The 72,089-nt window shown below is 31.3% G+C and overlaps 5 protein-coding genes, 1 long non-coding RNA gene, 1 other non-coding gene and 1 pseudogene across 7 annotated transcripts in view; 3 read left to right on the forward strand and 5 right to left on the reverse strand.

Annotated features, from left to right (window-relative positions):
• LOC130981528 (uncharacterized) overlaps positions 1-1,529 on the forward strand; it is a 1,725-nt gene extending 196 nt beyond the window's left edge. Inside the window, exons 1-2 of the mRNA XM_057905114.1 lie at positions 1-484; positions 710-1,529. The exon at positions 1-484 is cut by the window's left edge and continues 196 nt beyond it. Of these exons, the coding sequence (XP_057761097.1) occupies positions 1-484; positions 710-1,529 (1,304 nt within the window). The remainder of the gene's footprint in view (positions 485-709) is intronic.
• Positions 1,530-7,031: 5,502 nt separating this feature from the next.
• LOC130982706 (rRNA 2'-O-methyltransferase fibrillarin 2-like) lies at positions 7,032-10,004 on the forward strand. The gene is made up of 7 exons (XM_057906777.1): positions 7,032-7,235; positions 7,346-7,641; positions 7,869-7,964; positions 8,073-8,150; positions 8,245-8,421; positions 9,275-9,343; positions 9,614-10,004. Exons 1-7 carry the CDS (start codon positions 7,220-7,222, stop codon positions 9,788-9,790), a joined length of 909 nt encoding a protein of 302 aa, XP_057762760.1. The 5' UTR covers positions 7,032-7,219; the 3' UTR covers positions 9,791-10,004.
• On the forward strand, positions 8,911-8,983 carry LOC130984527 (small nucleolar RNA snoR60). The gene has a single exon (XR_009088460.1). It is a non-coding gene; the product is annotated as a small nucleolar RNA snoR60 (small nucleolar RNA).
• A 301-nt stretch (positions 10,005-10,305) lies between the features above and the next one.
• On the reverse strand, positions 10,306-14,521 carry LOC130982705 (protein DETOXIFICATION 35-like). Its single transcript, XM_057906776.1, has 7 exons — positions 14,131-14,521; positions 12,687-13,312; positions 12,067-12,123; positions 11,497-11,735; positions 11,227-11,345; positions 10,856-10,942; positions 10,306-10,584 (listed from the first exon to the last, which is right to left on the reverse strand). Exons 1-7 carry the CDS (start codon positions 14,416-14,418, stop codon positions 10,519-10,521), a joined length of 1,482 nt encoding a protein of 493 aa, XP_057762759.1. The 5' UTR covers positions 14,419-14,521; the 3' UTR covers positions 10,306-10,518.
• A 9,248-nt stretch (positions 14,522-23,769) lies between these two features.
• On the reverse strand, positions 23,770-27,586 carry LOC130981529 (protein DETOXIFICATION 34-like). Its single transcript, XM_057905115.1, has 7 exons — positions 27,320-27,586; positions 26,090-26,715; positions 25,259-25,315; positions 24,904-25,142; positions 24,257-24,375; positions 24,090-24,176; positions 23,770-23,972 (listed from the first exon to the last, which is right to left on the reverse strand). Exons 1-7 carry the CDS (start codon positions 27,584-27,586, stop codon positions 23,907-23,909), a joined length of 1,461 nt encoding a protein of 486 aa, XP_057761098.1. The 3' UTR covers positions 23,770-23,906.
• Positions 27,587-36,369: 8,783 nt separating this feature from the next.
• LOC130981530 (G2/mitotic-specific cyclin S13-7-like) lies at positions 36,370-38,481 on the reverse strand (annotated as a pseudogene).
• An 11,236-nt stretch (positions 38,482-49,717) lies between these two features.
• On the reverse strand, positions 49,718-50,160 carry LOC130983213 (uncharacterized). Its single transcript, XR_009087283.1, has 3 exons — positions 50,127-50,160; positions 49,893-50,014; positions 49,718-49,778 (listed from the first exon to the last, which is right to left on the reverse strand). It is a non-coding gene; the product is annotated as an uncharacterized LOC130983213 (long non-coding RNA).
• Positions 50,161-62,580: 12,420 nt separating this feature from the next.
• Positions 62,581-66,953, reverse strand: LOC130982461 (protein DETOXIFICATION 35-like). Its single transcript, XM_057906475.1, has 7 exons — positions 66,550-66,953; positions 65,138-65,763; positions 64,728-64,784; positions 64,334-64,572; positions 64,117-64,235; positions 63,095-63,181; positions 62,581-62,788 (listed from the first exon to the last, which is right to left on the reverse strand). The coding sequence occupies exons 1-7, from the start codon at positions 66,817-66,819 to the stop codon at positions 62,723-62,725; spliced, it is 1,464 nt and encodes a 487-aa protein (XP_057762458.1). The 5' UTR covers positions 66,820-66,953; the 3' UTR covers positions 62,581-62,722.
• Between the last annotated feature and the right edge of the window lie 5,136 nt (positions 66,954-72,089).

Consider the following 72,089-nt stretch of genomic DNA (forward strand, 5'->3'; position numbering starts at 1 on the left):
AAGGCCATCAAGAAATTCGTGGTTTGTACAACATAGCCAAAGATACTCTCTGCAATCAAATTCAACTCAACCTTCCTTACAAAAGATGCTGTGGATCTTCTCATGGATGGTTGTTCTTCGTAGATAACAAATCGGCGCAAATACAACTGGTTCTCATAAACCCGTTTGCAAGCGAATCGGAAAAATCCATGATCAAACTGCCGCCAATTCAGTGCGATTATCATAACGGAGTGATGCACATGGACGAGTATGGTGTCAACAAAGCCGTTCTTTCCAAAGACCCGAATGATTTCCCCAATGATTTTGAAGTGATTGCAATCTATGGCGGCACTCAAACATTGGCACATTACAAATCGGGTAACAATTTCTGGAGCCATCCAAAACCCACCAAAAAAATACAATCCTTTGCGGATGTTATCTTTTACAAGGGTATGGCATACGCCGTGGATTTTCACAGCTGGATCGTCAGAATTTATCGCAAAAGGTATTATTAAAGACTATTAGAATATAGATGTTTAAGGATTTACAACTTAGTAGATATTAACTTTTTCACAAGTATTTATGATATAGTTATTTGTTAGTAACTTAGCATTTTTTATATAGTCAGATAATATTTTTATAAATATTTTGTATCTTGATGTTAAATACAATTTCAATACACAATAAATAATTTTCTCCAATGCTCTCTTTTACTTTTCTTCTCTAACAGGTATAAGCAAAGACCCGGTGGTAATAATTCCTCTCCTTGTTATCTCCGGTTCAAGACCATAAATGAAAGACTTTCAGAATTTTTGTGGTGCAACTATTCTGGCAATGCTTATCTTGTGGAAACTTCCATGGGAGAGTTGCTACATGTTCGAAGAGACTACCTTACCATGGAAGAGAGAATTCGCAAGGATGACGTGATAGAAGAGGAGATGAAAAGAGCTCGAGCAGAATATGAAGCTAGAACCCAAGAAGAACATGACCAACTAAGGGAGGAGATAAACAAGATTATGGATGAACTTGAAAACCAAAATGTAGAAGAGTATGTTGAACCTGCTCTAAGCAAGTTTCTAGAGGAGGAGTTACCTAAATATGATAACCCTCAGTTGAGTGTGAATTTTACAGTGTTTAAACTAAATTTTCCGTCATCAAGGGGACAGAAGAGTATGGAAACATTGAATGGTGAAATCTTGTTCCTAGGAGACAACAATTCTGTTTCGGTGCCAAGTTCAAGGTGTCCTACTCTTATTCCAAATTCAATATATTATACGGATGATTATGTAGGTGATTACTTTCATAATCTTGCATTTGGTTCGTGTGACACTGGAGTGTTCAATCTAGAGAATAAAGATTTTGGTAAACACTTTGTTCCAAGCTTCTCGGCAAAAGGCATGCCACCACCAATTTTCGTTGTTCCACGCTATAGATGTAGTGCTAGGGATGTCAATGGGGCGGGGCGGGGGCGGGGGATGTCTCCCTGCTCCCCGTCCCCGCCCTCAGATTTTGTCCCCGTCTCCGCCCCGATCCCCACCGTGGGGAGATAATTGCCCCCATCCCCATTCCCCGCGTTCCCCGTGTTTCCCGCGGGTCCCCATTCCCCATCTCTTTATGTTGAATATTTATATGAAAATTACAATAAAAATTTTAAAAAATATAAAAAAAAAGACAAACATTATTACAACACACAAACATACATGTCTTATCCAAGATTACAACTTACAAATCAAGAAATATAAAATAAGAAATCATAATCCATAAAACGAAATTTTAAAATACAACTTCCATTCTTAAAAAAAGCCATAAAATAAAGTCTTCAACTTCCAACAAACAACTCCATGTTCTCTGTTAAAATACAACACAAATATGAATATGTTAACATACATCATAAACAAGAATATCATATATTTAATATGAATTTGACATAATAAAAAAATAATTACCTAAACTCCTAAATCCCCATATCCATCACATAGTCCCAAGGAATTGGAATTTTCGACCCTGATTTATCTATATTATATCAACCAAAAATTTACAAGAGTTAAATTTAACGTGAAATTGAAATTTAATACGAAATAAAATTTGAGTTATTAGTACTTTTACCTGAAGAGTGTATCCAGTGCTGAGTGCAAATTAACACCTCAACAAGTTCACAATCCAATTTATTGCGATGTGGATGTATAACTCGACCACCGGTGCTAAAAGCAGACTCTGAGGCAACAGTAGAAATAGGAATGGCTAGAAAATTTCTTGCAATCTTTTGTAAAGTTGGATATTTCACTCCAATATTTTTCCAGTAGCCCAAAATGTCAAATTTTTCCAAATTTGTTTTATCTACCATAACACTCTCTTCCAAATAGAAATCCAACTCAGTTTTCGCGGCGCAGTCTTCAGATGTATCTTCCACAAATTGCAAGTAGATAGAGTTAAATTTTCTCTTTGAAGATCCTTCATTATGTCCAACATCCAAAGTAGAAGCTGAATTATCATCATTTGTTGCTCTTCTTTTAACCCTAGCCTTAAGTTGATATTCACATACTAATTCTTCCATCATTTTCTTCACCTTGCTCAGATGATTCTCACTTTGAGATCCATATATTTTAGGGAAAAAAATTTCAATAACTTCATCTTATACCTAGGGTCTAAGATAGCTCCCACAGCCATGACTTCATTAATTTGATCCCAATACTTTTCAAACTTACTAATCATATTTGTTGCCATTCTATGAACTATCTCATTTGAACTACACAACCACTCATTCAATGTCAATCTCATTTCACACACCTTGGGAAAGTACAAATTTGTCGTTGGATATAAAGTGCCAGAGAATAATTCAGTCACACTATAAAAGACTTCTAATTTATCAACAAGTTCATTTGCCATTTCCCACTCATCATCAGATGGTACAACTTTATACAGAGATTCACGGTGTCTTAAACGCTCAAAAACTTCTCTATATGGCAAAGCAGAGGCAAGCATTAGATAAGTTGAATTCCATCTAGTTCTACAATCAAGTGCAAGTTTTCTCCTATAATTAATATTCAATTGCCTACAAGTCTCTACAAATTTTTCTTCCCTCTTCTGTGTTGCAACCCAAAAAGAAACACTATCTCTGATTTTTTCAATAGAACCATAGATTGCATTCATGCCATCTTTCACAATCAACGGAGTTGAACAGCGGCGGTGCAGGAGTTGAACAGACTCAACGGAGCAGCAACGTTGGCGAAGAAAGAGGGGAACGGCGAGGTGCGGTGATGACGCGGTGAGTGGGCCGGCTGAAACGGACAGTGGTGAGGCCGCGAGGGAGGTGTTCGGAGGTGGCTGGTTGGGTGCAAAGAGGACGGAGAGAACGCAGAAGGGGGGTTCGCGTCTTCGCGAGGAGGGTCAGGGTGACTGGGTAGCTGACTAGCTGGTAGCGGCACTAGTGTGAGGAAAGAGGGGCTAGGGTTTCCAAATTTTTGATATATATATGGAAGGTGAAATGACTAAAAAACCAAAGTAAAAAATAAATTACTAATGATATTTAAGTAATTTAATATATTCGGGGAATGTGGGGAATATGGGGACGGGGACGGGGATCCCCGCTCGGGTCTCCGCACCTGTTTCGGGGGAATTTTGTCCCCCATCCCCGTCCCCGCAGGGAAAATTTCCCGCCATCGGGGCCCCATTCGGGGCGGTCCCCACGGAGATCCCCGCCTCCTGGGGATTTTTGACACCCCTATGTAGTGCTAACAAAATTGTTTAGGTTATAAATTTTATGATAAAATTTGTATAATTTACTTGCTAGTTAGAAACCATGGTTTTTTTAGTTGGTTAATTTGTTTTATCATATTTAAACTTCATGATGCAATTTGTAATATATATATTCACACACGCAACTTAATTAGCATGAATGCATAATCTATGATGTTATTTGTATTGTTTTGACTTAATATAATGGTACATCCTGCTGGTGCTTATTTTTAGCGCTATGGGAAGAAAATCAACCCTGTGATTTTGTTTCTTTTAATTATTTTATTAGTCTGTTTAGTTTTATTAAATTTTTAATTAATTTTTTTAAATTAAGTCTTTACATTAATTAATTTTTTTAATATAAAAAATATTAAAATTAATTGAATATTTTTTTATAAATTAAAGATATTCGTAATTTTTTTTTGGTGATTGAAGATATTTATAATTAAAAATCAAATTAGATCTTTGACCATATATGTTTTTAGATAAATATTCTGTTAATTTTAATATTTTTTACGTGAAAAGAACTTAATTGTAAAATTAAAAACAGTGTAACGATTCAATTGAAAAGAAAAAAATATAAAAATAAAAAATTTGATAAAATTATAGAAAATAAAATAATTAAATTATTTTTTTATAATTTTACTGAGTAATTAATAATTTAGCTACTATAACTATTAAGTTTATTTTTTAACTAGAATTTATCAATAAAAAATTAAAAATATAATTAATACATTAAAAATCAGTTATTAAATTAAAAAAAACTATTTTAACAAATTTAATTTACATCATCTTTAAAAGTAGAAAATTCTATTTAGATTAAACAAAATTCCACAATCAACAAGTTGTTGTTTCTACTAGCCTTCTATTGTTGTAATATTATTTTTCTTTAATAATTTTATGTTTAATTTGGAGAAATTGAATGGCAAGAAGCAATTTCTTTGGTTTCAAAATCCATCTCAACAAAGTAGTTTTTAAAAAAATTGAGGATGCGCATATAAGTTAAGTCGTTAAGAAACTTCTCATAATATATCAATATATAAGAATTAAGATATATGCTTTTTTAGATCGATATGTAAATAATTTATTATTTTTATTTTAAAAATACTATAAAATTTATGAATACATTTAACTGTAAAATTTAAAGGATAATATATATTAAAGAAAAAAATATATCTATAAATCGAAATAATTCTGGTAAGTTTTTGTTCTTAATATTATAAAGTGTGATTTTTTGTTATACAATATTTTTTTACATATTTTTTTGTACTACTTAAAATATATAAGATGAGAAATTACACTTTATATTATCAATTAAGAAATAAACTAATATATATTGATTAATTTCTAAAAATTGAATAAATGTGAGAGTTGGATTGAAAATTTAAAATTTATTATGCTTGGAGCGAAAATCAAATATCTGACCACTAATTAATTAAAGGATAACTATTTAAATAAGTATATCTGCATATGTCTAAATTATTTAAATTCTATTATAACAGAAAAATGATTATAAATCCAAGTATATTTTCAAATTAAAAAACTGACAAATAAGGTCTGAACATAGAAAAAATACCAGGCAATGTGTTTTTTTTTTTTTTTTTTGGTGTAAGTAGATTGTACACTAACAAATAAAGTTGGAAGAAGTCACGGAAAAAAAAATGTTAGAAGTAAACCAAATTGGCTCATGAATAACTACATAAGTTCAGTTGCAAAATTTATTATTACATGGGTCAAGTTTAAACTTACTAAGCTTAGTTTATTTGCTAGTAAATTGGTTCTATTTTTCACACACTATATTGATGAATTGCTAAATTACATCAATTATGTGCAAGTTAGCATTCCAAATATTTTGATATTTGAAAAAAAGTTATTTGCTTCTTCAATTATATTATTTGTATACCAATATTAATTATTAAATTAATCATTCATATAAAAAATATATTAAATATATTAGTTAATAGATGAATATGTAATTTTAACATTTTTTGCTCTTTTTTATCTTAGTTAAATTTTTGGTTGCTCTTTTATTATATATAATTAATTCTTTTATTTTTATATATAAATTATAATTTACAAAAATTATATTCATGCTATTTTACCCGTATTCACTTCAGTTTTCAAGTTTATTAACTACAAATAAACTCACGTTGTTTCAATGAATTTATAAAAGGGTTAGATAATAATAAAATCATCATTTTTTCATTAGGTATTAAGTTAGACTCATGCAAAATAGTTAATTATTACCTACTAGTTCATAAATTATATGTTAGTTGTAAAATGAGGATCACACTTTCGTATCATCCAGAGATAGTATATATACAAAGTTTATGATTTAAGTTTCAATCTCACTTACTAATTAATAACCACACATAAAATATATATCATTTATTAATATCTTGTTATATTTGTATTAATAAAAAATGGCTACTGTGAGATTGAATAGATATAAATATAGTAATGATAAAAATAAAGAAGAGGAGGAAGAAGAAGAAAAAGAAGATGAAAACGAAGAAAATAAAAAAAAAGATTAATAAGAAAAAGAGTAAACAAGACAAGAAAAGAGAGAAGGAAAAAAAAAAAGAAAAAAATGAAAAATTAAACAAAGAGACTGGAAGAAGAAATTTTAATGGCTATTGCAATTTATGCAACAGAAAATTTGGCAATAATCATGGCCTTCAAATTCATCAGTCTAGTGTTCATCACAGCGAAACTAATATATGCACTGCTTGCAAGAGTGGAAGAAGATTTGCCACTGAAGCAGATCTTCAGGAGCATAAAGACAACTATGACCCTAGAAATCATCCTTAGTGATTAACATCTAGTGGTCTGTTTTACTAAATGAAAATGAAGTAAAAAAAAAAAATTATTAAGTTTAAGTAGTTTTTATATTATGCTTTTAGTTAACTTAAATGTCTTCTAAAATTTAAGTGTTTAAGTAATTTTTATATTATGTCTTTAGTCGGCTTAAGTGCCTCCCAGAGTTTCGGCCTTTGTATGGGGATGTAAATAGGGTCGGCCACCAAAAATATTTTTAATTAAGTTATTTTTTTAATATATTAATTAATGTTTTAATTTTTGGCTTCTTTTTTTTATTATATTTGCTCGTAATCTCTAGTTTAAAAGTTATTAATTCAACATTGATTAAAGGATAATTAAACAAGCTTTAGATATCTAGCACTAAACAAATTAAACCATTCTTAAACAGATATTTCATGCTAAAACAAGTTATTCACTTGACTATTAAAAATCCAACTAAATTTTAAATAATAAAATTAGAATGGATTCAATATTTAATATTAATTGGGCTTTGTAATCCATTAGATTTTTTCTGTCCATAAAGTAGTTCCTGATCGCGGAGCCCGTAGCCAAGCAACTCGTTGATCCGAGACTCGCACTGTCAAAAACCCTAAACCCTAAAAGTTTAGCTATAAATCCTTCATTACCACACTTCATTTTTCTTCATTCCAATCCGTGTTTCTTTCTATAATCTAAGCTTTCGAAGATGGCTCCTCCTCGAGGTTATTGTCAAATCATCTTTCCTTTTTCGTAATTCAATCTCTAAAATTTTCAGCTTGATTCTACTGGTTCTTCATAACGTTTGATAAGTTTGAAATTTCATTTTCTGCAGGTCGTGGTGGTGCTGGCGGAGGGTTCAGGGGTGGCAGAGGTGACAGAGGCAGAGGGAGAGGTGGTGGTGGTGGAAGAGGTACGCCATTCAAAGCTCGAGGTGGCGGTGGCAGAGGTGGTGGTGGTCGTGGAGGAGGTAGGGGTGGCCGTGGAGGAATGAAGGGAGGCAGCAAGGTTGTGGTTGAGCCTCACAGACATGAAGGTATTTTCATTGCAAAGGGTAAAGAAGATGCTCTTGTTACTAAGAATTTGGTTCCTGGTGAAGCTGTTTATAATGAGAAAAGGATCACTGTGCAGGTTATTTTCTTCTTCAGCTTGTACCAATTTTTTTTTCTTTTTTGGTGTGTAAATAATTTGTTGATTTTTATAATATGCTGCATTATGTAATGAAATGCTTGAGAGCTGTTGGTTTTAGCATCTGTTATTATCTTGTTCATGCCTTGCAAAAAGAAAGAAAAAATTAGATTAGTGTACTTAACTTAGCATCTGTTATGTTGCATATGAACTATTATTACATTCTGCAGAAGGAGGATGGCACAAAAGATGAGTACAGGGTTTGGAACCCTTTCCGTTCCAAGTTGGCTGCTGCCATTCTCGGTGGGGTTGACAACATATGGATTGTAAGTAGTTTCAAGTGTCTAAATAACATGTGTTGTGTCTTAGCCTTTGCTTTCAATCCTGTATATTAATTTGCATACTCTGATCGGCTTCGCTTGTGTTCTATAAAGAAACCTGGCGCTCGAGTCCTGTATCTAGGAGCTGCTTCTGGAACAACTGTTTCACATGTGTCGGATGTTGTTGGTCCGGTATATACTAATTCAAACTTCTATAATCATTTCAAGTGATTTTATGGTTTTCAAGAGCTGCTAAGAATTTGTTGTTTGTGATTGATGTATGCAGAATGGAGTTGTCTATGCCGTGGAGTTCTCTCATCGTAGCGGGCGTGACTTGGTCAACATGGCGAAGAAACGCACCAATGTTATACCCATTATTGAAGATGCTAGACATCCAGCTAAGTACAGGATGTTGATTGGCATGGTAGATGTGATATTTTCTGATGTTGCACAGCCTGATCAGGTGTGATTTAAACTTCTTGGCAATTCGATTGTTGAAGTTTTCGAGGATGGTTCCACCCTCCTTGTGACTGTTAAGCCAATATATGCTAATTTCCCATAAGTGATGTATAACCTATTCATTTTTTATCTTCTTTTCTTCATCTTTTTATGGCTGTCAAACTTCAGGTAAGTATCTCTTTGCTCCAATTCTGTATGTTAATGCTCCACAGTTTTTGCATGTCCGCTTTTATTTTTAAACATTTTCATTGATGCAATCAAATGATGTTTTTATTATGATCTTTATTTTATTCCTGTTTTCACTTTTAGTGATAACCTGCTGCATAGGGCAAAGTTTTTTTCTTTCAAATTTTTTTATATGTTTATGCAATGTACCTTCCATTTTATAGTTCTCTTAAAAGTTTTCTGTTTTCAGTAATTGATGGATGTTAATAGTTCTCTAATACAAAGTATTTTTTCACTTAAACAATTTCCTGTTCTATATGTTACATCTGTGCACATGAGGAGATATACTCGGATTCCCCTTCAGGACATCTTGGATGATGCAGATTCGAGATTCTGATGCACGACTTAAGTTTTTTTTTTCTATCCCAATGTTTTCTCTCTAGAACAGTAAACTTGTCTTTGCAGTATTTAGTTCCTTGATAAGTTGGTTTTTCTTTGGATATTCCCGTCTTCTCTGAGCATGTAGTATGCATATTCAGCCATGTTATCTTTATTTGTGGACTTGTAAACTAACCGGATAATAGTTCTATGAGAATATTATTTTCTTACGTTACCAACAGTCTGGATTATAAATTAGATTATGCATCAATTTTCCCCCCTAAAACTTTATGCTATATTGGTCACCCTTGCAGGCAAGGATTTCAGCATTGAATGCCTCATATTATCTCAAAGCAGGGGGTCATTTTGTTATTTCAATCAAGGTTTGTTTACGTTAGATTTTTGTTGATAAGAAGTCTCTCATGTGGAGTACATCCATAATTCACATATATTCTTTATTGAAATCTGTCCTTTCATAATATTATTTATGAATGAATTAGATAGATGGTTAAAGTTGCTCAGCAACAGTTGAAAACCTTATCCTAATGGGTGCAGTTTGATTATGTGGATGAAACAAGTCCTTAATGTATTGGATTGTTTGACTTGGAAAAAAGGGGTAGTGATTAATAATCTAATTTTTTTGTATGCGATAGGCCAACTGCATAGATTCCACAGTACCAGCGGAGTCTGTGTTTGCAAGTGAAGTCAATAAGCTGAAGGCAGAGCAGTTTAAGCCATTTGAGCAAGTCACCCTTGAACCATTCGAACGGGACCATGCCTGTGTTGTTGGTGGATACAGAATGCCTAAGAAGAAAAAAGATGCCGAGTAAACTTGTTTCTTTAGATTACATTACATGTTTTAATATTCAATATCTTGAGATGTTAGTGATATATTGTGATAAAGAAATCTTGAGATTTTTATACCTACACCTTGTTCTGGTAGTCTCTACTCGATAGAAGTTTTTCAAAAGAATGTGCAATGTAAATTTGTAATTTCATGATTGGGTTTCTTTTTTTAGTGTTATCAAAGTGATTATTTTGTTATCTTTTTGCTTGGTTGAAGCAATTTCTCTTAATTGCAATTAAGCTTCTTTTAAAGGGAGAAAAGGCAATCCTCTGCGTTACTGATGCGTTATATGAATAGCGTATTCAGCCCTTTTGGTTGCCAAAAGTGATGATTGAGCACATGCTTGCGAGTGCCATTTTTCTCCATATGGTTCTTGCATTCAGTTGCTCTCATATCATCATCATATGTACGAATTTTATCTGGTTGAATCCCATCTTTTCTTTTGATATAGAAATGGGAAGTTCTTTAGTATTAACCAAGCATATTAAGTAACAGCCATTGGATTATAATTTTAGTAACAGTTTATAACTTGTCCTCTCTTAGAAGGGATTATTAACTTTACAAAATATTGACCCTATTGAGATATGATTACAATATCAACAATTTTTTTTTATACTATCGAATTACAATTCCACACCATATGAAATGGGAAGAACAGAGTCCTTTTCTTATGTCTTTTAAGGTTCTTGGGAGATGTTACATTTTAATATTTTATATCATCTCTTTTCGGATGCCCTTGGGGCTCCACTTCTGCATGCGATTAGCTGTTTGCTCCACCTGCAAATTGTATTTATGATTTTATCACAAGGTAACATTAGATAATTAAAAAGAAAATTACAAAGCACAGGTTGAATAGGATGAAACGTTCGGGGAAATTGGGAAAAGAAAAATTGTGTTGTAATAGCTCTTAATGCATAATGATTGATGGACAATGATTCTTCCAAATTCTACACAAAAAGTACTTAATTGGCTCGCTTAATGATGCTTGATTAAGACGTTGACATAACTAGTAACTAGCTTACATATAATAACAATAACAATGTGTTACCTGTTTGGTCCAGTTGGTTCTCCAAATAATAACTGTGATGACCAAAATCTGAATAATACTTCCGGACAGTGTCCCTCCCCATAGCCCCTACATCCACCAAGGTATCAAATAATATAATGTAAATAAAGCCTTGAAGATGCTTTTCCATGTTGTAGTACTTTCATTATTGGTTATTTGATATATTAAAAATTAGTAAATTATGTATTTGTGTATAAACATGAATAAATATATTTATTTTTTATATTTTAATATATATTCTACACGGGTGTTTAATTTTTTATATAAATGTACCATAATTAATTATTTTTTTTAGAGGGAGGCTTTGAATATTAAGGAAGAAAAAATAATTGGCATAGAAACAAGATATTCACCTTGACACCTAAATGTTGAATGAAACCAAGAAAATAGCCAAGCGAGAGTCCAAAAATGTAATAACATGCCAAGTTTATGTATCCAACCATTACTTGCCATCCACATCCCGTAGCCACACCTGTGGACAAATAATTAAAAAACAAACTAAGGTTAATACTTAATGGAAATGGAATAACTCTACACAAACACAAGGTTCTTTCCTTTTTTTTTTTTTATCTTCCTTTGGTGAATAATTATATAAGGTTAAAAGAGGAAGTGTAATTAATTACCTGTTATCACTAGCGAAGCACTACTAATAATCAAGGCTAGAGCAAGAACATTAGCTAAATCACCCACAGCTTTGATCATATCGTCACTGTTGGTAAAGATTGTGGCAATTTGTTGTTTGCTAAAGAAGATTACGATCATGAATAAAATCCCCATGAAGAGGGACTCAAACATTGCCACAAAGAATGAGTATCTTGCTGCTCTTGGATGTGACATGCCAAGTGTATTAGACACACGAACACTAGGAGTACAATAATAAAAAATCACATTAAGAAATAAGCATAGACCAAAACAAAGAAAAATGAAAACAAATTATCATTAAAAGAAATTAGATTCTTATTGCAGATATAAATTTAAATCAAATTTCTATAAATAATTATCATTTAAAAATAATATTGTAAGAATATAATTACAACTTTTTTGTAACGACTTATTTAAACATAATATTGTGATAGAGATCAAACACACACACACACACTCTCTCTTAAAGTCATATTTCCTCACCAATATGTATTATTTTCTGTTAATAATAATAATTGTCATTTTGATTTTTAGTATAATCCGTCATTCACCTGGTGGCGATACTCATTCCAAAGAGAAGCATGGCGTAGATACCCAGAATGTTCATGCTGAAACATAAAGTAACATTAGTGAAATAAACCACCAAGATAACATAGGAATAAAAAAATATATGTATTCCAAGCAATATAAGTAATTTTATATATCAGTAAAAATATATTAACAATAAATACTCAAATTGATCTCAACAAATTTTAAATTTGATACTTTGATCTCGAAAATTTTTTATTACTCTAAAAATAATTCTCGTAAGACAAATTATTTCATCACTTTCAATAAAATTTTTAATACGCATGTTGAAAAAAAAAAGCTTATAACAAATTTTATCATAAAATAAATAAGTTAAAAAATATCATTATAAAATAAATTATTCATTTTGCAAAAATACACCAATATATATCAAGGACTTTTAGAGTAACAAATATTTTTTTGGTAATTAAAATATTCAATAAAAAATTTCTTGAAAATCAGTTTAGATGTTTACTCATAAATTAATTTTCAAACGTATAAATATAACTGATGATTGTGTAAACTTTTTACATTATCAGTATATTAAAATTAAACTCTATAATTACATAACAACAAAGAATGAATTTTAATTTGATTATCTTACCAAATAGAATAGGAACCAAGAGCAATCACAGGATTTTGAAGTTGACCAACAAGTAGCACAACAAAATTACCATGCCATTGGTCTAAACAAGTCATCACAGAAAATGAAAGACTTAACCTAATAAATGCCCATAGATCAGAAAAAGCCATCCAAGACAAACCATTCCACCCTTCTTTGCACCAACAAGAAGCATAGATTGTAAGAGCCAAAGCAAAAACCCAACCTGTTACATTAGTGGCCAAAGCTAAACCTGTTGTGCCCAAATCCATTGCATTTATGAATATATAAAGCAACAAATTTTGTATCACTAGGGACACAAATGATATGAACATGATTGCATTGACTTTGCATTGTGCTTGAAGGAATCTTTGGATTGGAAGACTAATTGCATAGGAAAACATGTTTGGAATTACTTGTAAGGCATAATTGCCAGCAATTTTGGCTATGTCTTTTTCTTGGCCAAGAAACTCTAAGATTGGTGTTGCATATATGTGTGTAGGTAACAAAAATATGGATGTCACAGATAATGCAATCCATGATCTTTGAACAAAAATTCCAGTGGATTGAATTTGTCCTGCTCCATATGCTTGTCCACAAAGTGTTGCCACTGCTGATGACATGCCATACTGCAATTTTATTGAAACCATGAACTCTTAGATAATTAGTAGATAGTTCTCAATGAATTTAAAATCAAGGGTTAATTATAAAAATATTTACTAAAATGATCTTATTTACTAACTAATTTATTGTGTTAATATCTTATTAAAATCTCCATGATAGTTATTTTATATAAAATTTGAGTATAATAAATAACTTAAAAGAAGAAGAAAAACATCAAATGATTATATATATTCAACTAGAAACCAACTTTTGACCAAGGTAAAAAATATTTTGATCACTAAAATAAGTATTAGAATTCAAAACATATATTGAAAATGTATGAAATATCACATTATGACATTAATATACTGAAATATTTAGTCACCGATTAGTAATCGATTTTTTTAGAGCAATATTACATGACCAGTAAGTATTATTATTGTTTGTCAATATTTCACCAACAATAATTTGTACTTATATTTACAGACGTTTTGCACACAAGAAACATGTAATTTACACTTATATTTATCAAAATTTTGTACATATAAATCAATACAATTTATACTTAAATTTTTTAGAGTTTATATACATGAATTAATAAAATTTGTTTGTTAAAAATAATTTAGTATTTGTATTAGTCAAATAAAGGCCAAAAATACTAAAAGTTGTTAACCCAATAGTTTTTCATTTTTGTATAGCATTTTTGAAACACATAGCACTGTATGTATTGCTATATGTTGAGAAATGGAAAGAAGAAAAACCAAGTTATTGGATGAAGAATTATGAGTAGTATAAGAATGAAGAAGTAAGAAGAGAGTTATTGAGAAGGAAGGTATGTACAAACCAGCAAACAAAGATAGATAGAACTGATGACACCAGTGTAAACAGAAATAGAAGAGAGAATTATGTCTCCAATATGGCCAGCATATATGTTAACTGAGGAATTTATGAGAAACTGAAAGAGTGAGGAAAGTGCCACTGGCAATGCTATCTTCCATAACTTCACTGTCTCATTCCACAACACAAACTTTGCATCCTTCAAGCTCTTCACTCCCAAGTAATCATTCTCTTCATCATGATGATGATCAGTACATGATTCTTTCCTCACATCAACTAGTAGTGGTGCCTCCATTTTGAATTCAAGCTACCCACCTCTTCCCCAAAATTCTATATATGTAGATATAAAACACTCTAATATATAAATATACAAGTCTTATCTCTATGATGATGATATTAACCCAAACACTTTAATTTGATGATATAGTTTCACAGCCATACAAAAGAAAATAGTGTAGAGGATATTATTAACACTCTATTTTGGATTGTTATATTTTTTTTAATCCCCAAGTTCAACGGATTAAGAATTAATCTATCGCAAATATGGGGTTTTATTTAAGATCTGTCATTGGTCAAGGAGTTATTGTATGTATAAAATAAAATTTAAATTCTAACCCTTATTTAAGCAGACGAATGAGTTGACTATTCGATCAATTTAAATTGGTTTAGCATTTTATGTTTTATTCACCGGAGTTTTCGATTTTAGAATGCTGCATTGTACGAAACAAGTCCTTTGTTTTCATATGTAATGTTGTAGCGTTTTCTTCTTTGTCTTTTACTCAATTAAGACACAAGTATGGCACGTTTAATTTATAGCGCTTGTCTTTTTTTTACAGCTAACAACATTAATTTGCATGACCAACACTCAATGTAAGATATTTTAATGGATTTATCTAATTTATATTTTAAGATAAAATTTTAATGTATTTATTTTTTATTTATTAAATAAAAATATTTAAAACATTCTATTAATAATAATCTTATGATATATTCTTAGAACATACGATACGTTACCTAAATTTTATTTTATTTTCTCTAAACTACAAAAAAATACACTATATCTGTCATCAAAATTACTTTAATTAGAAAGTATTTGAATTTTATTTAATTTTAAAAAAATCCTATGTTATATCGAGTTTAATTGTGTACATTAACATTTAATATATAAAAAAAAAACGTTTATTTCAAAGACTCTTTTTCATACTAGGGGAAATATTTTTAAATAATCATATTTATTTAATAATATCTTTATATCTTTATGCAAAACAACAGTACACTACTAACACATGTCCAAACAAAATTCAACGTCGAAATATTAGTAATTAGCTTTCTCATTAATTGCTGTTGTGACTTGTGACCTTTCTTCTGGGAATATCTAAGGGGGATATAGATGCATGTGTCTTAACAGAGTGGGAGTAAATCTTTTTTAGTAGAAAAAAAAATTAGATAGTGTTCAGTATTTAATTTTATTCTTTGTTATTTTTTTTTATTCAATTTTAGTCCATTTATAAAATAAAAAATAAAAAATTATACTTCTATTTTTTAAAATATTAAAAAAACGGAGAGAATCTATCTCGGTGGTGGTCAATATTCTGCTGAAATCTCAGTATGATTCCATTCCATATTCTAGTAGTTCTCCGGGCCCTCTATTAGTTATAGTTGGTGTGAATCATCAAAATTCCTTTTCCTAAGAAAACAAAAATTCATATATATGATTAAGGTACTAGGAATTATATAACAATTTGGATAATTTAATAAATGTATAATAAGTTTAAATTTTCTTACTATAAATATTTATGAATTCAACTCAAAAACTAATTTTTTCAATTTAATATCAATTAACTTTTTAAAATTAATTTTTTCGGTAAATGAAAGTTAAAAAACAAAGTTACAATAAAATTTTTTATTAATATTGACTAATTAAAAATTATTTTCTATTCTTATCTTAAAGTATTCATTATAACTATTATGGGTTTTAATTTGAATAACAAGTTTATTTATTTTCTATTTTTTTATAGAAATCTAAAATTTAAAAATTTTGGACATTATAAAAGATGAATTTAACTTTGATGTACGGTATAAAATAGTTTTATAGGTGCATTCAATTATATAATGATATATAAATCAAAATAATTTCTTTTTACATTCACTGCATAAATAATTATAAAAAAATGAATATAATTATACGATATAAAATGCTTTATACTATTAATACATCAAAATTAAATTCTATAACAGATCGAATATTAATTCTTAGGTCACTCGCTCGTTAATTAAAGTCATTTTTTTAAGTAAATAGCTATTTTACATTTAAAATTTTAATCAATATTCATTATGCATATATTAGCAAAATATCTTTCTATCTTGGATTGCCGACACTGGTTAATAAAATCCAAAGCATTTCTCTCTTTTCAAAGTCTAGGTTTGCATTGATTGCACTAAAATGAATAATAACTGAGAAAGACATGGACAATTTAGAGAAGAAAAGAAGCTAAGTGGGAATGAACATGTGGATGAACAAAAACGAATAATTGCACTACTTATAAAAAGGATAAAGGACACTTTTTTCCTTTTTTTTTGGTCCCTCCTTCTTCAGAAAATGGCATAAAGAAAGTTAGAAAGAGACCCAAAGAAGAAGATGAACAAAGGAGAAGCAATGAAGTTTAATCTTCTTGGATATCATTATGATTTTCAACACATGCTAATAGATAGTGGCGTAAGGCACGTGTCATTATCGAGATTAAAATCATTCACATAAAATAAAAATGAATTTATATCCTCGTGTAGTTAAAAATAAAGACAGCAAAATCAGTCATTAAAATCAGTTATTAGTATAAAATATTTATTAGAATATAAATATACATTAAAAATAAATTAAATCATATATATATTTATATATAAATACATTAATAGTTAATTTTAGTATACAAATAATATTTTTTTAAAAACAAATTGTTTATTTCATAATTCAGATTTTAAAATATTTAATTTATATTTTTATCAAAATTTTTTAACGATAGTATTATTAACTATTAGCAGTGTCTTTAGACACTTGATAACTAAGATTTTTCTTAATCGACTATCATTTTTATCAAAAATTAATTTTATACCTTCTCAAAATAGATAATTACTATTTTTATTTATAAAATTTCAAACATAGTTTGTTGATAAATTTAACCATAAATAAAACTAATGTTTGATTACATTTTTCACATAGAAATTATCTTTTATAATTATGAAATTAATTTCACTTATAAATAAATAAATTTATCTAATATTAAATTTTTATAAATAAAAATAATATTCTTGCTGAGAAGTAATTTATTTCAAAGTGAAATTTACTTGTAATTATTTCTATATAAAATTAATTAGTAAGAATTGATAGATAATTTGAGAGGATAATGGTCAAATTAGTTTTTAAAAATAGAATATTTTTTAAATTTATCTTTTGAAAGATTTTATCAATTAAACTAGTCTTTCAAAACGTATAAATTAATTATTTTTGTCTTTTCGTCACTTTATTAACAATTTTCGTCAACGATTAATAATGTAAAATGCTAATTAATAACATATATGATCTCTAGCATATCCAATTGAACAACTGACAAAATATATTTATAAAATTCTATCAGTTTAGTCTAATTTTTTATTATATAAATCTTATTGCCGATATAATCTAATGACTAAATTGATATATTTTTATAAACATAATTGTTTAATATTTAATTAGACATGTTAGATATCGTATATGGTGTCAATTAACATTTCATATCATCAATCATTGACGAAAACTAGGGTTAAGTACGATTTTGGTCTTCAACGTAGAGGCCGAAAATCGATTTCGTTTCCGACTTTTTTTTCGCTACAAAATGGTCCCAAAAGTTTCAGTTTGTTTTAAAATCGTCATTCGAACGAAAATACCCTTCCCCCTACACCTCCAAAATCAACCAAACTCAACAGAAGCAAGCAGAACAGAAGCCTAAGCCCAGAATCCACCACCACCACCACCATTATCATCATCATCATTATCATCAAAACTTTTCTCAAAATCAACCAAAATCAACCAAAAGCCCAAGTTGAACCAGAATCCACTACCACCATCACCATTATCATCATGGTTATCATCATCATCAGAAGAACCATCAACAAAATTGAAAATCAGAAGAACCATCAACCATCAGAAAATCAGAACAATCAAAACTCAGAACCATCAACAAAATTAAAAACTAAAAATCCAGTTCACAGAAGAAGAAAAAGAAGAAGCGGCGGGCGGTGAGGATCGTGGAGCAACGACAAGGACGCGGATAGCAGTGCAAGCGACAAGGAGGAGGTGCGGCGAGGCGAGAGCGACAGAGAAGGCGAGGCGATGACGTCGGCGAGGACGAGGAGGAGGAGCAGTGACGGATCACAGGCGGCAAGACGGCGGTGTGGTAGTGCGGCGGTACGGCTTCCCTTCCCCCTTCTTCCCTTCCCTCCCCCCTCCCCCCTCCCCCCTCCCCCCTCCTTTCTTTCTTTCCTCCCGATTTTCTGGATCCCTTTCTTTTTTTTTTTATTTATTTTATATTTATTTTATTTTATAATTTTTTAATGAGGAGTAATTTGATAATAAAAAAATAAAATTGGTAAAAAAGACGATTTTAAAATAAACTGAAATCTTTGGGATAATTTTGTAGCGAAAAAAAGGTCAGAGACAAAATTAATTTTTGACATCTACGTTGAAGACCAAAATCATACTTAATCCCAAAAACTATTAATAGAATAAAAAGGTCAAAAATAATTAATTTATAATCTTTAAAAAGTTAATTTCACTGATAAAATTTTTAAGAGATAAATTTAGAAAATGATGAATCTTTCCTAGACTAAATTTACTATTAAACTATTATTTGACATGTTAATTACTATATAACTATGTAAGGCATAAACGAGAAGATTGTAACACATGAATGAAATATGAAAAATTATAGCGTACATATGCGAAGATACAGATATTCTTCTCGGAGTTATGTCGTGCTGACAGAGCCGCTTCTAATTGTTTGCTGAACGGTGTGACTTGAAAGCTGAGTAGCTCATGCGGGGAGAAAATTGACTCCGTTTGGAAAAAAGGTGCTGCGCTTGAATGTGGGAGGATTGGGCCCAGCTGGAATAAACACCATACGAGGCCTTAGATGATAGTGGGCCATGGGAGCATCATGATTGAAACTTGAAAGGGTGGGATCGGTTAAAAGAGTCACTGCTAGAGTAAGTAATTAAAGTTTGTATGACTCCAATCTACCAAAAAAAAAAATTTGTATGACTCTCTGACCAAAATAAATAAATAAATAAATAAAAGGTTGCATGACTCAAATGAACCAAAAAAAAAAAAGAAAAAATAACAGAAGAGAGAGAATATATGTGGCTGGACTAAATTTTGGAATTTTTTATTTAAATTTAAAAATATAATATTTATCGATTTAAATAAATGTGTAAGTATTTATTAAAATATATTTTTAGTTACAACTCGAATATAGTAGAGGAAACTAAAAAACAAACATATTTCGAGTGCATTGATCTTATTCTGCGATACAGAGTCGGAGAGTCATATCTCAGGTATGCACCCGAAATATAAACATGAACGCATTTCAGATACACTGCATCCGAGATATGCTTATATTCTGATATAGACCAGTATATTCAAAATATGATCAAAATCCGATATGTTTATAAAGTTTTTTCTTTTTATTTTAAAATAATTAAATATTATATTTTATATATGTTGTTAAATTAATTTAATATATTAACAATTTAAAGAATATTAATAAGTAAATAATATTCTTTTTTCTCTTAACCAATTTTTGAAAAAAAAAACTAATAATTTCACTTATGTTTATACACCTAAATTTTGGATTTTTTATTTAAATTAAAAAATATAATATTTATTTAATTTAAATAAAAAATTCATTAAATTTTAGCTTATTAATTAATTAAGCTTGGTTAGTTTTAAAAATATATTATATATCAATATTTATTAATGTTAAATTTGTTTAATTATTTATTTTTATTTTTAATACTTATAATAAAATAAATATTGTTTCATGTTAAATTTAATAATATAATTTTTTAACATAAATTTTAATGAGAACAAAGATAATATAAAAATAAAAACAAATATATTAATCTATACGTGCTTATTAATTTATTTCCAAATTTCTAATAAAAATAAATATCTTTCTTTTTTTCACTTTTGTTTGTCTCTTCTTAAATTATAAATCATAAATAGGATATAAAAATACTAATATGCTCTTAAATTTTATATATAACGGTATTTAAAAAAACTCTCATATTAAAATATTTAATAAATTATCTGAGGAGATTTTAAATTTACTATTTAAAAAGTTATGTTAACACAAATTTAATTAGTTATGTAATTTTTTTATCTGTTATGCTATTTTTATTTATATTATAAGCATAACAGATCTTGACTATATTTCAGATGTAGTGCCTCCGTCCTACATTTTCGAACGTATCTCGGATGTACGGGTCCATATCAAAATATAAGCATATCTCGGATGCAGTGTATCCGAGATGCGTTAATGTTCATATCTCGAGTACAGCAACAAAAAGTGCAGCAACAACTACAGTAATAAAAAGAATGACGAAGAGGATGAAACACTCGAAGAAGAAGACAGAACGCGAAGAAAAATAAGGAAGAATGCAAAGAAGAAGGAGAAGAAAGAGGAGGAGGAGGAGGAGGAGAAAGAGGAGGAGGAATGCGAGATACAAACGTTGGAGGAGGAGGAGGAATGCAAGATACAAGCGTTGGAGGAGGAATGGCGTGATTTCACACGCTCGTTATGAAAGTGAGTTTTGTTGGGTTAGGATTAACTTGTATAAACTTGCATGCTAAAAATATTTGTATGTGTAGCAGGTATGAAATATTTATAGTTAAAAATTATATCTAATATAGTGCATTGTGAATAGGACTGTACATGGTTTGGTTAATCTAAAAATCAAACATATTTTTTGATTAACCAAAAATTTAATCTTGGTTAATTAACTAAATTAGTTTTATATGATAAAACTAGTTATTTTATAACCGGTTTTTTACCCGTTATAAAAATAAAAATCGATTTAAAAAAAGTAACCGATTTTGAATAAAAAAAATTAGTTTTTTAAAAAATAAAACCGGTTTTAAACAAAAAATTGATGTTTGGACCAAAATATTAGTTTTTATACTAAAAAATTAATTTTTTTAAAAAATTATTTTTTTTTTTAAATTGAAATTTTTATTATAAAAAAATAAAATTAAAATTTTTTAAAATTTAATTTGATTTTGGTTAACGAGTTAAAAATTGATTTTTTTTACTTTAGTTTTGGTTAACTAATTTTAAAAAATATGAATATGATTTTAAAATTATTTTATTAAATTGGTTAACTAAAATATGGTTATGATTTTTTAATCGATTAACCATATTTTAGTTTTTTAATATACATCCCTAATTGTGAATGATATTTTTTATAATCGATAAAAATTTAAAGTAATTAAGAAAAAGTTAAATAAAATTGAATAGTTAATTTTTTTTATTTGAAATCTTTTATTAATCATATAAAATATTAGGTATAAAAATAAAAAAAATTGAAATAAATCTAAAATCTATTATTCAATAAGTACAAAATACTTAAAAAATAGGTGAATTGATAAGGATGAACAATTTTAATAAATTTTTACAATATTAAAACTAGACAAAATGAAATAAATTAAATATGATACAATTAAATTAGAGATAAAGATAGAAGAAGTTGAAATAAATCAAACATGACACAAACAAGTTAAAAAGGTTATTAAATTTATGAGTTTGTGAACAATATAAATATTAATTTAGCTTTTAAAGCACAAAATTTTCATTAACGAAATAATCCTCATTTAAAGAAATGTTATATGATAATTACTGATGATAAGTAAAAGATTTTAAATTACAATTTTTATCAAACGGCCAAATGGGTTCATAAATAGTTTTTTTTAGTAATTTCTATTAAACAGAAAGAAGGAAAAAATGGAATTTGTTATTGATTTTTTAATTGAGGATTTATATACATGTACTATAATAAAGTTGATCAACATGTGACTAATTAAGCCTTACTTCTAATTAATTGGTACAGCTAATTTAATTTCTAACTAATTTTAATTTATGCTACTAATCAATATATCTAATAGCTCCCCTCAAATTGGAGCATCGTTGTATGTTCTTAACTTTAGCTATGAGAAACTGAAACTGAGGTGCAGGGAGTGCTTTGGTGAGAATATCCACAAATTGATGCTTGCTTGGAACGTGCACCAGCTTGATAATTCCAGAAGCGATTTTCTCTCGAATAAAGTGGCAGTCGATTTCGATATGTTTAGACCTTTCATATAACGTTGGATTGGTAGACATCTGAATAGCCGATATGTTGTCGCAAAAAACCATGGTTGAGTGGACCTCAACGTGCATGAATTTTAGAAAGACAACGAGCGAAAGGACTTCACAAGCAGCATTTGCCAATGCTCGATATTCAACCTCGGTCGAGCTTCTGGAAACCACATCTTATTTCTTACTCTTCCACGATATCAGAGAATTACCCAAAAAAGTGCAATACCCAGTAGTGAATCACCTCGTATCTAAACAGCCACCCCAGTTTGCATCAGTGTACATAGTGAGATTGAATTTGGACTTAGAGGAGAAAAAGAGCCCTTGTCCCGGTGCAGCTTTCAAGTAACGAAGGACCTGATGAGTGGCATTCAAATGGGGAAGGCGCGGATTGGACATAATCTGAGCCAATTTCACTACTGCGAGAGTAATGTCTGATCTGAAAATTGTTAAATACATGAGGCGACCAATCAGTCTTTTATAGTAGGACGGGTCAGGTACGGGATCACCTTCACCAACTCGAAGTTTCATATTTGCATCCATAGGCGTGGTGGCAGGCTTACATCTTAAGTAACCTGTCACTTTCAATAACGACAACGCATACTTTCTCTGAGTAAGTGCGATGCTAGTTTTAGAGTGTGCAAATTCTAAACCCAAAAAAAATTTGAGGTCACCCAAGATTTTGAACTTGAAAGTTGATTGAGGTTTTAGTTTAACGTTAAAAATTGATTGGAGCTTGAAAATTGATTGTGTATTAAACTTATATGATTTAATGATTTAAAAAAAGCACAAATGGTCAAGACATTTTTATTTTAAGAATGTTTTATACACAATTTATTACTCAATAAAAAATAAGAATATTTTTTTTTAAATTAGTGACACAATCATTAAAATATATATATATATATATATAATTAATTAAATAGACTTATTTTGATTTTAGTCTATATTTATTATAAATTTATTACATATTTATATGTAATATATCATTATTATTTAAACTACTTGCTACTATTATATTACAATACACATTATACATAATGAGTTACTTACATATAATTTTTTTTATATCTAATATACTAATAATAATACTTATTTTATTTTTATGTCTAATATACTAATATAATTAATCAATGATCCAGCATATAATAATACTAATAATTTTTTTTAATTATTAAAAAAAGTAAGGACGCAATGAGTCACACTTGCCTGACAAAACAAAAATAAGTCCAATAGTCCAAACAAAATAATTGGACATCCCAACATGTAAACCACACTGTCCAAAAAAAAAAATATAAAAAGCACTAAAAAAAAATATCTGTATCTAACATTTGTACCGTAGTATTCCCCCATGAAATATTATATTACAGTTATAGTACACATATCCAACACACTTTCAATTTTAGATCATGTCCTTCTGGAAATTCTTGGAGCCCCATATTCGCATGCGATTAGCTGTTTGCTCTACCTACAATCACATTTATTTTACGTTAATTAAACTGGTATATAGCTTAATTATAAATAACTTGGTGTTATAATTAGCATTACATGAATAATTAATTAAAAAGATCCAAATTTGATTTACCTGCTTGGTCCAGTTGGTCTTCCAAATAATGACTATAAGCACAAAAATCTGAATGATACTGCCACACATTGTGCCTCCCCACAGACCCTATGAGAAATTCTGAAATTTCTTAATAAAGGAAGACACATTTTATATGCATGTGATATTAGAAGATGCTTAATTATTACCTTAACCCCCAAATGTTTATTGAAACCAAGAAAATAGCCAAGAGAGAGTCCAACAATGTAATGACATGCCAAGTTTATGTATCCAACCATAACTTGCCATCCACTCCCAATTGCCACACCTAATAAAACACACAACGAGTATTCTTTTATTTTTCCTAATGGAAAAGTCTAGGCGCAAGCAGTTTTATTAAATTTTGGCCAGCATGTAACCAGCAGAAGAAGGTGAGCCATTGGATGAAATCTCACACCAATCTCACACCATCAAATCATCATTGATGGCTAGTTGATGGCTAACAATCACAAAAATTGCTGGCTCCCTAGCATTGCTCTTTTCTAATTACATATGTACGGAACACTGATACAGAAACATAAAATTATATTTGACAAATGAGATATTAATAGAGACATTGTGTTTAGAGAAATTGAATTAGTATATTTTGTATTTATTCCAACAGAAAAGACACAGACACATTAACAAGAGATATAATTTATTTATTATTATTATATTTTTCTTTCAAATTTTTTGAATAAAAAAAATTAAATTTTTATAACTTATTATAGTTTATTACCAAATAAAATACAAAAACACTAATTTTTATGTGCTTTGTAGGTTTAGTTTGGACTTACTAGAGCAAGTAATTAAATACCTGATATAACTTGTGAGAGACTACTAAGAAGAATGGCTACAGCAAGCAGGTATGCTAAATCGCACACAGCTCTAATCATATCCTCGCTGTTGGTAAAGATGAGAGCTAGATGCTCTTTGCTCAGCAAAACAAAAATCAAGAATAAAATTCCAATGAAGAGAGACTGAGACATTGTCACATAGAATGAGTATTTGGCTGCTCTTGGATGCGACATCCCAAGTGTGTTAGAGATTCGAACACTTGATGTTGGAGCCACAGAAAAAACCATAATTAGTGACTAATTATAATTAGTACCTAAATATTAAAGGGAATATTTACATTCATATTAGTATCTAATCTTAGCTTGTCCCCTCACCTTATAGCAGTATTGACTCCAAGCATCAGCATGGTGTACCAACCACAGACATTGAAGCTAGAACATAAATACATGTTAGTAGAGAAAAGCATGCACTACAAGAAATTATCTAAAAAATACCGGAAAATGGATCCTTTCCATTTTTTTAACACTTGAAAGAATAAAGTGTGACATCTTACCTTTAATTCTATACAAGTTGGAGCAAAAATAAATAAGAGAGAGAAAATAATAAAAAGTGAAATTAAATACTGGACACCATCCAATTTTTTTTTTCACTGGAGAGAATCCACTCCCAAAATACCGGGCGTTAAACCCTTAACAATTGATTTAGTAACCATTTAGTATGACTTTGGTATTGGTGACTGAGTCTAATTAAAATTTAGTGAATAACTATTTTTTTTAGAGAAATGATTAAGGACCATCAAAATTTATTATTTTTAGTTATTCATCCAATTTTTTAGTCAAATAATTCAATAACATACTTTTAATTTATACTTTTAAATATTAATAACTAATTGCTGAAAAATTTTTTTGATAGATCTCTAACATTTTTTTTTCTTATCATAAATCCTATTTATCGCAAAATTGAGCACTATTCTAAAACTATTTTGTAACAGAGAATAAAAAAGATCTAATCTAATAATATTGTTATTTTAAATAACTTATTATTATTATTATTATTATTATTTTCTTTTCAATATTGAAAGATTATAAACTTCTTCAAATTACCAATTTTAGAACATTATTATTGACTATCTCTACTTATATAAGTATCAATAACAGAGAAAGGTGTATCCTAATTCCTAAGCAATCTAAGTTTGATTGTCTCACCAAATATTATAAGAAGCAAGAGAAATAGTAGGGTTGTCTAGTTGACCAGCAAGCAACACAATGAAAGTACCATTCCATTGCTCCAAGCAATTCATAAGAGATAAAGAAAGGCTTAGCCAAGTAAATGGCCACAAATCTTTGAAAGCCAACCAAGAAAAACCACTCCAACCTTCCTTGCACCAACCAGCAACATACACAACAAGAGACAAAGCCATGAACCAACATGTGATGTTATTGGCCATAGCTAACCCTGTTGTACCCAATTCCATTGCATAGATGAATATATAAAGCAACAGATTTTGTAGTATTAGTGACACAAGTGATATGAACATGATCACATTGACCTTGCTCTGTGCTTGAAGAAATCTTTGAATTGGAAAACCAATAGCATAGGAGAACATGGTGGGAATTACTTGCATTGCATACTTGCCTGCAAGATTTGCTATTTCTTTGTCTTGGCCAAGAAACTTTAAGATTTCTGTTGCATATATGTGAGTTGGTAAGAGGATTATGCAGGTCATAACTAACACAATCCATGATCTTTGGACATAAATTCCAGTGGATTGAATTTGCCCTGCTCCATAAGCTTGTCCACATAGTGTTGCTAATGCAGATGACATACCAACCTGCAATTTTTCCATCAAATTTCTTCATCAATAATAATAATAATATATAACAATAAACATTGGTACCAAGGACTATATATATATATATATATATCTTTCAATAATTAATTTAATAATCTGGTTTTAACTACTAGACGAAAAGGTACTTTCATGTTTTTTTAAATTATGGCAGTGATAGTGAGATAGGCTATAATCTCATAAAAAATTCAAAATTTATGTTCAAAGAAAAGAGTATTTGAAAGTAAGTCTAATTACTTTTATAACGATTATTTTTTAGGCGAGTCCTAGAGTAACAGTTTAAGTTGTTTTTGTGACTTTAAGGTCACAAAATTCAAACCGAAATCAATTACTGATATAATTATTAAGTTAGACTGCTTATATTATATTCTTTGGGTGCGATATTTTTAACGCAGGATGTCCTATTTTAGTACTAACTACTCTTTTAAGTGTAGTTATTAGTATAAGATGAGGACTAAAGTTTAAGGGAGTAAAGTTACATATTTCTAAGTTTTAACCTTATCTTTAATTGTGTGTTTTGGGAACATAGACATTAATTAATTAAAAGATGTAGCAGCAAGTTTGGGAAGAATGGGGAGAAGCAAACCAGCAAAGTAAAATAGATGGCACTGATTACACCAAAGTAAAGAGATATTGAAGAGAGAACAATGTCTCCAAGATGGCCAGCATATATGTTGAGTGATGAAATTGTGAGAAAATTAAAGAGTGATGAGAGTGCCATTGGTGCTGCAATCTTCCATAACTTCACTGTCTCTATGCGCAACACAAATTTGACATCCTTGAAGCTCTTCACTGCCATGTAATCAGCCTCTGAGGTAGATTCTTCCATAACCAATAATGGTGCCTCCTCCATTCTTGGAACTCAGTAAAGGGGTGATGACTATTTTATTATGAACTTGCAAACAATACTAACTAACAAACCTTATGTGATCATAATTTGTTTAGTCTTATCTCAATTATTTAAAAGCACTGTGTGGCACGTTATCTCAAAGTGATTTTATCATGGAAGTTGGGCCTTCATCATCATGATATAGTGTTTTGTCTTCTTAGATTTTAGCTGGAGCAGTTAGGATTAGAATGAACTAATCTACATAATTAGTATGCTTAATCACCTTGACTAATTACTTAACTATCATTGATTGATTGCATAAAGTATAATGAATAGTTGATCCCGTTATAAATAGAAAAATGTGTTGGGATTATTCATCCAGATTCAACCACACATTCAACTTAAATCCTTATTTATTTATTTTGCAAAATACAGAATATTTATCATTTTAACTAAATTTTTATTAATGTGTTAAGAAATTCATGTAGGAACATATGGAGGGAAAATCAACATTATATAGAATAGATCAGATAAAAGATAAATAAGTAGTGAAAATAGTAGAAAACTTAAAAAAAAACTATATTAAAAATAATCATATAGTCAAGAGTCTTGAATATATTTATTAATAATAATGTTCGGTTTTTCGGGCAGGTCGGTGGAGCTCTAGGGATGTGATGGTAAGAACCAGCCTTGATCTGGGTCTAGGGGATGAGGGCGGAGACTTCACGACCTCCCGAGCCGCTGCGGTGTGAGGGGGGTGCCACTTGCAATGACATTCCGACACTCAAGTCAGAGATGGTACAGATGGCAGTGAGAATAATGGGATAGTGACGTACCGTGGGGGAGGGGTAGGACCCTCCCCATATATACTTTGTCAGTAGGGCAGGTCCCACAGGAGAGGTCCCTTTCTTGGAAGCTTCTTCTCCCAGCTGTCGCATAACTGGCTGCCAGGGAGTAGGTATCCGGGTCGCAATCCAGGTGCATGAGGCCCGCCGGGTCGGCCACTTGAATTGGTTCGGATAATGCACCTGCCGGACTGGGTCGGAACAGTGCCCCCAACGTGGCGGCTACGGCCATGAGCGCCGTTGTTGGCGCGTTCTATTCACATGTATCGTCGTTTGGTCGGTGTGTCATTAGTCGTGGTAAGAGCGTGCCCCCTACGCGTGAGTGAGGCTCGTCGCCTCGATCCTTGTGTCGAGCATTTAATGCTCTTGATGGCTGATTTAAACCCTGCGTGAAAAGTCCACTTTGCCCTTGTCTTTCGTGCTTCCTATGCGTTAGTTTCCACTTCAGTTTACCTTCTCCCTTTACGTTTCTAACTTCTCCCTATCAACACGTTCCCCTCATTTTCTCTTATTTCTCCTGGAGTTCTTTGCTTTGAGTCTGTCTCTGTGCTGTCTATTTTCTTTAGATTTACCCAGTTCTTCTTTGATTTATCCAGTTCTTCTTTGATCATCACTCTCCTGGTAAGTTTCCTTTCTCCTTCTCTTCTTATTTTAACTTTGCGTTTTATGTTGTTTTTCTGCATGTTGCTTCTGCGCCTGTATTGCCTGTTTTGCATTGCATGCTAGTATAGTTCCAATATTAGGTAGACATTAGGGGGGTATCCATTCTGGGTTTTGGCTTTTTAGGCTTTGTTTTGGCTATAGATTTAGCCGTTGTTTGACTGTAGATACTAGATAGGCAAACTGTAGTTTCTGGTGTTAGTTCCAGTCTCCCGACCTCATAGACTGACTCTGAGTGGTGCGCCACTATAGGTATGGCCCAACGTCCCATCGAGAGGGTTCCCGTTGCGAGAGCACCCTACGACCGATATGCTTGGGTGACCTTGGACGTGAAGGATATCCCCAATCAGATGTCTTTAGAGGAACTTGCAGTTGCGGAGTTCCGACAAGCTGACTACCTCTGTGGAGGAGGCCCCGAAGAAGCTAACTACGAGGTTTTCATTCCCGCTGATCACGAGCGGATATTCCATCTAAACCTGCACACTCCCCGGATCGCCGATTGGATCTGGGTATACAAAGCGATGTTCACCCATTTGGACATTCACATACCCTTCTCCCCTTTTCAGATGGCGCTGCTAAACCGATGCGACGTAGCACCATCCCAACTGCATCCAAACAGCTGGGCTTCTATCCGCTGTTTCGAGATGGTCTGTGAATATTTAGAGTTGTCGGTCTCCGTTGAGGTCTTCTTATTTCTCTTTACCTTAACAAACCCTTCTAAAGAGGTAAGGGTCAGGAAAGGTTTCATGTCCTTCTGGTATGTACAAGGTCAGAGGATTTTTAGCCTGTTTGAGGATTCTTATCATGGTTTTAAAGATAAGTACTTCAAGGTCCATCCCGCCGAAGGTCGACATCCCTTCTGGTTGACCTTGGAGGAGAACGCCGCATCCCAACTTATTGGAGTTTCGGGGCGGGTGCTAACACCTTCACAAAGGTGACATACAAAGGGTTGTCTCCCGAGAATAAGAAAGTTGCCGACGTTCTGTTGGCCATCTTTGGCAAGAATCATGTTAACCCCCATCTCCTCATGGGTGATCAGGATATGGCTAGGAGTTATATAGGTGTGTGGTCGTTTGGTTATTTGCTTGTGTTTGTTATTTTTCGTTGCTTGATTAACCGTTTTGCCGACTAACGAGCTTTCGTCCGTTGTTTCAGTATCAATGGCTGGCGAGCAGGTTGGACTCGATGCTTTGTTCAATACATTTCTGCTTGAGGGTAGCGATGACGATTTCGCCACCCGTACTAATGAGGTGCCTCACCCTTCTACTGCCAAGGCCGAGGCCCAGTCCCAACCTACGCAAGGAGAGGCGGCTGGGACCAGCTCTGGTCCAGGTCCCCGACCAGAGATTGAAACGGAGGGTGGAGGTCCTGAGGTTATCGTCGTTGAGAACCCGAGGAAAAGGAAACCGTCCTCCAGCCTTGAGGGGGTCCTCACAGTGATGGAGAAAAACTTTGATGCTATTAGCTTTATCGATTCCCAGCTCCTATCTGGTACAGGGGACTTCTTCTTTGGTGGGGACCTTGCTTCTCAAGTCAAATGGGTGTACTGCACCTTGCTCCGAGCCGCTGCCATAGCAAGGAAGGCAGAGCCCATCTTGGCGGGAGCTCGGAATCTGGAAAACAAGCTTCAATCGTACGTCAGCGCCAATGAGAAGTATAAAGTAGAGGTGAAGTCGTTGCAGGCACAGTTGGCTGCTTCTGAAGAGAAGGTTAAGACTTTTGATGCTGCCGTAACGCGACTTATCGAGCGAGAGCTTAGCTTGGAGGGCCAACTCAACGCTGCTCAGGGTTGGGTGAAGGAGCTCGAGAAAGAGTGTGATGAGGCCCTCTCATCGGCAACCGCAGCCAAGACTGAGGCAGCTGCTTTGAAGAAAAAGTACAAAGAGACTGTGAAGTAAGGTAAGAATGCCATCCTGGTGACCGAGGAGGCGATCAAGGCTCAAGTGAAGCTGTTAGCTCCCGATTTTAATACCTCGGCAGTCAGCGTCTTTAAAACCATTAAGGATGGCAAGATTGTCGATATCCCGAAAAAGTGATGTAATCTCACTTGTTGTATCTTGTTTGGATTTTTGTAATTTGTGTAGATCTTTGAATACTTGAGTAGTTTTAGCGAACTTGTTTACCGTTTTGTCGGTAGTTAACAAATTGCTTGTTTACCGTTTTAACGACTTGCTGGCTGTGCTTGCTTACCGTTTTATTGGTAATTAACTATTTGCTTGCCCTTGCTTACTGTTTCGTTGGTAATTAACGAAGCCAGATTGTGGCTTTTTTGTTTGAGTACCTGAAACTTGGCCTTATTTAGTAGCCGTTTGTTGTAGCGTTTGCAACTTCAGTGGTTCTCGGGGTGATCAATCCCGGGATGCCGTGTCGTTATGGAATTGGTTACCTTTACTTGGTAAAGTAATTTGAATAATTTGAATAATATTGAAATATGAAACGAAAAAAGAGAAAACTAGCGTAGCCTGAACACGATTATATCATGATGAATTGCAAATAAACAACTAATGGGAGGTAATGCAATATGAAGTGAAACGGGTCTTACTAAACCGGTACATCGCCTGCCCGTCGGGTGTACTTCGGCCTCTAGGAGAATAATGTTTTTAGGTTTCTCGCGTTCCACATTCTGGGAACCTCCCTGCCATCCAGTCGTTCCAGCTTATAGGCACCGCTGCCGACCACTTCCTTTATCCTGTATGGACCTTCCCAATTTGCAGCCAACTTCCTTCTCCTGGTGTTGGGAGACCCACGTCGTTGTGTCGCAAGACTAGGTCACTCAGCTCAAAATCTCTTTTTAATACACTGGCGTTGTAATGTAGGGCCATCCTTTGTTTCAACGCCGTCTCCGACAAAGTGGGTCATTTCCCTCGTTTCGTCTACCAAGTCCTTCTCCACAACTTCCTCAACTCCTCCCAAGAGTAGTCGTAGACTCGGTTCCCCAATCTCTACTGGTATTATCGCGTCAACCCCGTAAGTGAGTCGGAAGGGCGTCTCCCCGGTAGATGACTGCTGCGTTGTGTGATAGGACCAGAGGACCGACGCTAGCTCGTCTGTCCAGGCTCCCTTCTTCTGGTCAAGTCGCTTTTTGAGGCCTTGTAGGATGATCTTGTTCGCTGCTTCGACTTGGCTGTTAGTTTGGGGGTGCTCAACGGATGAGAATTTCTGCTTGATGCCCAAGCCGGCGAGAAATTTTCCAAATTTTTTGTCGGCAAACTGTGTCCCGTTGTCCAAGATGACGACCTCTGCGATTCCAAATCTGACTATTGCTTGTCTCCACATGAACTTTCGGCAATTTACCGAGGATATGCTGGCCAATGGCTCGGCCTCCACCCACTTGGTATAGTAGTCGATGGCGACAATTAGGTGTTTGACCTGTTCAGGTCCGACCGGGAAAGGCCCTAACAGGTCGACTCCCCATTGGGAGAATGTCCGGGAGGCCATCAGTAGGCTCAGTTCAGCCGCCGCCACTCTGTGAAAGTTGGCGTTCTCCTGACATCTTCTGCATCTCCTCACAAACTCTTTAGAATCCGCCATCATAGAGGGCCAGTAGTAACCGGTCCTGACGAGTTTTTGAGCTAAGGCCTTCCCTCCGATGTGGTGGCCGCAACACCCCTCATGGACTTCGCTTAACACATAGTCTGTTTGGTCGGGGCGTAGGCACTTCAATAGAGGTTGGTTGAGCCCTTTCTTAAACAGTTGGTCTTGTATTATTGTGTACTTGGCCGCTTCTCTTCTCAGTGCCTTCGCTGTCTTTTTGTCATAAGGGAGTTTACCATTTTCCAGAAAGTCGGTGATCGGGGCCATCCATGAGGGGGAGTCATCCGCCCGGGTTGTATGCAACGTTACCGTGGGCCCTTTCACCAAACCTTGAATAAGAGATTGGTTACCCGTTCCTAGCTTTGTGCTCGCCGGTTTTGATAGGAGATCATCTCGTGCGTTTCTCTCTCTTTAGCTAAATTATTATTGATTCTAAATTTTTTAATTTATTAAAATATCCCTAATAACAAATATCTTTAGTTAAAATTATTTTCTAAATTAACCTTATCACAATTAATATTAACACAAAATACTTATCTAAATTTTCAAAAATTCCATAATTTATAATTCGTCTCATAATTCATAGTTGAACTTATATAAAATAAAATTCAACGATTCTAACGACATATGTATTAAAAAGCTTTACTATTATCCAAATTAAAGTTACAAAGAAATCTCAAAAGTTAAAACTTACTAGCAGCTGCAAGCATACATGCATTGTACAAGAACACAAACACATCAATAAAATGGAATTAATATTACAATAGAGAATAAACAGCCTTACACATAGAAAAATGAACATAATTATCGAATATGATGTCTTCTCCTTCATTGGTTCCACATTTTTTGTGCAAATTGATCCCTCCATTTACCCCAAGCATCTCTCGTCACAATATGGAGGATCGTCCCACCATCTACGCGAAGCATATTTTAATCTACTATCTCATTAATAGGATCCACGACCATCACTCTTCTAATGTGATTATGCAAAAGACAACATGCAATTATAACTCTTCATTGAGTCTTAATAGGATAAAATGATATTTTCCTTCAAATTTTTTGTCTTGCTTTTAATACTCCAAATGCCCCTTTCAATGACATTTCTAGTTTGTGAGCGTTTTATATTAAAAAGTTCTTAGGATATACGGGGTTGATTATGTGGATTAAACTCACTCAAATGATAATTTTGTTCTCTATAAGGTGCTAAAAATCTTTCACAATTCATGTATCCACTATCCAACATCACATAAGTAGTAATGACCTAGTGTGACATATAAAATTGAACAAAATTAATGAAAGATCAAATGGTTGCTTTGATAACATACTAAAGTCTCAATAAAATACCTTGGGCAACACTAAACCCATTGCGAAATAGTGCAACTCGCAATATCCTAGAACCCGCAGCTGAACCCTCCCAACCCACCAATACATAGATAAATTGTATATCGGGAGCAACCACTCCAAATACATTGGTTGTTATGTCACATTTTCTGTTTCAATATCTAGGTTTATCAGCCTCAAGGACATTAACTTTGATATGGGTACCATTTAAGGTTCCTAAGAAATTTTAAAATAAAAAAAAAAGATCAATTAACTCAATCCTAAAACACACCAAGCATATTAGGTTTAATAACATTAGTAAGATAAATTACCTTAAACCATTTCCATCGTTCATATCTATTCTATCTTGACTAAATGGTTGAGGTTTCTTTCGTAAGAAATTATGACATCTCAAAATAGCAAGCAATACATCATTAAATCGCCTACTAATTGTTTCTTCATATCTCACAAATTGTCTTTTTATTATTCTAATTTTGATGTCATATACTATAATATGTAAAAATATGGCAACTATTTTTTCTACACTCATATTCCTATTTGGTTCTACCCTTTCAATCCCTCTAAGTATGTTACACAATGCATAAAAGGCACGTTTATCCATTCTTAGGTTTTCTATATCACTAAAATAAATAATCCTATCGATATTAACATCCATTACTACTTGCCTACTATAACTATCATTCCATTTTCTTTTTATTTTTTCTCAATTGCAATATAATCAAAACATAGCAAATCATCAACAACTTAATCATAAGGTCATTCATTAATTCAAAACGTAAAATTAAACAAGCAATAACTCTCATTTTCTGTTTGAGATCTATTCTGTTAAAAAAAGAAAAAAACATTAAAATAATTGAGGAAAATAGAACTTAACACCCACTTAACAAGAAGATTATAATTATAGACCATCATCATCATCAGCAAATTGAAAAAAAAAAGGAAAGAAACAAAGCTTAACATCAATTCCGTGCAGGATATTGTTGTTCTTACAAGTGTGAGTTGTGAAGTTTGACATGTGTTAAATTTAAAAAATTCACATATAACCAAATCATGCTAAAAAATTCACATGAGAGAATTTGCACTCTGACAATTACATGTTTGTATACTATCAATGATATGCATGGATTATGAATTTTAAGGCAGGTAATTTTGTATGCAATGGAATAGAGGCCTCAAATGACAAGAACAACCCATCCTTATGAGGAGCAACCTGTAGATACAATTCCTTGCAATTATGTATAGAGAGACAATTACTTTCTGTATAATGCAGTTCATTGCTCCCATTTGCAAGACCAGATAAGTACTGTTTCTGTACTTACCCAAAGGAGGACATCCCATTGTACAAGAAATATTTGAGGACAGACGTAGTCCATTCTTCAAAACCTATCTAGAATTGTAAGGGTCACAAAGTAAATCATTTGGCAAAGATAGATATACTTTTTATACATTATATGAATCCTATCATTATGGTGAAGCCATTGTCTTTTTGCATATGAAAGCCACTATCTGCCATAACTCAAAGGAGCAAAACATCATCTTTAGCATCCTATTTATGCTTTCCAAGATTTGTTAAGATATAATATACATACAAATAAACCACATTAGGCAAATTACTAATTAATAATTTTAATAATAACTGTTTGATAGAGCATTCTGTATTGTGGATATATGAAGTAATTTTCTTTTATGGTGTTCGCAATTCAGCAAGTTTATTCTACTATGGCTTTTCTAACTTCAGTCTCTTGATGAAATTGTAAAATCAGATATTTCTTAAGCAAGTTGAGCACGTTGAGCATAATGTGTAGCCGAGAAAATTACTACAAAAAAGAAAAATTGTCAATTTTAGCTTCTCTATTGTATGAATTCCTTTGCATGAAACAATCTACAAATAAAATGGTTGCAATTAGATACTAGGAAGACAAACCTTCGTAGAAGGGAAAACAGTTGCAAGCACAAAGTAATTCCCTGTGACAACATCGTTCAACGTCTTCGCAGTTTCCAAGTTGCCGTAGCATCTAACACATTCATCAACTAATGACTTGAGAGGATTCATCAACTAATTGACACCTACCATAATCGTTGCATCATGTATGATGAAACTTTTCTCAAACCATAGCATAACAACAATAACACATGATCACAGAAGGAAGGAGAAGAAAGAAGAAGAGAAATAACTACCGAGAAGAAAGAAGAAGGAAGGAGAGAATGAGAGAACAACTATAGAAATTTGCAACTCAATTACTCATATACTAATAAACTATTGTTAATTGTACTCGTTATATTTTTTTAGAAGTACAATTAACAGATGGTTATTGCCCAAGTAACAACAATAACAAATGGTTATTGTCAAATTCCCCCTAACACATCAAAGAAACTCTACTACTCTTATCTTCTTTTTCTGCTGCTTCATTCAACATTTTGTTATGGTCAATGTGTAGAGCCAGAAGAGGAAGAAGAAGCTTCCGGGAGAAGATATTTAGCTGGTGGAAGCAAAGCTACAGCGCCTTTCTGTGGATCTGAGTATTTTCTGTACAAAACCTTCAACTTCGCATTCCCAACATTCGAGTGAAAACTCACTAGTAGCCTAGCACAATCCCTGTGTAACAACAACAAACAAAACACAGTTAATTAAAGTAAAAACAATCATATCCTAAAGACAAATAATATTTTATGTACTTACATTGTTCTTGTGTGTAACCGGCGTGTAGCTTAAGTGTCACTCCAAAGAGGTGTCTTGTTAAGTGTGCATCTAGCTGCAAAAACTGCTGAGGCTGCAACCATTGATGGACAGTACATTAAGGTTGCATAATGCATCATTCCCAACTCAGATAGAAAGTGTGCCATGTTCTCCAGCTGTGGTAATTTTAAAAGAATAATAATTATTAGGCATTATTATTATTATTACTATGATAAAAAGAAGGAAAAATCAATTAGGTGTAAGGCATATTGTTTCACACACACACCTCCTGATCTGGAACTGAAGCCTTGATGAAACGAACAAGGAAAACAAATGGAGTAGGCACAGTCAAAGTCCATTCCAGCTTGTCCAACATGACTTCCTCCATGACAAGAATATGTTCTTGAGTGTAAGCTCTATTTGAGAGGCACACAAAGTCATTCACCTCCGGGGGCCAGATTTCTTCATACTTGGATGCCATGAGCATGGCACTGATCCCAACCAATTGGAGTTCCGTTCTTGGCACAGTCGTCACTGCTAAGATAGAGCTTACACTCATGAACATATTCTTGGCACTAAGAATCTATCAATGATGGTGATGGTCAAACTTGGTGTGCACATCTGTGAGCCAATCAACCAATATGGCTCTCATCTTTTCATTGATGTCTCTTGTGAATCTATGTAATCATGTGGACGGCTCTCATTCTTCCTTGTTCATCATCAATAGCTAAACATGCATATTATTGATAAAGTATCGTTTTTGTTCCCAATCTGGGTAAATCTCAAAGTTGTACCTAACATTTGAATCGTCCTGTAGTTCATAACGTTTCAAAATTGACTCAATATTGTCCTGCCGTTAGGAATCTGTCAACGGAATTGATGACGGGACAAAATTGAGACGATTTTAAAAAGTTAGGAACTTAAATAGGGGAACAAAAACGATACATAGAAATAAATTTTAATTTTATCCTTCACCAATATCAATCTTTTACAATACATAATTATTCAATTATTTTTTAATCACGTTTAAATAAATTACATTTAATCATATTACTTTGATTCTAAATAAATTTACTTTTTTATAATTTTACTTTTAAAAATTTTTAAGAGTCATAAAATATTTGTAGAATGACTAGTACATAAACTTGTGAAAAAAAATGATACATATAAAATAAAGTGATGTAATTTTAGTAATGTTACAATACTTTACTTTGATTGAACAATGTTAGAATCCTATAAATCCTACAATATAAAAATCAAGTAAATACAGTAATTCAATCATTATTCACTTACTGCTGTTGAAGACCTTTACAATTTCTATAAATTAGTTGAGATATTGGATTACTATATTCACTTGATGATTGAATAATGATTGAGTTACTATATTCACTTGATGTTTAATATTGTTCAATAATATGCATGTTAGGTGATTGATAATGAATAATAAAAAATGAGAACGGTCCAAGTAATTACGTAGACTCACTTGCTGCTTCCCTCCTCCTACGATTGCATCACCTACCAAATTGCAAAATCATCCACCTTATCAACCAAGGTTTCAATCTAACCAAAGGAGTAAAACAGGAAAAGAAAAGTCCTTTTGTTTGTGCATTCTTTAAATATAAATAACATTTGCATATCCCAAATTTTCGGATTCAATCAAAGCAGAACAAGATTTGAAAAAACTAAAGAACTTAAAGAAAGAAACACGCGGAGGAACAATCGACGAATAGAATCTTCCACATATAACGGTGAAAGAAGATAAGATCGTAGATAAAAGGTACGTGATTTTTAAGAAGGAAATGAAACATCACACATAAATGCATACCTCTTGTTTGTTGAGGAACAATGGATCTTGAAGCCATTTGGAATACACTTTTTTTTTTCTTGAACTCTCTCTGTGTGAAAAATGGATGAGACGAGGAAGGCAATGAAAAAACTCTTCTCTTATGAAGCTGCATTTCGTGGTTCTATACCGTTGGATCTCTTAAGATTGATCGGACGGTAGGAGCGTTGCTTTGGAGAATTGTAACTGTCCGGTTTTCAAAACCGAAGGCATTAGGGATAAAAAGTAGGATTAGGGAAAAAAGTATATATTTTTTCAATGAAAATTAGGAAGGAAAAGTAAAAGTATTAAGAAGGATAAAGATATAGGAAGGTTATCAGGTGTACCGGGAACACCGGTATTCTAGTTGTTTTAACCGTTGATCTGAATTAAAAAATATATATATAATATATATTAATTAAAATCAACAGTTAAAACAACTCGAACACCGATATTCCCAGGTACACCTGATAATTTTCCAAAGATATATATCTTTAAAAAAAATACATGTGACTCCAAAAGGGAAAACGATCTTTGCACTTGGGCAATAAAAATTGTCGTTGGGAAAAAATTGTATCTCCTGATTTAAAGGTTTTGTTATTATTTTTTATAAAAAATAATATTAATTTAGGAGGAATGTTAGGAGTCAGCAATTTTGGTGTTTTGTAACTATCAATTGGCCATCAATAATGTTTTTAATGGTATAAGATTACATCTAATGGTAGGAAATCACTCACTTTTGTTTTGATGGTCAAGTGCTAGCTAGAAAACACAAAAGTTGTTGACTCCTAGACTTTTCCTTAATTTAGATCAGTTCAAGATTTGATTATATATTTTTTGGTCAAATCAATTTGTCTAACCTAATTTTGACAAAAATAATATGATTTAATTGATTATATGTATTAAATTTTAATTATTAAAAAATATCTTTATAGAAAGACGTTTTCAATGTCTTTATTTGAGTAGCTCCCTAAAAAAAATCCTGATCAAATATGACTTATTCACATGTATTTGTGTATTTCTAGAGATGATGATAATGTACCCGTGATATCGAAGAAGTCATTGTCTGTTAGAAACGTTGATAATGACTTAAAAATTAAAATTTTTAAAAATTTCGCGGGGGTGTGAACTCTATAAAATGATAATCACTCTTAACAAAAAAAATCACATTCCTAAAATTAAGGTTGGAATATTAAATTTGAAAAAATAATGATTTTTTTTTTATGTTAGAAAAAATCCCGACAAAATTAGTTATAGTTATCAATCTTCAATCCCTTTTTCTATTATTTGCATAGTCTTGTGGTGCTTTTTTTCCCTTACCAAAAAGTTAGTTTCAATTCCACGTCCATTATTTGAACAGGCCAGGGTTAAAAAAAACATAAAAATAATAATAAAAAAATAAACTGGTAAAAACAAATTTATGAGCAAACTCATGAAGAAAACGTTGGCACATACATGATTGAGGTGCGCTGAACATGACAACTGATCTAGAAGGAATAAGTAATTAGCCACCATGAACAAATGAACTAATAGAAAGAGTTGAGTTTCTTACAACATGATTAGGCAAACAAAAAAAACATGCCTAAAACAATGCAACCCCAATTAGTGGAAAAAAGAAAATAAAGAAAGGAAACCCCATTACAAAGCTGAAATCATATCTTTCACCAACAAAACAAAGCACACATGACACATGTATACTCACACCAAGAATATGATAATACTTTACAGGAACACTAGATCATCTGGACCAGCAAGCACAACCTGTTAAAAGAAATTTCATTCCATTTGTATGCAAGTCCACAAAAGATGACAATAATGCAAACATATGAATCAATAGATAACCAGTAAGAGAAAAGGTGCATACATTGCAATCAAGAGCATGTTTCCTAGCAACCATAATGGCTGCATTTCTGTTTCTCTCCGACTCGAAGGTTAATACTAATGAGAGCCCCTTCCTCGCTTGTCAAAAAAGTGTCTTTAGCTTTAGGTAAATTTAGTTTAACATATAAACCACATAAGGAGCTTAGAAGATGATGAATCTAAAAATATAAAGAGTAAAAAGATGGAACAATATGTGATACAAGAAAAATGGCCAATGCTAGAATAGTACCTGCATTGATGGAGAATAAATCTCTCTAGCTTTTTTAATCCAACCTCTACATAGCTTTATCCGCATTCTCCCCGCACCGAATGAATGAGTAGAATGCGATGAATGATCTTTTCCGTTCATATGAAAAATAACTACCTGGATAATACAAAGAATGTTATATTGATAAAGACAAAGTTTGAGCAGAAAACAGTTTTCAGTTTATAGCTTTAGTAATCTTTCGTAGATGTGTATCCACATGGCTTCCAAGTCCTGATACACACCACATATGTGGATGCTAACCTTTCTTTTTTTAGATTTAGATGTATCTTGAAACCAAGAACAAAAGATAAGGCAATAATAAACCAACCTATTTGAATGGGATTGGTTGTTAGTGTGAGTTTCTTGCCATTTGAGACAACATCAACTTGTAAGATTCTCCCAACATTAGAGGGATCTGTAGCATATACTGATCTGTTTGCATCTGAAAAATAAAGAGAAAGATACGAAATTCAAATAAGATAGATATACAATGTTAAAGATGAATGTTACAAATATAAATAGCAATTCACCATCATAATGGGAGTTTGACACTAATATCATGAAAGCATCATTGCATATTTTACTTTATCAGTGACGGAGGTCGAAAGAAATTTTGGAAAGGACAAAAAAAATTTTAATAAAAAAATTATATAATAATAATTTATATTAAAATAAAAATTATAAATATAATTATTTTATTTTTAAATTTATTAATTAAAATATAGAATTACATATGGTTAAGATTAACTAAAAAAATAAATCTGATTTTTGTTAAAAAATTTGTTTAGATTAATAAACTAATTTAATATTAAACAAAAAATTAATTTAAAAAAATAATTATTTTTTATATGAAAAAATAGTTTTTACCCATAAAAACCTATTTTTAATTAAAAAATTATTTTTTATCTAAAAATTGATTTTTTTTAAAAACTGATTTTTTATTTAAATTATACAAAAACGATTATGACTTATTGGTATTATTTTTATTACAATCAAATAATATAATATAACAAAATAAAATCTTAAATTTTTAATAAAATAAAAATATCAAAATTTATTAATGTAAACAGTGTTGATATTACAATAATATTTAATTTGTAACATTAATTTAAAATAAAATATTAATTTTTTATTAATAATTGATATTACTACTAGTTATGCTATAATTTTTATTATTAGTAATAAAATAATGCATGAAAATATATGAGAAATCAAATATAATTTAGTATAATATTGACTTAAATATATGCATGCAAAAAAAAAAAGTTTCAAAAAATAGTGAAGAAGCATATCATTTTAATCAATTGAATTAATTTATTTTTCTTTAAAATAGAATTACTTACAAAATTTGTTGGAATGCGGTGAAGTTGCTCTAAATACAATATATATATATATATATATATATATATATATATTTAAAAATTAAAGTTAAAATATCAAATTTGAGAAAATAATAATTTTTTTATTTTTTTTTAAAAAAATCCTATATGTATCACATGGAGAGGTTTCTTACCTTTGTGGCTTTGATAAAATTTTATTGGAAATAATTAAATGGTATTATATATATATAGTCCTCATTTTAACATTTATTTTTTTTAGATAAAAAATTGTTAAAATAGACATCGAATTTAAATAAATTTTATTAATTAATTTTATAATAAAATTAATATTTACTTACTAAAATAAACATAATATATAAAAATTGATAAAATATATTTTTATATTAAAAACAAAAATAATATATAAAAAATATATCAAAATATATTTTATTAAATTATGTTATTTATAATTTTTTAATAATTTTAATATTCTTTTATTTAATATTATTTTAAACTATAAATTTTAATTATTTATAACTTTATTCTTAGTTATAATTAATTTTTTATTTATTTTATTCTGTTTAATGGGATTAATAATTTATATTATAATAAAATTATAATAATAAATTAATATACAAAAATTATATTTACAAATTTTAATAGAATCAAACAAAAAATAATTTTTTTATATTAAAAACAAAAATAATATATAAAAAATATATCAAAATATATTTTATTAAATTATATTATTTATAATTTTTTTAATACTTTTAATACTCTTTTATTTAATATTATTTTAAACTATAAATTTTAATTATTTATAACTTTATTTTTACTTATAATTAGTTTTTTATTTATTTTATTCTGTTTAATGGAATTAATAATTTATATTATAATAAAATTATAATAATAAATTAATATACAAAAATTATATTTACAATTTTAATAGAATCAAATAAAAATAATTTTTTTATATAAATTCAAAAAAATAATAAAAAATATAAATATATATTTAAAATATTTTAATACAAAAGAGACTATAAGTATGTATGATTTTGTATAAAAAAATAGGCTGTTCATATATGTTGGATCCTCTTATATATAGCTTGAACAAAATTTCTTGAGTAGAGAGAGTAGAGAGTCTGTGCAATAACCTGTGTGTTCTTTCACATGAATTGCAAATGAAATACTGTTCTCTTCCAAGTTTCGGCTAATCATATACATAATACACAATACATTTTTGTTTTTGTTGTACAATTTACTTATAACTTAAGACTTTGATTTTTTTTTCTTTTGTAGGTTTGTGGAAAGGATACTGATAAATGAAAAATTAGTTAAAAAATTTAGATATGAAAATGAAATAAGTGATATATTTTAATATTATAATTTTTTGTGTTTTTTAAAATGATGGGAGATATACAAATTAAAAGATCTGATTTGTGTTTTAAAAATTAAAAAATTTAGGATACACAAATAGAATTCTCCGATTTATATTTAAAAAGTTAAAAAATTTGGAGTACACAAATCGTATTTTAACACTTAGGTATCAATTTGATTTGTGTTGTTCAACAAAACGGTGATTAATGCTTATAATAAAAAGAGATAGTAACTAAATTTTCTTTTGATACAACATTCAGCTTATCAACAATAGTTTCTTTTACTTTATCAGTCATGTTATGTAAGAACACCAAAATATCTCTCAAAGTAAAGTAGTTATTTTCATTGAATTTTTTAATAATGGGTGAGAAAATTTTTTTTGTTTAATCTAAAAATTTGATTTTCATCGTGAATCAAATGAAAATTAGTGGCTCTAAATACTATAAAAGTTATAAAAAAAAAATAAAAAAGATTATCATAGATAAGAAAATTGAGATAGCACAAAAAAGAGAGAACTAAAAAATTTAAAAATAATTATTAAGATTGGATAAATTAAATTAGAGTACAAGATCAAGTACTCCGTATTCCGTGCCAGGGAAGAATCATGCTTTAATTTGTGAAGCCTGAACCCTCATGAATGTATGATTTTAGACAATGAAGCCTTCTATGATAACTACTTCAAGATCCTTAAATTGACCATTCCTAAATGTAAGTATCTAGTGTTATGTATGTATGTTTAGAATGAATAATGAGAATTATCACTTTGGCTTGAATTATAAATTTTTTAAGGGATGACGGAATTTTAATATATATTGCTACATAATTAAAGGATTTGATTTGCTCTATTTTTTATTGACTTTATTCTTTTTGTACACTCTTGGTATGTAAGAACAGCAAGATATCCCTAAACAGACTAGTTATTTTGATTGAATTTCTTAGTAACGGTAGAGAAGATTTTTTTTAGTTAAACCTAAAAGTATGATTTTTATTATGGATCAAAAAAAAATTAGCAAATCTGGATATTATAAAGATTTTTTTTGTTAAATCTAAAACTGTGATTTTTATTATGGATAAAAAAATTAATGATTCTAAATACTATAAAGGTTACAAAAAAATTAGAAAAAAAATATACAGAACAAGAAAAAACTGTGATAGCGAAAAGAAGAGAGAAGTAGAGAGTACAGAAATAAGAGTAAATATTTAAATTAGTCCCTGAAAGATTATTCGATCTCCAAATTGGTCTCCGAAAAATAAAAATAATCAGAATTGTTCCTAAAAGATTTAAAAATAGTCATGTTAGTCCTTTCGTCTCCTCTCCGTTCATCCCGTCAGTAACTATCTTAAATCTTGCTTATGTGACTCTTAATGTATCATATCAGCATGATAGGTTGATGCAAAATGGCTTATGACAAAATATGTTTAGAAATTTTTGTCAAATTAATCCTAAAAAGAATAAACCCTAATCCCTTCATCTTGTTAAATGTCATTGTTCTTGCAGCAACAAATTAATTTTGCAAAGGCCAAAATTATTGTTAAACTGCAACATGGACAACGTCTAATTGGCCAGAGTCTAGATAAGGATACAATATGGTTGAACAAGTCATATGAACAAGATAAGTAATATAGATTTCAAATAAGATAATACGATACTCACTTGAGTTCATTTTAGAATCCATGTCTATGTGGTGAGGTGAGTAACACATAAAGTGCAGAATTATATCAGCATACTTCCAGCAACCAAATTAAAGTTGATATAAAAAGTTTTTTGAAAAAGAGGTATCTATCAACAAAACTAGCATGATCAAAGGATAAAATTAAATTACTAAATTTCATTCATACACAAAGGAGGAAAGTAAATTAATTAATATACACTATTATCATATGTAAATTTCTATAAATTAACCTTAAGATAATCAGATATTGATACAATTATATTAAGAAACAATCAAATTATAACAAAAACCCTTTCTAATGTCAAGTGCAATTGTACTCACATTTCAAGCTTAAATCCAGATTTTAAGCATTCAATTCCGAGCTGAAAATGTAAATTAACCGAAGGAAAATTAGACAAGGAAGTCCCTTTCAATAAACTTTGACTTCTCCCGATAAGGTTTAACAAGCACCCGAGACCCACGAACATAATGGGAATTCTCTTTGTCTAAAATGGTTTTAACAGTTTGCGGATCAATAAACGTCACAAAGCCAAAGACGAAGGATTGGATTAGAGAGATGTTCTGTTTTGAGAAGAAAGATGGAATAGATTGTAATTTAAAAGGGTTAAAAATGGTGATAAAAGAAAATAACGTCTCTGAAGTTTTTGTTGACATGTGATGCTAATAGTCAGGTAAGTAAATGTTAAGGTCGTTTGTCAAATAATAGATGGAAGGAGTAACGTGATTATTTTTAAATATTTTGAGGACAATTCTAATTAATTTTATAATTTGGAGATAGAGTAATTTTTTAGAAATCAATTTAAGTATTTATTTACAAAAATAATTATTAAAATTGGATAAATTAAATTAGAGTACAAAAATCACGAATTCATCGCCAAGGAGGAATCTATGCTTTAATTTGTGGGAGCAAGTGCTAACATTTTAAAGAAGTGTAAGAAAACATATATATATATATATATGTGTGTGTGTCCCTGTTAAAAAAATTATATTTGTTCCCACATTAAAAAAACTATTAAATTATGTTAAAATATTTGTTTTATATATATTTTTTAACTTCTAAAATAAAATTTTAATACATTATTAGTATAAAATAGTTGTACACATACATCTAATTATATAATATTATATTATAAAAAATAATTGTCTTTTACGTTAGTTACATTCGCTTGAATTGAAATTTATATCCTTAAATATTTTTTTCTATTCAACTTTAATATTTACTAGTAAATTAAAAAATTTTGTACTAAACATGCATTTTGGTAATTAATTTTCAAGCATAAATTGAATTACAAATCAACTAAAATAATAATATATTTTGTACTGTTTATCTATCTAAATAATTAATTTTATTATTATTATTATTATTGAAATTAATTTTCAGTATTTCTTTTATTAAATGATTGAATAATCATTAAGTAATCTATAAAATATATAATAAGAATATGAAAGGTTTATTGAATAATTTTTTTTCTAAAATACAATTTGTCATACACAACTAAAAAAAAATGTTTTTAGTTTCATTATTAATTAAAAATATTTTATTTTATCATCTTAATTAATCTCATTATTTATTATTATTATAATTAAATATTTAATATTATTAATATAATTTATTTCTTTAATAATTCTTCAACTTTAATATATAGTTTAGTAACTATAAATACTTTGGGTGGTAGAGTGGGATACGGTTTGTGTATAAATACACAACATCTCTTATGTAATGACTTATAATAAGTGAAAAACTACTAAATTAGTTAGTTAATTTAATAATTTAAAGTATTAGTTTTTTATTTTTTATGTTATTAATACGTATAAAATTTAAAATAATTGAATTTTATATTTACTTTGAAAAAATTTAATATTTCAGCGGGTAGGATATGATAGGGTAAGATTTAGAATTTTAGGGTGTGGGTAGGGTTAGGTTTGAGAGATTCTCAATCTACGAGTAGAATATGGTAAAATTTTAATAAAATTTTCAACCCACAAATAAGATTAAGGTAGAGCTTGAATCCTATCTTACCCTATTCATTGCTAGCCCTAACTGTGCTGAATGTAGGACTACAAATAGCACATCATAGAATAATTATTTACAGAATCCCCAGCACACTAGGAGGTATGAACAAAATTCAGGAATATCTTAGCAAATGCTTGTATTATGTGAACATTGGCAACAATGATTACATAAACAATTATTTCGTGTCACAATTGTACCCAACATGCCAAATCTATACCCCTCTTCAATATGCACAACTTCTCATTCAACACTTAGAACACAATTTACTGGTATTCATTCAACCCAACTCTACTTTAATAATTTATATGTCATGTTATATCTTATATGTCTCTACTGATTAATTATTAGGCAAATTTTTCGGTATAGACATGGGGAATTGTGCTGTTTGAATTTTAGAATGACAAGTATCCATTAAATGGGTCAATGGGACAAATTCTGTGGCTGCTTCAGTTGCAGGAATACTAGCATCAGTAGTTGTCAGCAGTAGGGGTGTTTATGGCCTGGTTCGGTCCGAAAATTCGGTCCGACTCCGAACACTTTAAAAGCTAATTTGGTGTGATTTATTTGAGTTTAGGGACGGGTAAGAGTCTCAAAAATAGATCTGATCATTATTTTAGATCGGGTTCGACCCATAGCTCGAGTCACCCGAACTTAGCCTGGTGGCTCGGTCATCATACACAATTAATATTTTGTATTATTAGTGATAGATGATGATTATTCTTATGTGAAATTTAAGTATTGTAAACCTTAATATTTGTGTTATTAGTCATTATAAGACTATAAGTTAATGTTTTATGTTTAAAATGCATACGATTTTAGACTAATGCATAATATTGTGTTATTTGTATTGATTTAAATATTTAATGTTATTAGACAATATTAATATTGATTATAGTTATGCTTTAATTTTAGAGAATGATTAGTTTTTGTTATATTTTTTTAAGTGAATTTTAATTATCATGTCAAATAATGGTTTGAGTCTTGAAAATTTGGATATTTTTATCCGGTTAATCTAATGTTAATGGTCCAATTTTTACCCGATTTTTATCCGATATAATCGTGGCCTAGAAGTGTATATATTTCATCGGGTCTAGGATCGGATTCGGATCTAACAAATAAGTCCGATATATATTTCGAATCGGGTCTAGATCACATCAAACCCGATTTCACCCGACTTATGAACATCTCTAGTCAGCAGGAAGGGGTGTTACTTTTTGAGATTAATTGAAAAATTATTAGACTAATTAAAAGTAGTGCAATTAAGAAGTAGTTGGACCTATTCACTTTATATTATGATGAGTATTTTATGGGCCTATAAAAAAGAACAATTTACAACAACTTGAATAATATCTCTTAGTCCTTTTGTAAGATAAAAATGGCTAGAATAATAATTTTTTGAGAAAAAGGACAATTTAGTCCCTGACCTTTTAACCCGCGGACATTTTTGTCTCTGAGCATTGGAAAATACATTTAAATCCTTGACGTTCCTTAAATTAAGACCGATCAGTCCCTCCGTCCATGAGCCACCCTCAGAGCGGACGGAAAACGCTGAGCTGGCTCCCCCTATGCTGACCTGGCTCATCGGCGTTCCCACGTGGCAAGTAAGTGGGATGGAGGTTTTGAAGACGGGACACATTAGTCCCTCTAACACAGATGTACCCGAAGATGATGCAGCTTGTGTATCCCTCGCTCCGTTTCTTTCTTCCAACACCTGTTTACAGATACTTTTGCTCAATTTCAGTTTACAACTAGATCCAGCAAAGACCCGGAAGAAAGGCCTTAGGAAATCATTCACCCCAGAGATTTTTACATTGCCTGCCTCTGTGACTGCATCATCTGGATCGCAATCCATAGGAGAATTCTTGTCGCTTGCTCCAGTATCAGTGGCTTTGTCAGTCCCTTCATTTGGAGTTGAGTTGCCTTCCATGCCATCAAGCTCACTCTCTGAAACGTCAGTACCCTGGTGAGGCTTACTGGCAGACTGAGATGGAGACTTCCATCTTGTAAGATCCTGCCTAAAGCTAGACAAAGAAGCCAAAATAGAAGCCCCAGCTACGGCTGAAGGGTCACCTGTTCTCTTTTCAATCTGCAGTAACTTTCCACCACCACTCTGAACTTCTGCACCCTTAACTGCGGTTTCAGGATGCAGTTGCTGAAAAACCTAGGTCAAAATAAATCAAGGAAAATACACAGACACACTGGAAACGGAAAATATGGGGATGGCATTCAGCTAGAACTAACTGAAAAGGATACATAAGCATGATTTCCCAGCAAACCAAAAACCACCTCATCACCCGAGTTAAGCACACAGCTGGTACTCTTCTTGACGAGCGTTCCATTTACTAGCACAGATCCTTTGTTGCCAGTACTTTCAAGCACAGCTACAGCATTCCCCTCACGCTGGTCATTTCCAGAAACAACAGTAACCATACTGCACATACACTTCCTAAGATATTCACCTCAAGCAACTGGAAACCAAGAAAATGGGGGAAACAAAGCAACGCAACCATGCACACGACTACAGATAAGTATTTACTGTGCTTAGAAGTCTCTAAAATAGTAATCGGCAAAACAATCCACTAGCAAGTTCTAAGGGGTGTGCATGGAGGAATAACACAAAAAAAACTCGGACATGACATACCTCACAGAACCACATCAAATAAAAATTCCAAAACCCCATTGAAAATTTACACTGGCCCTAATATGTACCTGGGATTGCTTGATCTTGCACAAAGTTCCACTTGCAGTATGATCCTTCAGCGGGAAGTTGAAATTTCTACTAGAACCAATTGTGAAGTTCGATGTGGAAATAGGAACATTCGGATTCTGAAGCAATAATACCATCACATTCCGATTCCCAAATAAACAAGCTTCATCACTTCAAATAAAAAATGGTCAACTGCAACTTGAATTAAATACTCAAAATCACAATTGGATTACCTGTGAAGACTGGGATAAGAGCCTGCACCAGGGAACACCCTCAGAGTTGGGATTTTGCTTCTGATAAAACCACGAAGAGAACGAACTCTTTGGTTTATCAGCCACCAAACTTGGCGTAGACCCTTAAAACCAATTTTAAAAAATCAAAATTTTTTTCTCGACAAGTAACCATTCAGTGTCTAAAATGAACAAAAACAAAGTTGATCCGAAAAACCACAAGTGTGAAGCACGCACCATCGGCGATCGGCGCTGCCACTGGTACGGCTGGCAGGGCATCAGAACGACCCAAACCAATTTTAGTATTAGGGCAGCACTCAGAACGACGTCGTTTTGAGTGAGAGGGCCATTTTCAAAACTTCCATCCCACTAACGTGCCATGTGGGAACGCCGTTGAGCCAGGTAAGCATAGGGGGAGCCAGCTCAGCATTTTCCGTCCGCTCTGAGGGTGGCTCATGGACGGAGGGACTGATCGGTCTTATTTTCAGGAACGTCAAGCATTTAAATGTATTTTCCAATGTTCAGGGACGAAAATGTCTGCAGGTTAAAAGGTCAGGGACTAAATTGTCCTTTTCTCTAATTTTTTTAATAAGAAAACAACCTCAATCCTGACAAAAGGATAAGAAAAAACCAACACCTCAAAGCCCCAAAACAGAAAGATCTCCCACTTTGCCTTGTCTTGGATTGATGGATTCCCAGAGCCGGAAACAAACTACCTAATAATCTAGCTCAACTGAAAATTCAACAGTAATTAAATCAGATTTGATCAAGCAAGTGCCCATTACAAATTGTAGAGATTATTACTTTAGAGAAAAACATTGTCATCAACAACTATGAAACTCAGAAAATTAGATGAATTGTTTCAAGCACAGCGCACATCTATATCATTATAAATATAGAATTGAACAGCCACCATGGGAATTAACTACTGTGCTCACCCGAAGCCACGCCACGGACCGATTGTAGTTTTCTTTGTCGACGGCGAAAGACGCAAGAACAAGACTTCAACAACAAACTCTCTGTTTCAAGTCGATCAAGCAAGTCACATCAGATTCACGTGTGGGTCACCGGGTCTTAGATGATGGCGCATTTTCTGGATCTCCTCTTCGTCATCCTCGGCGCGGTCACGGGGTCGAAGAAGAAGGCGCCTCCTCTGGTCCTTCTCCTGCGCGTTAAAGAAGATGGCATGTCTTTGTGGAACTTCTCTCACGGCTGACGGCGATGCGAAGCGGGCCACACGAGGAGGAAACGAGAGCGACGAGCTGCGGTCTTCTCTCCTTCGCAGAACAGTAGCGGCAGCCATGGAGAATGAAGGAGACTAGTTTTTTTTTTTGGCTAATTAATTTTGATATGAGAAAGTAAGGTGTGTTATTCAACGTTATGATGGTTTGAAGAGATAATACAGTAATGTGACGGTGTCAGTTAGCTGAGCAGGGGCTAGTAATCGGACCGTCCGATTTCTTTGTTAGAGTAGGGGGTGCACAAATCGGACGGTCCGATTTGTGGGTGAGGGAAAATTTCGAGCATAGTAATCGGACCGTCCGATTAGATGGTGTTGAGATCTTTTTGTTTAGGTTAACGCAAATCGGATGGTCCGATTTGCTGTATGCGAGAAATTCTGAATTTGAAAGTGATGAAATCGGACGGTCCGATTTCAGGGCGTAGTAAAAGTTTACTGTTGGCATGCGGTCGGACCGTCCGATTTATGGTTTTATATATACCTCTCCATTACCCGAAGTCTCCATTTTTTGTTAGTCTTTGAAATTTCTCTTCTGAAACCCCTTTAGTTCTTTCTTCTTCTTGTTCATTGTTTCGGCAGCAGCTTTCATGTTTATTGTTTGAAGATCCTATTTGCTGTTTGAGAGTATTTTCTGTGTGTACATCATAATGGATGATAGAGTATTGTTAAAGATTTATTATCATGGGCAGATTTTATTACAAACAGCTGAAGGTGTAAAATTTGTGTGTGAAAATCCATTGGATGTTATTATTCCATTTACATTGTCATTTGAAGAATTTAAAGGTGTAATTTGTGAGAAGATGGATTCTCAAATATGTAGGAGAATATCGTGCATTTTGTACAGGAACCCAGTATCTGTATTTGGTGGGTTCGTTCAGTTTCAAATCAAGTATGTAACCGATGAAGCGAGCATGCAAGATATGTTTTCAGTGTACATGGAAACTCGCTCACAGATATCATTCATCGAGCTGTATATTGAGTTTGAGCAGTCGGAAACAGACCGGAATATTGAGATGGAAAATTATAATAGTGATAGTGAGGAGGAGTTCGAAAGTAATTATGAATGCCTTGATCCGGGTGGAGATGGAGATCTGGCCGAGGACACTATGCAGGCAGATGTGGCCGATGTGGCAAATGCACTAGTAAACCAGCATCCGTTTGTGGAGCCTACTTTCATGCGCTCACTGGACTTGGAGGCCATGCATACACCGGAATTTCCTGAGTATATGAATGCAGGTATGCAGTTTTGATACAATGTATGATAGAATAATATGATAGATTTATCAGTTAGCATGACGAACAGGCTAGGGTCGGGTCAAATCGGAGCGGTTCAAAGAAAGCCGGACCGGTTCGAACCAAGCCGGACCGGTTCGGAAAAAACCGGACCGGTTTGAACCAAACCGGACCAGTTCGAACAAAACCGGTCCGGTTCGAACTAAACCGATTCCGACATTGGTATATTGATATTGATTGTGTTATTATATGTTTTTTTTGTTCAGCTTAATTTTATTCTTATAATTTAATAATTTGATTTAATTATGACCGGTTCGGTTATGATAACTACGGTAATTAGCGTTTAGTTTTTTAGTTGATTTTTTATTTCTTATGTATTTAATTACTTATTTATATTTATTTGACCAATTTATAGTTATTGATTAGAGTACATAATTTTTGGTGTGAATGTAGCAGAGCTTCCTGTTGTAGCGGATGGTGAATTTATGGTGGGGATGGAATTCAGTTCTAGGGAGGCAGTGATTAAGGCGATGAAAGATTATACAATCCGTCGAGGCGTGGATTATCGGGTGTACGAGTCGGAGCCTACAACATTCTATGCTAAATGTACACAGTACGGTTCCGGTTGTGACTGGCTGATCAGGGTGAGTAAAATGTCCCGAAAGTACTGCTGGGAGGTAAGGAGGTACAACGGTAGTCACACGTGTACTCGAGCATGCATTTCTCAAGATCATTCCAAATTGGGTTCCGACACAATTACAGAAGCCATTAAGCTGTTGGTAGAAGTTGACCCATCTATAAAAGTAAAATCAGTCATTGCGGAGGTCCAGTCGAAGTTTAATTACACTGTAAGTTATCGGAAAGCCTGGTTAGCAAAGCAGAAGGCAGTGGAGTCAATTTTCGGCGGGTGGAAAGCTTCGTATGAAGCTTTGCCCATATGGTTTGAGGCCATGTGTCACAAAGAGCCATCAGCGGTCGTTCACTTTGAAACAATGCCTGCGTACCAGGGTGATGACTTGGTTCCTGACATCCGTGTCTTACATCGAGTCTTCTGGAGTTATTACCCTTGTATCAGAGCATTCCGACATTGCAAGCCAATAGTGCAGGTAGACGGAACTCATTTGTATGGAAAATATAAAGGTTGTCTGTTAGTGGCAGTTTCTCAGGACGGCAACAACAATATTGTGCCCATTGCATTCGTGATAGTGGAGGGGGAGACTTCAGACGCGTGGCACTTTTTTCTCAGTAACTTGCGACAGCATGTGGTGACGCGTGACGGTGTGGGCCTTATATCCGACAGACATGAATCCATCAACTCAGCTATTGTTCGGAGTAACGGAGCCTGGTCTCCTCCTAGGGCTTTCCACATATTTTGTATCAGGCATATAGAGTCGAACTTCCTGAGAAAGTTCAAGGCTCCATACCTGCAGAAGCTTATCGTCAACATAGGTAAATATGAATAAAACAGATCAATTATTGTCTAATATTATGTTATAATGCATGATTTTATGATGATGCCTTTTGTGAAACACAGGATATTCGAGGACGGTCCGCGAGTACGAGATACGTTATCAGCGACTGCGCGAACGCGGTGAGGTCTACAGTACCTGGCTAGACAGGATACCGCGCGAGCAGTATGCCTTGGCATTTGATGGTGGATACCGATGGGGTCATATGACAACAAATCTGGTAGAGTGCATCAACTCGGTTTTGAAAGGAGCGCGCAATCTCCCAGTCACTGCACTTGTTAAGGCAACGTTTTACAGGCTTAATGAGTTATTCACACGAAAAAGGGCCGAGGCTGAGGCACGTATTAATGCTGGACATGTGTTCTCCGAGGTTGTGACGACTAAATTGCATGCAAATCAGCGGACATCAGGAAACATCCAGGTTAGTTGCTTTGATAGACAGAATGAGGTATTTGAGGTACGTGAGATGCCTAGTGGAGTGGAGTACGCAGTCGACCTACGTCGAAGAGTTTGTGACTGTGGCGAATTCTAAGTGGATCGCATTCCGTGTCGACATGTATTTGCTTGTTGTGCAAATCAGCGACTTGATTGGCAGGTGTATGTTCATGAAGTATACAAGATGGACCAAATTCGAAGAGTTTACAGAGCTAGGTTTAGGCCACTAGGAAATCCGACAACGTGGCCCGTTTATAATGGACCTCGTTTTGTAGGCAATCCGTTTCTTAGACGTGTTGCCAAAGGTCGGCCAAAGATGACCCGCTTCTTAAACGAGATGGACACTCGGATGCTGCGTGCGCCGAGGCGCTGCAAGCAATGTGGGGCCGAGGGCCACAGCCGTAGCAGATGTCGTCAACGTGATGGTGCAAGTGCAGATCCAGCCACATGAACTTGCTATATTAATTTTTGATTTTGTTGCATGACTATTTGCACCTATTATATGATCTTGTGTTATGTATGTATGATCTTGTTGCATGACTATTTGAACCTATTATATGACCTTGTGTTATTTGAACCTATCTCATGAACTTGTTATATGAATTTCATCACATAAACATGTCGAATATGTCGAATACAATAGTAGATCACATAAACTCAGCTTAACATAGTACATGTCAAATACAATAGTACATCACATAAAATAGTACATCACATAAACTCCGAATAAAATAGTACATCACATAAACTCCGAATAAAGGGCTACTTTCTCCTTCCCCACTTCATTTTGTCACAGAACTTTTTGCACTTCTTTGCAACCCTTTTAATAGTAGATGGAGAATATCTATTAGCGCTTCGGCGTGGAGGATCAGTCATAAGGTCATATCCTTTTCCTTTTTAACTTGTGGCCGTACCTATTGAAATAGAACAAGCTCTAATATAATGTATTTCTCAATTAAATATAGCTCTAATAAAATGTATATCTCAAATAATCATACCTGCACTAGGCGCTGGATCGTTGCCGTCGGAGTCATCGTCACCATTTGTATCATCCGCATTACCTTCCTCATCCTCATCCTCATCCTCATCTTCAGCGTCATCATCGTCATCATCGTCATCCTCATCATCTAGACGATCTACTAGGTAGTCATCAGCCTCCTCAGCAGCTGCCTTATTACTCTCATGAATGAGACTCATCGGAATACGTCGTGGGTTCCCGCTCTGTATGATACCTCCCATGGCAACTTCACTCCGACTCGAATCAATAGAATGTCGACCACCAGAATGTGATGAGGATGTGTGGTGTCGAGCTCTCGAGTCTAACGACATCCTACCTGAAGCAAGACCACTCGGATCCTGCGGAGCCATGAATCCAAGTAACTGGCTAAATGAGGCTTGTTCTCCTGAGTCAAAATGTGGAACACCCCAATACTGTTGATGTAATGGAACTGATGGAGTAAAGTAATCCGCGGGCTGAGTCTAAGGAATATATGTCTGAGGTGCCTCTTGTGTTTCTGCCTGAGAAACTGGGGGTGGTGGTGGGGGCGGTGATGGAGGCGGCGGTTGGTTCTCCTGATGATCTGCTGGGTGGCCCTCTAGATTGTCTTGAAATGCGAGATCTGTCAGTTGCAAGTGGGCACCATATGCCCCCCGATACCATTGCATGTAAATATCCAAGGGACTATGTAATGGAACCAATGGATCAGAAAGAATGTGACTATACCGATTCGTCCATTGCATGACCCATTCTGAATGCACGGCGGACCAATCTTCATTCTTAGGTCCAGTCAACACCTCGCCATGTGCATGTCCTAGGTTTCGCTCTTGCTGAGGCACACCCTGACTCAAACCAAACTGTCTCCTCAACCTATCAGATGCATGCCACTCAATGCATTCAAAAGAGATCAGCGGCACGGTTGCACTCCAAATAACCAAGTGGTGGAGGATGTCAGCCGAAATCAGACCCGCCACAATGCGGTCAACTGCGTAAGCCTCCCAAACAAACTGAACACATTGAAGATAACATAATATTACACACCAGATAATAATACTTCTAATGAAAAATATAAAGACAACTGAATATCACATACTTGTCCTTCCTGCAGATCGTCCAATACCCTCCTATAGTGCGCCAGAGAATGATATCTATAAGCCCGTTCATCACGGTCCCAATTACGCCATCTGACATCAAACAACCCATCATAAACAACTTATGATAAAACACTCAATTAAAAGGTGATGCACTTATTCAAAGCAGATGATGTTTGAACTTACCTATTAGCAAGCGGAAAGACTCGAGGATTGCCTGGTATAGGCGAGAGAAATGGTAAACGAATCCAACCCCAAGTAAACAGAAGGGTCAGCGGTCCATCAATCTCCTTGCAGTTGACACGAGTAGCCCTACACAATGCTCTATACAAGTGCGCCAAACATGCCGAACCCCAACTAAATTCTCTAATCCCGCCAAAGTTACGGAGCAATGGCAGAAATTTCCAGTGCACTCCTGCCGCAGACTTGTCCCCAAACATAATGGTCCCAAATAATAACATTATGTGACACTTTACATACCTCTGAATCTGAATATCATTATCTAAGACTATATGTTCTTTTAGTCTCCGAAACCAAGTCAACTTTACAAAACTTTCTCTACATTCTGTCTTTCTGGGTGCAACACCAAAATGATGGAGGCATTCGACCTCTAACGCCTCATAACTACTCATAGTCGGTCCTGTAACTGGAAGACCATTTGTCGGAAGCCCAAAAATTACCGCCACATCCTCCAATGTCACGGAACACTCGCCAATTGGAAAATGGAAAGTATGCGTCTCGGGCCGCCATCTCTCGATCAGAGCATTAACCAATGCCGATTGACATTGGACAACTCCAATCTGCGAAACGTAATAAAATCCAGTCTCCCGCAAATGTCCCTCCACAATTGGATCATATGGATCCGGTGGCATATAATGATCACATATTAACATTCGTGAAGCCTACAAAACATAGCCATATATCACATTAATCAAATATAACCATGCTTAATTAACATACCATATTTAACATTCTTGCATTCTCATTATCATATAATCAACATAAACATAATCAATAAACCTTAAATGAAACTAAAATTAACATCTATTTATTACTATTATTTCCATGAAAGCTATATTTTCTAATATCTACATCCTAACCTTTTCTTAATAACGATTTCCATTCGTTTAATGTAAATAGATAGAATGAATGAATAATATTAAACTCAAATAAATTTAAAATTAAATCTCATTATTATTATTATTACTCGACAGCAATATCAAATTATATTAACTCCAATATCTAAACTAAACTAAATCCTATTTGGTTTATATAGTAATAACTATTAATAATATTTAATTTATATTTATATAACTGAGGTATATTATTATTATTATTATTATTATTATTATTATTATTATTGTACGGACAAATATAGAAATTAAATTAACAACCATACATTATTCTACTAACTAACCACATTATTATTATTCTTACAGTAATTAACTATTTAAACTAGTTTAACTTACTAAACCAAACCTAAACTAACGGTCACTAGAATAATAATAATAATAATAATAATAATAATAATAATAATAATAATAATACCTCGTTCAGGATAAATAAATTAATGTCACTTAGTTCACTAATTATACTTATACAACTCTAACACTTGAACTAACTAACTAACAACATACATTCACTAATTATAAAAATTGCATGTAATCTAATTATTATTATTTAAATTAAAAAAAATTAATTTAATAAAATAAACTTACATAATTAGGTTGATCAAGATAATTAACAATGTGTAGCTCTGGACGATTCACATCTTTTGTTCTTCGTCTCCTTGGCATTGTTCAACTTGGTCCCCCTCCTTTAATTTTTTTGCTGCTGAAGCTTCAATGGAAGAAAGGAAATGGATTTTGAAAGTGATAGAAGGGTTTGAGGGTGAGAGAGGAACGAAGTAAGGGACCGGATGGAAGAGTGGGGTTTTACTCCAATGTGAGAAGGGGTCCACTCCCTGGGTGCCTGCATGCTCGACGCGTGGCCATGGTGCGCAAATCGGACGGTCCGATTTGTTCACCATCCACGCCAGTAATCGGACCGTCCGATTACATAGCCCCCACCCTCCCGTAATTCACCCCACACCTCCATATCGATGGAATACACAAAATCAACCCTCATATTAAAATTAAAAAAGTATTTTTTTTTCATATTCAACCGGATCGGATAGCGGGTTCGGTCAGTTCGGGCTTGCTTTTGGGGCCTGAACCTGTCCAAAAAGATAAAACCAATACCTGGGAATAATAAGGGCTCAATCATTGAATGGTGGATCACATATTTTCTTTTTGGGTTGGGTTGGTTTTTCCAGGCTTTCAAAAGCCCAACAACAACAAAAAATTTACTACTAACTGATGCTAATAATCCTAACTCACTTGCCTCTCACTTCTAAACCACTTGACCAACCTAGAGTGTACATGGCCCGGCCCGACTCAAAGACTTGGCCCGGTCTCGAGCACTTTAAGAACTAATTTGGTGTAATTTTATTGGATTTAGGGTCGGGTAATGGTCTCAAAAATAGATCTGGTCATTATTTTGGGTCGGGTTCGGGACATGGTTCGGGTCACCCGAAGTCGGTCCAGTGACCTGGTCATCATACACGATTAATATTTTGTGTTATTAATGATTGATGATGGTTATTCTTACGTGGAATTTAAGTATTGTAAACCTTAATATTTTGTGTTATTAGTTATTATAAGACTATAAGTTAATATTTTCTGTTTAAAATGCATAAGATTTGAGACTAATGCAAAATATTGTATTATTTGTATTGATTTTAAATATTTAGTATTATTATATAATATTAGTATTAATTATGGTTAAGTTTTAATTTTAGAAAAGAGTTGGTTCTTGTTATATTTTTTTAAGTGAATTTTACCATATCAAATAATAGTTGGAACCTTGAAAATTTAGATATTTTCACATGCTAGCTTATAAGAAGGTATAAAGATAATGTAATATTAACAGCCCGGTTTTCACTTGATTTTTACTTGATATAATCGTGGCTCGAAAATGTATATGTTTCATCGGGTCTAAGACCGAATTCGGGTCTAATAAATAGACCCGGTATATATTTCGAGTCGGATCTAAATCACATCAAACCCAGTTTTACCCGACCCATACACACCCCTACAACCTACCAAGCTTTCCGCTGCACCACAAGCTGTCAAGGCAGCCTTTGTCTCCTCCATAGGACACTTGTCGCTTACAACTTCCAGCAAAAATCTACGCATATGGATATTAAGTATCAATCTACATGGAAGACTTTGCTCAATTATTACTGTTTGTTTGGGGTAGGATCTGATTGATGTTTTTTTGGTCGAATGGATCTGATTGATGTTTTTTTGGTCGAATGGATCTGATTGATGTTGAAGCAAGAAAGTTGGTGATAGTTGGGTTGGGCCGTGGAGGTTGCACTCCAAATTCCATCAGAACTTTTGGATCAAACGGATTTTGTTATGTCGATTGATACATTTTCAATAGCAAGCTAGTATTTGCTGATGGATTTTCTCAATTTCAACCTCTCTCCTTATTCGAAAACCATCTTTATAGATTCTACAGCAGTTGCCATTGCAAATATCAATGCACCTGGTATGTAATATTATAACACGTGTTCTTTTTATTTGTATAAGATACTGTATGGACTCATGTATTGTCCGTATATCTGTAGGCTTTACGATTTCAACAGTTGGTTGCTATAATAGGAATAATATTAATATTAATAAGGTGTTAATCCAACGTGTTAGTTAATATTAATAAGAGTAATGCTAGTGATGAATTAAATTGTTTTCAACTAATTTTTTTAACGGTAATATTAGAAAAATAAAAAAAATAAAATTTATCTTATTTAATATTTATTAATTATTACATAAATATAAATTATGTTTTTGGCTAATTTTTTTTACTAAGTATTGTCACTTTTTTAATTAGTTTCTTTATATTAAATTTTAGACTTTAAATAATATAATCTTAATTTAAATTATAAACCTAAATACAAAAATTAGTTAATTAATTTTATTTTTACTTTTTAATTCATACAATAAAAAAGAATTAACCCTTAATATATTATATGTGTTTATATCTGTGTATGTTTTGTTTCGCATATTTTTAATAAATATTTCATTATTTAATATATATTATATATGAATGTTTTAATGACTAATTTTTATGTATAAATAATATAGTTATATATCAATTTAGTCTGTATACCATCTAACTATCTCTATATGTAATGAGTTTAATTTTAATTATTGTGATAGAAATTAAATTAGTCTTACAGTTGAAAGATATAAATAAATTTTTAGTCGTTACAATATATTGTACAATAAATTTTATTAATTAATGAACCTATATAAGGAAGCCAGTAAGTACAAAAATCAATTTGTAGTCATTTTCGATATTATCATTAATAACTAGTAAGATTTAACTTCACTTTATTCTTTTAGTTTACAAAAATAATTTATTAATAACTTTTACAACTCTTACTTTTTTATTTTTTGTTGTTTTTTTTATTCATATGTGTCAAATGATAGCAAAAAAATCAATTAGTCACCTATTATATTTCTTTTTTTTATTTTCACAGGTCTAACTTTAAAAATATTGCTTAATTGTTTTTAAAATATCTCACAATCTATCATAGTTAAATAACTATACACACCATTAAGTAAATTTATAAAAAAAAAACAAGTGGTAAAAGTCTTTTTATTAATTTTTAATTACTAATTTATTTTTTTTAAATAAACATGAAAGAGACTTATTATTATTACTTTTTTTGGTCATAATTTTCTTTCGTGCTCATATAGAAATTGAATTAATTATAATTTTGTAATAATTAGTGGCCCACTCTATGTTAATTGCCAAGCTTGGGTGGGCCTGAATGGCTGAATGTACCAAATCATCTTTGGGTGAGCCTGAAGTTATAAAAGCAAAAATACTATTTATTTTATTTAATAATTTAATTTTAAGTATTAGACTAAAAGTCACTTTCATTTTTTTTTTAAAATTATGGCTGTGATAGTGAGATAAACTATAATCTCATAAAAAAATTCAAAATTTATGTTCAATGAAAAGACTATTTGAAAACAAGTTTAATTATTTTTATAACGATTATTTTTTAGGAAAGTTTTGGAATAATGGTTGAATTGTCTTTTGTAACTTTAAAATTGCAAAATTCAAACCAAAATGAATTACTATATAATTATCAAGTTAAACTGCCTACATTACACCATTTGAGTGCAATCTTTTTAATGCAGGATGTCCTTTTTTTAGTACTAACTACTCTTTAAGTATAATTGTTAATATAAAATGAGGACTAAAATTTGAGTAAAGTTACACATTTCTAAGTTCTAACTTTATTTTTAATTGTGTGTTTTGAGAACATAAACATTAATTAATTAAAAGATGTAAAGAGATATTGAAGAGAGAACAATGTCTCCAAGATGGCCAGCATATATGTTGAGTGATGAAATTGTGAGAAAATTAAAGAGTGATGAGAGTGCCATTGGTGCTGCAATCTTCCATAACTTCACTGTCTCTATGCGCAACACAAATTTGACATCCTTGAAGCTCTTCACTGCCATGTAATCAGCCTCTGAGGTAGATTCTTCCATAACCAATAATGGTGTCTCCTCCATTCTTGGAGCTCAGTAAAGGGGTGATGACTATTTTATTATGAACTTGCAAACAATACTAACTAACAAACCTTATGTGATCATAATTTGTTTATAGTCTTATCTCAATTATTTAAAAGCACTGTGTGGCACGTTATCTCAAAGTGATTTTATCATGGAAGTTGGGCCTTCATCATCATGATATAGTGTTTTGTCTTCTTAGATTTTAGCTGGAGCAGTTAGGATTAGAATGAACTAATCTACATAATTAGTATGCTTAATCACCTTGACTAATTACTTAACTATCATTGATTGATTGCATAAAGTATAATGAATAGTTGATCCCGTTATAAATAGAAAAATGTGTTGGGATTATTCATCCAGATTCAACCACACATTCAACTTACATCCTTATTTATTTATTTTGCAAAATATAGAATATTTATCATTTTAACTAAATTTTTATTAATGTGTTAAAGAAATTCATGTAGGAACATATGGAGGGAAAATCAACAGAACATTTAATAGAATAGATCAGATAAAAGATAAATAAGTGGTGAAAATAGTAAAAAACTTGAAAAAAACTATATTAACAATAATCATATAGCCGAGAGTCTTAAAATATATTTAATAATAATAATAATAATAATGATAATAATAACAATATTTTTGGAGTTCACTTTACAAAATTCTAATATAATATTAGAATAGTCAATTATATAATAACAAAATAAATATATTTTTTAATTTCACATCTTATATCATCTCCTTGTGGTGGTTGCTAGAGCCCCATATTCTCATTCGGTTAGCTGTTTGTTCCACCTGCAATTATATTTATTATAAATTAAATTATAGTTGGTAAATCATATAAATCGCTAATTATGTATCTAAAACTTTAATCACTTGTTTAATTAAAGAAAAAGATCCATCGCAAAAATGATAGTCGTATATTAAAATTAACTACTAAAATTAATTATTAATATATTTATATATAAATATATATGTAATTTAATTTATTTTTAATATATATTTATATTTTAACAAATATTTTATACTAATAACTAATTTTTATAATTAATTTTAATGTGCAAATACCATAATCGGATTCCACATTATTATTATTACTACCTCCTTGGTCCAGTTGGTCTTCCAAATAATTAGTATAAGGACAAATATTTGAATGACACTACCGCACTGTGTGCCACCCCACAGACCCTACGAAATCAAAATAAAAACAAATGTTAGTCACAATAACTTTTATATAAAACTATTAGAATTTGAATTCTCTAAAAAGAGAAAATTAGTAAAATGATAAAATAAAGAATTAATTATTATTAATTTTATAATTTTTAAAAAATATATGTCTCACTAATTTAATTTAAAAATAATTAATTTTTTTCTATTTTATCATTTTACTAATTTTTTTATTTTAAAAAATTTTAATTCAAAGAATTTAGTTAAATTGTGTTTTAAAAATATTTTTTAAGACTATAATAATAATTTTTTTAAATAACTCAACACATATTTTTTTTGTAAAATATCAAAAATATTATGTGTATATTAAAAATAAGTCACTAAATTAATAATTATTTATTTACATGTAAATATATATGTATTTATATAATTTTTAATATATATTTTATATTTTAATATATTTTATACGAAGGATTAATTTAATAAATAATGTTTTGGATATACCTTTCATGGTTACAAAATCATATAGGCTATTTTGAGAAATTAATTGTGCTTGCAAGAAGATATAATTATTTAATAAAGTTTAATTAGCCTGTTAGTCTCGATAATTTTATTAAATTTTTAATTAAATTTTTATATATTTTTTTAATTAAGTTCTTACATTATTTTTAATTTTGTAATTTAGTCCTTTCTAGTATAAAAAATGTTAAAATTAACTAAATATTTCTCTACAAATTAAAGGTATATCCATAATTAAAAATCAAATTAGATTTTTAACTACATATTTTTTTAGATAAAAATTCTGTTAATTTTTACATTTTTTACATGAAAAAAACTTAATTATAAAATTAAAAATAATATATAAATTTAATTAAAAAATAAAAATATAAAAACCTAATTAAAAATTTGATAAAATTATAAAAAGCAATATAGTAACTAAACCATTTAATAATTACCTTAAGTCCCACATGGTAATTGAAACCAAGAAAATAGCCAAGAGAGAGTCCAACAATATAATAACATGCCAAGTTTATGTATCCAATCATCACCTGCCATCCACTTCCAATTGCAACACCTATCAACATTATTATATAAACAAAAGTCTATTAGAATTTATATGGGTTGTGACTTAGGCTAAGTCACCAAATTAAAGCAAATTTATATATAGTTGACCTGATATGACTTGTGAAACACTACTAAGAAGCATGGTTAGAGCAAGAAGGTAAGCTAAATCAGCCACTGCTCTGATCAAATCCTCACTGTTGGTGAAGATCATGGCAAGGTTTTGTTTACACAACAAAACAACACTCATGAATGAAATTCCAATGATGAGAGATTCACACATTGTCACAATGAATGAGTATCTTGCTGCTCTTGGATGTGACATGCCAAGCGTATTGGACACTCGAACACTTCAAATTCAATTCATACAACCAATAAAATCAACAATCAAGTGAAACAATTTTAAGAAAATTTACTACTACTATATGCATAAAATGCTTCTAAATTATAGATAATAATTACATCAAACATACACTAATGAATTTCATTTTTATATATAACTCACCTTATGGCAGTGCTTATTCCAAGTAGCAGCATCAAGTACCAACCCTGAATATTGATGCTAAAACACAAAAGCATCTTAGTTATAAAAATCAAGAGAAAATAAGAGAGCTGAAAATAATTGATAAAAGGAACTAATAAATATCATATTTCACAAAAAATGATCATAGATTTAAATTATGGAATATATTACTGATATAATTATTAGGTTAGGTTGTCTATATCCTTTTAAGTACGATCATTTTTGGGATCCTGTGTTAACGTAAGATGTTTGTGCATCAAACTGTCTTTTGCATTATGTCAGAATAAAAAAAATATTCGAAATATTTAATTATGTATTACCATATCATTCAAATATTTACTTAAAAATTATTAAAGTCATGATTAAATAATGAAGTTTGATTATTATCTTACCAAATAGAATAGGAAGCAAGAGCAATGACAGGGTTGTCTAAGTGACCAGCAAGAAGGACAATGAAAGGAGAATACCATTGCTCCAACCATGTCATAACAGATAAAGAAAGACTTAGCCAAGTAAATGGCAACAAATCTTTGAAAGCCAAGAAAGAATAACCACTCCAACCTTCCTTACACCAACAAGAAGCATACACAACAAGAGCCAAAGCAAGAACCCAATGTGAGACAATATGAGCCATAGCCAACCCTGTTGAGCCCCAATTAAATCCATAGATGAAGACATAAAGAAGCAAATTTTGTACAAGTAGGGCCACAAATGTTATGCATGTTATCACCATAACCTTGCTTTGAGCTTGAAGGAATCTTTGTGTGGGGAGTATGAAAGCAAAGGAGAACATGGATGGAATTGCTTTCAATGCATAGTTTCCAGCAAGCTCTGATATTTCTTTGTCTTGGCCAAGGAACTCTAAGATTGGAGTTGCATAAATGTGAGTTGGTAAGAGGATTATGCAGCTCATAGTTAGCACAATCCATGATCTTTGGAGATAGATTCCAGTGGATTTAACTTGTCCTGCTCCATAAGCTTGTCCACATAGTGTTAGCAGTGCTGATGACATGCCAAACTGCAATTTTTGCTCAAACATACACATTTTGGTTTCTTTTAACACCTATTTTAGATCACTGTCATGTAATATCTCTAAATTTCTATCTATTATGTCACATTTTCCAAATACATGTTATACATTCTAATAACTACAATTTTTTAATAATAAATCGAAGAAAAAAGGACGAATAAATTTCAGACTTTTCATCTCTTTTGGCTAATAAAAATACAAAAATATCTCTAACCTTTAAAAGATACAAAAAACACAAGAGTTTTGTTCTAAGTGATCATGATACTTTTGTATTTTTTATTGGTTAGAGACTAACTTATTTTCGTGATGATATTATTGATAAGTCAAAGACTTATTTGTCCTCATTTGGCAAATTTGGATTGCAAAAAATAAATGGGTTTTTGAGAAAAAAAAAAGCTACTCATGAATTTGTGTTGAGAGAAAAAGTTGAATTAAGTGAAGAATTTCTTCTCAAAACAAGCATACATTTCTTTTCTTTACATAATATATTTGTTTTATGTCTTGGTATTGGGTTGTCCCATTTCTAAACTTGTGTGTGTTTTTAATGGAATTTTTTGTCCTCATTTTCATCAATTAATGCAAATTCTACCTTGGTTAAAAAAAAATGTAAACTAACTTAACTTGGTATTCATAAAAAATTGGATTAATTCGACAACACAACAAAAATGGTTCACACATTAATCAAAATTTAAGTATTGAATTGATTTGCATGTTTCACCTAGAAATAGTAGGAGTTTACTCTAAATAAATAAAGTTGATGTGAGATAAACGAACCAGGAAATTATAATAAAAGCAGGATATGACACCAAGGTAAAGAGAGATGGAAGATAGAACAATGTCTCCAAGGTGACCAGCATAGATGTTGAGTGAAGAAACTGTGAGAAACTGAAAGAGTGAGGACAGTGCCACTGGCCCTGCAATCTTCCATAACTTCACTGTCTCACTGCACAACACAAATTTTGCATCCTTCAAGTTCTTCACTTCCAAGTAATCATCAGATTCTGTTGGAGGACTTGACTCTCTCATTAGTAATGGTGCCTCCATGGTTAGAGCTTTGAAGATAACACTTCACACTTCACTTGACTCTCACATGATTACTTCAACCTAAAATTATTATCACACAAACACACAACACTTGTGGGGTATGATTAGTCTTGTCTCCTTTCGAAATCAAGCTAGAAAACCATAGAAGCAAACAATTCTCACAATAGTATGTTACACTAAATAAATAAATGAGATGAAGTTGTGAAACATGTGTAAATAAAATACTGTTATTGCCAAAAACATGGTGAAGAAAATTAAGATTTTTTTATGCGTGGTTGGATGGTGTTTCTAAGTGTACCTAAAATAGAGAATTGAAAAATGGACATGAATTGAAAGAAGTGGTATTTAACTATTTATAAAATTAAAGAATGGCTCGTGACCAATAGAATTAATTTCTTGTTGGTAATTATATTTTTTAATAGATTGTTTATTAAATTTATAATTAGGTTTTTATATTTTTTTAATTAAATTTTTATATTATTTTTAAATTTGTAATTAGATTGTTAATGTAAAAAATATTAGAATTAATAAAATATTTTTTTGGCAAATTAAAAATACCCACAGTTAAGAATTTAATTCAATCTTTGATGATATATTTTTTGGAAAAATATTTTGTTAATTTAACGATTTTGATATGAAAATAATCTAATTAAAAAATTAAAAATAATATAAAACTCAATTAAAAAAATATAAAAAAATTAATTATAAATTTAATAAAATTTTAAAAATAAACATAGTATAAAATAAGGGGAGAGTTTTTTTTTTTTTGTTGCTTACGATATTTGTTCTGGGTGAAGCTTGGATCTGATTCGGTGCCCCACAATGAGCTGTTCTAAATTGTCTGGGTTTGTTTTCCTTGGGTGAAGAAAAAGAAATGTCAAGAAAGACAAAAACAAATCTGAAAAAAGAGCAGAGCACTGAGTTTCTTTCAGAAACCAAACTACAAAACAGGCCAGGTTATTGGGCTTGGCCCATTAAAGGTAGCTTTGGCAAAATATTGGGCCCAATCAAAACTTCTTAGGACAAATGGACGGGATTATCAATCACTACACTAGTTCTTAAAAAAAAAAAACAGACCAAAAATAAAAAACTCTTCGTTCTTCTGTTTTATTTTATTTTTTTCCATTTCCACCTTGCTCAATAAATTTTTATGCGTTTTACATGCACTAATATATTTGAAGATCCGTTTTTGTTTCTCTCGGTGTCAGCAATAAGAATATTTTTTCCTTATGTTCGAAAAAAGAAATATTTTTTCCCTTTCAAAAGAGGAATTTCATTGATTGATAGAAGCAGGTTCAATGGCAGAAAAATAATGACTATTATTTTAAAAAGACTAATAAATAATTTGTACAAATTGTGTCTTCGTTGAGAAATATACCTTAACATCTATGACTTTTAATTCCATGACCTATTGATCGAAGATTCTATTATTGATTTGACTAAAAAGACCATATTGAAAACTTATTTTTGGAGTTGATATATATTAAAATAACAAACTAGTAATTGCTCATCAATTTAGTCTCTCAAATTCACGCATTAAATTTGAAGGATCAATTTGAACATTGCAATCATTTTTTTAATTTTTTTATAAGAAAATATGATTTAATTCAGACCTATCAATAAAACATGACCCAACAAAAACAAAGTTAGTAAAAGAAAAACACGTGACCGATATAAAGGGGTATGTCTAAAACGAGCTCAACCATTATGTGCTTATTGAATGAGCCACACTTATATAGGCCATTAGATTTTATTAGATGAAAATCAAAGGCTAATATAAAACAAGAGCATTGATGGACTCTAATAAGTATAGAATATCCTAACATATAAATAAATGCTTTAAATGACAATACTTTAATACACAATACTTTAAACGACAACAAAATCTTTTATTCTTTAATAATTAAATATAAAATATATAAATACAAAATATATGAGTATTTTTTATTTAATAAAATTAATTATTATGCAAAACTTTTTTATAATATTAAAAAATTATATTAAAATAATATTTTAAACAGTAACATAAAAATATAAAATCATTAAAATTTATTTTATATTACTTGATAAATAATTAGATTATTATATTCAAAATTTATTAACTAATTATTTTTATTAAAGATATTATTATATAATATAATTTTTTATAAAAATATTTTTAAAAATTAATTTATTTAAAATATCATATATATTACATAAAAATATTATTTTTTATTATTTTTTTTAGAAAAAAAGAATAAATAATATAATTTTAAATACATACCTAAATAAAAAGGTTAATATTTTCATGTATTATATATAATGTTTTAAATAAATTTTATTTTTACAAATATTTTGATAAAAAATTATATGATATAATAATATATTTAATAAAGTAATTAGTTAATAAATTTTAAATATAATAATCTAATTATTTGTCAAGTAATATAAAATAAATTTTAATTATTTTATATTTTATATTATAGTTTAAAATGTCATTTTAATATTATAAAAAAATTGCATAATAATTAATTTTAATGAATAAAAAAATTTATTTTTTTTGTATTTATTTAATTTATATTTTTTTAGAACAAAAAGTTTCTACCTTTATATAGTAAAATATGTGATAATCTTCTTAATATATATTAGGGGTAGCAAAACGGGTCGAATCCGTCGGGCCGACCCGTCGAACTCGCTAAAAAAAGTGGGTCGGACTAGGATTTAAAACCGGTCAAATTAAAAGAATTTGCCAAACTCACAAAATTTTTATGCAAAATTATTTTATAATATTAAAAGATTATATTAAAATGATATTTTAAATAGTTATACCGTAATAGATTTAATATGTTTTCTGATTTTAATGTTATTATATGATTATAATTATTTAATATATAAAAAAATTACGAAATAGTATATATATATATATATATATATATATATAGGTGGCGAACGGGTCTAAACCCGCCGGGTCGGCCCGCGTACCCCGCCAAAAGAAGCGGGTTGGGTTGAAAAATTGGGACTGCCAAATAGCAAAAGCCCGCCTAACCCGCACCACTTAAACCACGGGCTTTGGCGGAGCGGGGCGGGTTTCCCCGCCAGGCTTAGTATTTTTTTAGCAATGGGTATTTTTATAATTTTTTTTGCCAAAACCCAACTTCTCCCAACCTAACTTACAAGAGAATGAAGATGAAAATTGAGTGTTTTGGATTATATTTATTTTGTTTTAGAAATAATATTTATAATCATATTTTGGATTATGTTTATTTTGCTTTGGGAACAATATTTATAATTATGTTTTGGATGAAAACTTGGTTTATATTTATATTTATAAGATATTTATAATTACAAAGATTTTAATGTTTGTGAATATAAAAATTATAATTTGTTTATACTTTTAGAAATTATAATAGTTAAAAGTAAAAAATAGGAGAGATTTTTTATGCCTTTATATATATTATTTAATATTTAAAAGTAAAGAAAAAGAGGATATTTGACGGGTTATGCCCTCCGGCCCGCCAGCCCGCCGTTAGGCGGGGAGGGCTAGGATTTTGGAACGGCCTCACTAGGCGGGGCGGGGCGGGCTTCTGGCGGGGCAGATTTCCCCGCTTGCCACCCTTCTATATATATATTAGGGGTGGCAATGCGGGCCGGCTCGCCCCAATCCGCCCCGCCTCACCTAGGTCCGCACCTTAAGCGGGACGGGCTGGCCCACCCCACCAACTAAAGTGGGTACAAAATGCTAGTCGTTTGGCTTTTTTTTTTTTTGAAAAATAAAATTAATTAAAATTAACTAAAAAATAATAATTAAACAATTAATTACAAATAAAAAATAGTCAAATTATAATATAATTTTTTAATATTTTTTAAATTTTTAACTTTAATAAAATTATTTAAAATAATATTTGTCAATAGAACTATCTTTATTTTAAAAAATAAGTCATATAATTTGAACATATATATGAAATTGTAAAATAAAATAAATAAATCACATAATTGGAACATATATACATAATTTAGCGATTTTTTTTAATTTGACAGGTTTCAAATTCTAACCCAACCCACATTTTTTAGCGAGTTCGACAGGTCGGCCTGACGAATTCGACCCATTTTACCATATTATCACATATTTTATTATATAAAGATAAAAAAAAATTTTTAAAAATATAAAATATAAATACAAAAATATAAGTTTTTTTTATTCATTAAAATTAATTATTATATACAATTTTTTTATAATATTAAAAAGATATTTTAAACTACAACAAAAAATATAAAATAAATAAAGTTTATTTTATATTACTTGACAAATAATTAGTTTATTATATTTAAAATTTATTAACTAATTACTTTGTTAAATATATTATTATATAATATAATTTTTTATCAAAATATTTGTAAAAATAAAATTTATTTAAAACGTTATACATGAAAATATTAACTTTTTATTTAGGTATGTATTTAAAATTATATTATTTATTCTTTTTTTCTAAAAAAATAATAAAAAAATAATATTTTCATGTAATATATATAATATTTTAAATAAATTATTTTTTAAAAATATTTTTATAAAAAATTATATTATATAATAATATCTTTAATAAAAATAATTAGTTAATAAATTTTGAATATAATAATCTAATTATTTATCAAGTAATATAAAATAAATTTTAATAATTTTATATTTTTATGTTACTGTTTAAAATATTATTTTAATATAATTTTTTAATATTATAAAAAAGTTTTGCATAATAATTAATTTTATTAAATAAAAAATATTCATATATTTTGTATTTATATATTTTATATTTAATTATTAAAGAATAAAAAATTTTGTTGCCGTTTAAAGTATTGTGTATTAAAGTATTGCCATTTAAAGCATTTATTTATATGTTAGGATATTCTATATTTATTAGAGTCCATCAATGCTCTTGTTTTATATTAGCCTTTGATTTTCATCTAATAAAATCTAATGGCCTATATAAATGTGGCTCATTCAATAAGCACATAATGGTTGAGCTCGTTTTAGACAATCCCATATAAAGGAAATGAAGATGACTTATTTTCATTATGTCTTTGATAATTTTACATTGTTTCATCATTTGGCTCTCGTGAACAAAATTCTAGGATTTATTAGTATATTAAATTTTCCAGTTGTTGAATCCAATGATTTAAAAGTCCACTTCATTTTCTATTTTGCTACTTTTCATACTCAAGATCCGGTCCGGGTAGAAAAAACGGCACCGACCCAGTTGTTTGGGTCAAATCCATCCTGATTTAAATAATATCGAATT

The sequence above is a fragment of the Arachis stenosperma genome, chromosome 5 (assembly GCF_014773155.1).
Source record: "Arachis stenosperma cultivar V10309 chromosome 5, arast.V10309.gnm1.PFL2, whole genome shotgun sequence".
NCBI lineage: Eukaryota > Viridiplantae > Streptophyta > Magnoliopsida > Fabales > Fabaceae > Arachis > Arachis stenosperma.

Excerpts from the sequence above, each read along its gene's own strand:
- LOC130982706 (XM_057906777.1), top strand. Across the intron at positions 7,642-7,868 it reads AGAAAAGGATCACTGTGCAG|AAGGAGGATGGCACAAAAGA; the intron begins GTTATTTTCTTC and ends TACATTCTGCAG. Across the intron at positions 8,422-9,274 it reads ATGTTGCACAGCCTGATCAG|GCAAGGATTTCAGCATTGAA; the intron begins GTGTGATTTAAA and ends TCACCCTTGCAG.
- LOC130982705 (XM_057906776.1), bottom strand. The coding sequence starts at position 14,418 with ATGGAGGCACCACTACTAGTTGATGTGAGGAAAGAATCATGTACTGAT. Across the intron at positions 12,124-12,686 it reads CTTGGTTCCTATTCTATTTG|CATGAACATTCTGGGTATCT; the intron begins GTAAGATAATCA and ends TTTATGTTTCAG. Across the intron at positions 10,943-11,226 it reads TTCAACATTTAGGTGTCAAG|GGGCTATGGGGAGGGACACT; the intron begins GTGAATATCTTG and ends TGGTGGATGTAG.
- LOC130981529 (XM_057905115.1), bottom strand. The coding sequence starts at position 27,586 with ATGGAGGAGGCACCATTATTGGTTATGGAAGAATCTACCTCAGAGGCT. Across the intron at positions 25,316-26,089 it reads CTTGCTTCTTATAATATTTG|CTTCAATGTCTGTGGTTGGT; the intron begins GTGAGACAATCA and ends TTTATGTTCTAG. Across the intron at positions 24,177-24,256 it reads ATAAACATTTGGGGGTTAAG|GGTCTGTGGGGAGGCACAAT; the intron begins GTAATAATTAAG and ends AATTTCTCATAG.
- LOC130982461 (XM_057906475.1), bottom strand. The coding sequence starts at position 66,819 with ATGGAGGCACCATTACTAATGAGAGAGTCAAGTCCTCCAACAGAATCT. Across the intron at positions 65,764-66,549 it reads GCTTTTATTATAATTTCCTG|TTTGGCATGTCATCAGCACT; the intron begins GTTCGTTTATCT and ends CAAAAATTGCAG. Across the intron at positions 62,789-63,094 it reads AGACCAACTGGACCAAGGAG|GTGGAACAAACAGCTAACCG; the intron begins GTAGTAATAATA and ends ATATAATTGCAG.